The 72,089-nt window shown below is 43.6% G+C and overlaps 1 protein-coding gene and 3 long non-coding RNA genes across 44 annotated transcripts; 3 read left to right on the forward strand and 1 right to left on the reverse strand.

The window, feature by feature from the left end:
- Window positions 1-3,637: 3,637 nt before the first annotated feature.
- On the reverse strand, window positions 3,638-33,594 carry LOC118368033 (calpain-1 catalytic subunit). The gene is made up of 21 exons (XM_052496398.1): window positions 33,462-33,594; window positions 26,609-26,865; window positions 26,417-26,486; window positions 24,108-24,226; window positions 23,770-23,903; window positions 23,494-23,668; window positions 21,432-21,506; window positions 21,197-21,282; window positions 19,410-19,484; window positions 19,123-19,283; window positions 18,845-19,029; window positions 16,688-16,896; window positions 16,451-16,508; window positions 16,240-16,320; window positions 13,854-13,911; window positions 13,256-13,320; window positions 10,342-10,410; window positions 10,109-10,187; window positions 5,829-5,945; window positions 5,393-5,445; window positions 3,638-5,102 (listed from the first exon to the last, which is right to left on the reverse strand). The coding sequence occupies exons 2-21, from the start codon at window positions 26,843-26,845 to the stop codon at window positions 5,076-5,078; spliced, it is 2,133 nt and encodes a 710-aa protein (XP_052352358.1). The 5' UTR covers window positions 26,846-26,865; window positions 33,462-33,594; the 3' UTR covers window positions 3,638-5,075.
- Window positions 5,954-10,097, forward strand: LOC127915826 (uncharacterized). Of its 29 annotated transcripts, none has more exons than XR_008092381.1 (7): window positions 5,954-7,633; window positions 7,744-7,908; window positions 8,084-8,248; window positions 8,290-8,674; window positions 9,072-9,291; window positions 9,336-9,555; window positions 9,662-10,097. It is a non-coding gene; the product is annotated as an uncharacterized LOC127915826 (long non-coding RNA). The 29 variants fall into 29 exon arrangements; XR_008092391.1 differs by lacking the exon at window positions 5,954-7,633 and adding an exon at window positions 7,636-7,743 and having other exon boundaries at window positions 7,799-7,908; XR_008092408.1 differs by lacking the exon at window positions 5,954-7,633 and adding an exon at window positions 7,636-7,743 and having other exon boundaries at window positions 7,854-7,908.
- LOC127915823 (uncharacterized) lies at window positions 17,607-18,728 on the forward strand. Of its 3 annotated transcripts, XR_008092365.1 has the most exons (4): window positions 17,607-17,938; window positions 18,042-18,198; window positions 18,274-18,639; window positions 18,686-18,728. It is a non-coding gene; the product is annotated as an uncharacterized LOC127915823 (long non-coding RNA). The 3 variants fall into 3 exon arrangements; XR_008092364.1 differs by having other exon boundaries at window positions 17,607-18,198; XR_008092366.1 differs by having other exon boundaries at window positions 17,607-18,171.
- On the forward strand, window positions 19,467-22,863 carry LOC127915825 (uncharacterized). Of its 11 annotated transcripts, none has more exons than XR_008092376.1 (5): window positions 19,467-19,561; window positions 19,661-19,726; window positions 19,812-19,877; window positions 22,081-22,179; window positions 22,513-22,863. It is a non-coding gene; the product is annotated as an uncharacterized LOC127915825 (long non-coding RNA). The 11 variants fall into 11 exon arrangements; XR_008092374.1 differs by having other exon boundaries at window positions 19,478-19,594; XR_008092377.1 differs by lacking the exon at window positions 19,661-19,726.
- Window positions 33,595-72,089: the final 38,495 nt, after the last annotated feature.

Below are 72,089 nucleotides of genomic sequence, written 5' to 3' on the forward strand. Positions count from 1 at the left end.
TGTCCTTGTTTTCGAAAGAAAAGCTTTTTTTCCCCGTCCATTAAAATAACATCAACTTGATCAGAAATACAGTGTAGACATTATTCATGTTGTAAGTGACTGTCTACAATATCTACATAGGCGTACAGAGGCCCATTATCAGAAACCATCACACCTGTGTTCCAATGGCACATTTTGTTAGCTAATCTAAGTTTATCATTTTAAAAGGCCAATTGATCATTAGAAAACTCCTTTGCAATTATGTTCTGATTAAAGAAGCAATAAAACGGGCCTTCTTTAGACTAGTTGAGTATCTGGAGCATCAGCAATTGTAGGTTTGATTACAAGCTCAAAATTGCCAGAAACAAAGACCTTTCTCCTGAAACTTGTCAGTCTATTCTTGTTCTGAGAAATGAAGGCTGTTCCATGCTGTGTGCTGTTACATAAACTGCTGTAACTTTTCATCCGAATATACATTTTTTGCTTTTTGTCTGAGTTGTTGCAAAGTGGAAAAATTAGCTGATTTGTCTCAAAGACAATGACAAGTTGGAAGTGATGATGTCACAATGGGGATCTTTAGAATGTTGATGAAATGAAAGCGGATTTAGGCCCCCAAAAAATTATAAAGTAGAAAAGTTTAAAAGAGACCATTCCGGGACGTTTTGAATATCGAGCTGCGTTTCTAGCGCGCAGAAGAAGAAGAATGAGAAGAAGTATGTCGAATATCTAAGCTGGGGCTCTTGCGTCGCAAGCCCCACAATTAATCTCATTGGTACAAGACTGTTCAGTCGGTTGAATAGTCCATCAATGAAAAGATGGATTTCTTGGCTGAATGATGGTTTTATTAAACCTTCAAAAGGGACACACACGCACACACAATAAAGGAAGTTTATCAAATAAAGTCATTGACAGGAAAAGTAATTTACTACATCAATTTTAGTCACAACCGCTCCCCTTCATTTGTGTAACAGGGTGAATGGAATGGAGAAATGGTTTACAATAGGCAGAGTAGGGATCAACAGACGGCATGTGTATAACATTTCCCTGAATAATGCATTACTTTTGACCAGAGCTCTACATTCGTGTACTATGTACATGGAATAGGGCACCATTTGGGACACATTTTAAACTGTTGATGAAGCCAACTGAAATCAATGGCTGCATGCATACCAATTGTCCATCCCTCTCCTCATCGATATCCAAGCATTGGATGGGTGTAAGCATTGACTTGAATATTTTATACCGTGGTTAAATCCCTGAGATGAGAAGAAATGTGTAAATCCATACATTGGGAGAAGGAAAATGGATATAGAGCCAATGTTAATGGTCACCATTGGATATAGAGCCAATGTTATTGGTCACATTGGATATAGAGCTAATGTTAATGGTCAACATTGGATATAGAGCCAATGTTAATGGTCACCATTGGATATAGAGCTAATGTTAATGGTCACCATTGGATATAGAGCCAATGTTATTGGTCACATTGGATATAGAGCTAATGTTAATGGTCACCATTGGATATAGAGCTAATGTTAATGGTCACCATTGGATATAGAGCCAATGTTATTGGTCACATTGGATATAGAGCCAATGTTAATGGTCACCATTGGATATAGAGCCCATGTTAATGATCACATTGGATATAGAGCTAATGTTAATGGTCACATTGGATATAGAGCTAATGTTAATGGTCACATTGGATATAGAGCTAATGTTAATGGTCACCATTGGATATAGAGCCAATGTTATTGGTCACATTGGATATAGAGCTAATGTTAATGGTCACATTGGATATAGAGCTAATGTTAATGGTCACCATTGGATATAGAGCTAATGTTAATGGTCACCATTGGATATAGAGCCAATGTTATTGGTCACATTGGATATAGAGCTAATGTTAATGGTCAACATTGGATATAGAGCTAATGTTAATGGTCACATTGGATATAGAGCTAATGTTAATGGTCACCATTGGATATAGAGCTAATGTTAATGGTCACCATTGGATATAGAGCCAATGTTATTGGTCACATTGGATATAGAGCTAATGTTAATGGTCACATTGGATATAGAGCTAATGTTAATGGTCACCATTGGATATAGAGACTATGTTAATGGTCACCATTGGATATAGAGCTAATGTTAATGGTCACAATGGATACAGAGCTAATGTTAATGGTCACCATTGGATATAGAGCTAATGTTAATGGTCACCATTGGATATAGAGCTAATGTTAATGGTCACCATTGGATATAGAGCTAATGTTAATGGTCACCATTGGATATAGAGCTAATGTTAATGGTCACATTGGATATAGAGCTAATGTTAATGGTCACCATTGGATATAGAGACTATGTTAATGGTCACCATTGGATATAGAGCTAATGTTAATGGTCACAATGGATATAGAGCTAATGTTAATGGTCACCATTGGATATAGAGCAAATGTTAATGGTCACCATTGGATATAGAGCTAATGTTAATGGTCACCATTGGATATAGAGCTAATGTTAATGGTCACCATTGGATATAGAGCTAATGTTAATGGTCACAATGGATATAGAGCTAATGTTAATGGTCACAATGGATATAGAGCTAATGTTAATGGGCACCATTGGATATAGAGCTAATGTTAATGGTCACATTGGATATAGAGCTAATGTTAATGGTCACATTGGATATAGAGCCAATGTTAATGGTCACCATTGGATATAGAGCTAATGTTAATGGTCACAATGGATATAGAGCCAATGTTAATGGTCAGGGAAAATAACTGACAAGTTGTTGCAGTAGTAGGTAGGATAACAGATCAAGAGCTGTGTACCTGTAAATTCATTTTCCAGAGAAATTATACAAACAGCGCCACACTCAGGCAGAAAACTGGATTTCCTATTCTCAGAAAGGCCCATATGTTCAAACAGAACACCATTTATTTCTGTGTTTCTAATATATTCCAAACACTGGTGCTAACTAGATGATCCCAATAATGTAGGTAGTAAATTGTAACTGTCTAGAATCATTGTTGTTTCTCTGTTTACTATTCAAAATATTGTACTTATTTAAGTCAACTACGAAATGAACTGGTCTCAAATATATTAGCATGACTAGGCTACACAGAACCACGGTGGACCACATTGTAAAATTAGAGTTTATTTTTTCTCCTATTAAAACTGTCCCAGTGCAAAATGGCAAGCTCTGCCCAATGGGGCGTCGTTTATGGAGAACTCTGAAGTAAAACGGTCCTATCATCACATGGCTCTATTATCTCACCACCTGGCGCGTTATTATTCCTTATGTCATTTGTCAACTTACCGCTTTAGACTGCCTAATATCTGTGATGATATTGTTCATAGTTATGCTGCCATATCGTAGCGAGAGTTGCTGGGAAGAAAAATACTTGTATTTGCAATGACAATGAGAAAATAATCGACATTTTCACTGCCTGGATGTGTCTCGCTTGTGTTTGATATATGTAGCCCTGCACGAGCTGTGGCGTGCGCGTTCCAGAAGGGCGTGTAGGAGCGGCTCATGTTTGATATACTTGCCAAAATATACTGTTACAACAAAGTGTGTATAAACATGACGATCATGTCTTTTGTGTAGGCTACAACATGAAACAACATGAAATCGCACTTGAGGCATGGAACGCATAGGTCGAACATGAAGACTTTATTTAGCTTAGGCTGGAGCACGAAGCAGCAGCTCTGTAGGCAACAGAAACAAATATCCTGCACATGCGCACAAATCACCATATCAATAGCATCGGCAAATCAGTTTCCAGAAAATCCGCAACCGGATAATAATTAATGATCTACTTAACATGGACAGATTTTGGGCAGAGTGAACACTCGTTTTGCCTCTCGCTCTCTGGTTTCGAGCAACAAACCACAGCAGGAATAATTTGATTTAAAGTCCGTTGTCAAAGCTTGTGTCCATTTAGAATCTCCCTGGATGACATATTCATTTAATAGCATGTAACCTTGTTTAATGAATACAGGGCAATACAATGAAGGTGTTATAAAGAGTGGAACAAGGAGTCCCCCCCCCCCCCTTTTAGTTTTTATTCACATTAATAATCCAATACTTGTGTAGACAATAGAACATTGCTTCAAACCATCATAGGAGAAGTTGTGTTTGACTACATTTCTATTGAACAAAAAAACCCTAACATAAAACCCAACAACCAATATATCACCACGGTTACATGGATAATGAAAGTTTAGTAGACAATCTAAATATGCAGAGAATACACTACTAGGCAATTATAAAATCGAATGGATGTTCGTTGCTGGTATAGACAAAAAGTTTTGAGTTTTGAATAGTTAATAGTCTAGTTATTCTATGTTGTTTTTTGTTGCACTAACACACCTGTTTCCAGGTGATCCTCAGTCTGGACCACCGTCAGTCTAATCACTTGTGTTAGTGCAGGGCTGGACCAAAAGACGGAACACCTACAGTAGTGGGCTCCCGAGTGGCGCAGTAGTTTAAGGCACTACAGTCCCTGGTTCGAATCCAGGCTGTATCACAACCGGCTGTGATTGGGAGTCCCATAGTGCGGCGCTCAATTGACCCAGCGTCCTCCTGGGTTTGGCCGGTGTTGGCTGTCATTGTAAATAAGAATTTGTTCTTAACTGACTTGCCTAGTTAATTTAAAGGTTACATATGAAATGTTTTATTTTTCAAGTAGCAGAACTATTAGAGATGGACACCACTGCCCTACTCATATACAGTTAGGACCTTACTAACCCTTACAGTATATTCCCAGAAACAAAAACACAAACTACCACATTAACAGATATAAAATATAATGTACCAGATGTGTACCAGAATGTAACCCATTATGTTTTATAGCCTATGAACCCATCACTCAACCAGAGTACAGTCACTTGCTAAAGCACCCAATCGTTTGACTGTTCTCTTTTAACTGCAGGAGCATCACATCTCAAAGTGCAACAAATCACCCCGAAACTGCCGCAGTGCACAGGAATGGTTTGTCCAGCAAAGCATCACCTCAGCACGCTTCCCCCCCCCTCTCTTCCAAATCTCACGGATTCCAACTGCAGTCTTCTGTCCGTTCTATTTGTTCCTCGGTTTACGTATACATAGAGATGTACATCCACTGGAAGAAAAGAAACATCAAGAAGCCTCATGTAGTCATGTAGTGTATATTAAGTGTATATAATAGTATCAAGTTAGGTTTGACCTCTGAGTGGACCTCTTTCCAATAAGAAATGTCCCCAAATGAAATGCAATAAAAAATTTAAAAAATTGCGCTGTTCTCCGTTGTCTTGACAACTAGAAAGGTGTGTCATCTCATAACGTTGGCATACACTCAAAGGTTCAAAACGTACTGTAGGACTGGAGTTGAAAACCCCTGGTGATGAAGTAGCTTTATTAACTGTTCATTACCTCATTCTCTTGAAGAGATATGACCCCTCCATCATTGAGTTGTCTGAATATTTCTGTTGAGAAGGACACGAATTACATTATAATACAATGCAGATAAACACAGTACCGTGGCTTCAAACCCTCATCTAGCACAGGGTTTCCACATTCCTCATGATGTCTGCCATGGCACTCACAGGGTGATCCTAATTAGTTTTCTAGATCAGGGTTTTCCAAACTCGGTCGTGCCCCCCGTTGATTATTTGATTATTGAAATAAACTGTGTAGTGCTATGGTAAAAACCAAAACGTGCCCTGAAGGACGGTTGGGGGGGGGGGGCACTGATATAGCAAACTAACTAAGATCAAACCTGCGAGTGCCATGACAGACATAATGAGGAATGTGTCTTGTGTGCATGCACAAAGATGTATTGTGAACTATTGTTTAGTTGTGTACTTACTGGCCATGCAGTCCATGCGTAGGACGAGGCTGATGAAAGTCTCCAGGCTGATGATTCCAGAACATCCACCGTAGCGCAGAGCCATCAGGTTTAACATATCATCACCCACCCTGATCCCTGTAGAGGAGAGGAGAGGCAGACTGGGTTCACATCTCACACATCAGCTGTCACGTAACTGGACTAATGTTTAGTCTTACCCTAATAGTAGAGGTATCTGCAGTGAGTGAAATTATGATGGATGTTGTGACAGGAATGAGGCAACTTATTGAATTGAAGGTCACAAGTGTGGAAGGTTCAAAGAACAAAACTAGCCCCTGTAAAAATACAGATGTTGCCGATCATGCCAGACAATGGGCCAACTTGTGTTCAGCGTTCAACGCCATAGTGCCCTCAAAGCTCATCAATAAGCTAAGGACCCTTGGACTAAACACCTCCCCCTGCAACTGGATCCTGGACTTCCTGAGGGGCCGCCCCTAGGTGGTAAGGGTAGGTTACAACACATCCGCCACGCTGACCCTCAACACAGTGGCCCCTCAGGGGTGTGTGCTCAGTCCCCTCCTGTACTCCCTGATCAATCATGACTGCACGGCCGGGCATGACTCCAACACCATCATTAAGTTTGCCGATGACACAATAGTGGTAGGCCTGATCACCAATAAAGATGAGACAGCCTATAGGGAGGAGGTCAGAGACCTGGCAGTGTGGTGCCAGGACAACAACCTCTCCCTCAACGTCGTGAAGAAGTCACGACAAAACCTATTCCCCCTCAGGAGACTGAGACCCATGGACTGGGTCCATGGGTTCTCAGATCCTCAAAAGGTTCTACAGCTGCACAATTGAGACCATCCTGACTGGTTGCATCACTGCCTGGTATGGCAACTGCTCGGCCTCCGACCGCAAGGCACTACGGAGGGTAGTGTGTATGACCCAGTACATCACTGGGGCCAAGCTTCCTGTCATCCAGGACCTCTAATACCAGAGGGTGTCATAGGAGAGCCCTAAAAATTGTCAAAGACGCTAGCTACCCAAGTCATAGACTGTTCTCTCTACTACTGCACGGCAAACGGTAACGGAGTGCCAAGTCTAGGTCCAAGAGGCTTCTAAACAGCTTCTACCCACCTAAGCTATAAGATTCCTGAACATCTAATCAAATGGCAACCCAGACTATTTGCATTCCCCCCTCCCCCCCTCTTTTACACTGCTGCTACTCTCTGTTGTTATCATCTATGCATAGTCACTTTAATAACTCTACCTAAATGTACATATTACCTCAACACAGGAAAATTCCACTTCCTCAAATAACATCTAAGCTCCCTAACATTATTGTGGGAAGAAATTCTCAGTAAAAAGCTGTAAAACCATAATCAGCCGTAAGTGCCTAAAATCTGTTATGTACATTCTGTATGAGAGGACAGGCTTCAAACCTACCACACATGGTTCTGAGAGAGCGAGAGAAAGAGAATGTATGCAGTGTGGAGTCAAGACAGGTACTATGTAATCGTATTGGATGATAAATAATTTAGCTATGGGCAGCTATTAATCTACTATAGCGCGAGTCAGCTTGGTTGGTTGCTGTCTCTCCCTCTCTCCCTCCTCCCTGCACCAGTGTCACTCGCTCACACTCATATTATCCCACACAGCATGGCCTCTGCTAGAGCTCTCCCTACCTCCTCTCCCTGGCGCTTTATCAGCTGTGGTTAATAAAGTAGCTTTAAAAAATTGACTTTTCTACTGCTTCCCTCACTCGGATCGGACCGGGTCTGGATCTGACCAGGTCTGTGCGGAACTGGTCTAGTTGTCCTTAGGTCCGTTTGGAATGGGTCTCTATGTTTTAAAAAACTTGGATGGGGAAAGCCCCAGGTCCGTTTGGAACGGGTCTCTATGTTTTTAAAAACTTGGATGGGGAAAGCCCCAGGTCCGTTTGGAATGGGTCTCTATGTTTTTAAAAACTTGGATGGGGAAAGCCCCAGGTCCATTTGGAATGGGTCTCTATGTTTTTAAAAACTTGGATGGGGAAAGCCCCAGGTCCATTTGGAATGGGTCTCTATGTTTTTAAAAACTTGGATGGGGAAAGCCCCAGGTCCATTTATGTTTTTAAAAAATGGGGAAAGTCAGGTCCATTTAGAATGGGTCTCTATTTTTAAAAACTTGGATGGGGAAAGCCCCAGGTCCATTTGGAAGGTCTCATGTTTTTTTATGGGGAAATGTCCATTTGGTCTCTATGTTTTTAAAAACTTGGATGGGGAAAGCCCCAGGTCCATTTGGAATGGGTCTCTATGTTTTTAAAAACTTGGATGGGGAAAGCCCCAGGTCCATTTGGAATGGGTCTCTATGTTTTTAAAAACTTGGATGGGGAAAGCCCCAGGTCCATTTGGAATGGGTCTCTATGTTTTTAAAAACTTGGATGGGGAAAGCCCCAGGTCCATTTGGAATGGGTCTCTATGTTTTTTAAAAGCCCCAGGTCCATTTGGAATGGGTCTCTATGTTTTTAAAAACTTGGATGGGGAAAGCCCCAGGTCCATTTGGAATGGGTCTCTATGTTTTTAAAAACTTGGATGGGGAAAGCCCCAGGTCCATTTGGAATGGGTCTCTATGTTTTTAAAAACTTGGATGGGGAAAGCCCCAGGTCCATTTAGAATGGGTCTCTATGTTTTTAAAAACTTGGATGGGGAAAGCCCCAGGTCCATTTGGAACGGGTCTCTATGTTTTTAAAAACTTGGATGGGGAAAGCCCCAGGTCCATTTAGAACGGGTCTCTATGTTTTTAAAAACTTGGATGGGGAAAGCCCCAGGTCCATTTAGAATGGGTCTCTATGTTTTTAAAAACTTGGATGGGGAAAGCCCCAGGTCCATTTCCATTTGAAAGAATGGGTCTCTATGTTTTTAAAAACTTGGATGGGGAAAGCCCCAGGTCCATTTGGAATGGGTCTCTATGTTTTTTTTGGGGAAAGCCCCAAAATGGGTCTCTATGTTTTAAAACTTGGATGGGGAAAGCCCCAGGTCCATTTGGAATGGGTCTTATGTTTTTAAAAACTTGGGATGGGGAAAGCCCCAGGTCCTATGGGTCTCTATTTTTAAAAACTTGGATGGGGAAAGCCCCATGGGTCCATTAAAAACTTGGATGGGGGTCAGGTCCTATGTGTTTTTAAAAACTTGGATGGGGAAAGCCCCAGGTCCATTTAGAATGGGTCTCTATGTTTTTAAAAACTTGAAAGATGGGGAAAGCCCCAGGTCCATTTAGAAGGTCCATTTAGAACGGGTCTCTATGTTTTTAAAAACTTGGATGGGGAAAGCCCCAGGTCCATTTAGAACGGGTCTCTATGTTTTTAAAAACTTGGATGGGGAAAGCCCCAGGTCCATTTAGAATGGGTCTCTATGTTTTTAAAAACTTGGATGGGGAAAGCCCCAGGTCCATTTAGAATGGGTCTCTATGTTTTTAAAAACTTGGATGGGGAAAGCCCCAGGTCCATTTAGAAGGTCCTATGTTTTTAAAAATTTGGGGAAAGAGGTCCATTTAGAATGGGTCTCTATGTTTTTAAAAACTTGGATGGGGAAAGCCCCAGGTCCATTTAGAATGGGTCTCTATGTTTTTAAAAACTTGGATGGGGAAAGCCCCAGGTCCATTTAGAATGGGTCTCTATGTTTTTAAAAACTTGGATGGGGAAAGCCTCAGGTCCATTTAGAATGGGTCTCTATGTTTTTAAAAACTTGGATGGGGAAAGCCCCAGGTCATGGTGAAAGCCTCAGGTCCATTTAGAATGGGTCTCTATGTTTTTAAAACTTGGATGGGGGTCTCATTTATGTTTTTAAAAACTTGGATGGGGAAAGCCCCAGGTCCATTTAGAACGGGTCTCTATGTTTTTAAAAACTTGGATGGGGAAAGCCCCAGGTCCATTTAGAACGGGTCTCTATGTTTTTAAAAACTTGGATGGGGAAAGCCCCAGGTCCATTTAGAACGGGTCTCTATGTTTTTAAAAACTTGGATGGGGAAAGCCCCAGGTCCATTTAGAACGGGTCTCTATGTTTTTAAAAACTTGGATGGGGAAAGCCCCAGGTCCATTTCAGAACAGCTCCATGACACTGTGAAGGCCTCTGGTTGGAGTTACGCTATAGCCCATCACATCAGTTTGGATTATTACAGATTTAATGGACAGACTGCTAACCTGATTATCCGAACTCCGGCTTGCGCGTAAATCATGCGCTGATGTTAAGTTTTCCCGATTTTTACACTAGGCCCTAAAAATCTATTTTGGTTTGTTTGTTTGTCATGTCAAACGTTACCTGAAGCCATGATTGCGTTCCTCAGTTCACTCAATGACAACATTCCAGAACGGTCTACATCTGTGCGGAAGAAGATGTCCTGGATGATGTAAGAACATAAAAATAATACTTTCAGGTAAACCGTACTGGGAAAATTAGAAGAAGAATAATAATAATAATAATAATAATAATAATAATAATAATATATTTATAACCCGATAGAGTTTTTGCCACAGACCTGCTAATTAATTTACCTTGTACACTGTAACTTTTCTCCATAGACGTAGAAATTCTGCAACGTTCAGTTTTCCAGTGATTGATGTCTGGAGAAGGAATGGTTATTAAGGAAATCTACAAAGGCAGAATACAACATTTTTAGATACAATTCCACCAGAGAGTGCCCTTAGATCATGGGACAAGGCTGGACTTGACCGTTGCACTTGAATCATTCTCACGGTGAATGGCTAGGCTCACTACGCTATGAAACCACACACTATTACAGAGAATTTAATATTACCGTCCGCAAATTATATGGTGAACAAATGTGTAGGGAGGCAGAGGCACAGAAACTACCATCCGTACCTTTGTCAGATAACTGCACAATCGAGACCATCCTGACTGATTGCATCACTGCCTGGTATGGCAACTGCTCGGCATCTGACCGTAAGGCGCTACAGAGAGTAGTGCGTAAAGCCCAGTACATCACTGGGGCCAAGCTTCCTGCCATCCAGGACCTATATAATACGCTGTGTCAGAGGAAAGCCCATAAAATTGTCAGAGACTCCAGTCACCCAAGTCATAGACTGTTTTCTTTGCTACTGCACGGCAAGCGGTACCGGAGCGCCAAGTCTTGGACAAAAGGCTCCTTAACAGCTTCTACCCCCAAAACATAAGACTGTTGAACAATTTATCAAATGGCCACCGGACTATTACTATTATATTGTTTGGGGTTTTAGGCTGGGTTTCTGTACAGCACTTTGAGATATCAGCTGATGTACGAAGGGCTGTATAAATACATTTGATTTGACCCCCTCCCCCTCCCCCCATTTGTTTTGTACACTCCTGCTACTCGCTGTTTATTATCTATGCATAGTCACTTCACCCCTACCTACATGTACAAATTACCTCGACTAACCTGTACCCCCCCACACTGACTCGTTACCGGTACCCCCTGTATATAGCCTCGTTATTGTTATGTAATTGTGTTACTTTTTTATAGTTATGTTTACTTTAGTTTATTTGGGAAATATTTTCTTCTTGAACTGCACTGTTGGTTAATGGCTTGTGAGTAAGAATTTCACGGTAAGGTTCTACACTTGTTGTATTCGGCGCATGTGACAAATAAAGTTTGATTTGATTCGATTTCTTTGATTTGATCTATGGCGGGACGGCGATGCAGACCTCTGCACTCTAGTTATGAATGTGTCTCCCTCTGCCATATGGATGGATTATATGACACACCGAGAGCAACTGACATCCAAAAGAGTTGAGCACATTACTCTGAGATGTACTGCAGCAGGTAACTTCCATTGTAAAACTACATCCATTACAAGTATTCCTGTTCACAACACTATGTGCAGATTTGGGATCAGAGGATGACAGAAATATTTGGAAACTGAACGAACTGAACTCAAGCATGCAGGGGAAATACAAAAACATTTGATCAATCAAATGTATTTATAAAGCCCCTTTTTACATCAGCAGATGTCACAATGTGCTTATACAGAAACCAAGTCTAAAACCTCAAACAGCAAGCAATGCAGATGTAGAAGCAGTGCGGATAGGAACAACTCCCTAGAAAAGGCAGGAACCTAGGAAGAGACCTATAGAGGAACCAGGCTCTGAGGGGTGGCCAGGCCTCTTCTGGCTGTGCCGGGTGGAGGTTATAAGAGTACATGGCCATTAAGGCCAGATGAGTGACCGAATCATTGGATTCAAAGGAAATCATTCTTATTGAAGAGAGCATCTTTCAAAAGTGAACTTTCCCTCGGCTGTGCATGTTTCTAACATAAACAGCATCAGTAATTGTCCCCACACCACTGAGGACTGCTCACCTCCAATGCTTGGAAGAGCACTTTGGGACCTACTTCCCAATCCGTTTGACTCTGATCCTGGCTCAGTTGACAAGACTGTAAGTGAAATCAAACAGCTGATCATGTGACCAAATGCATTCACGGCAGTGGCGGTTGGTGCCATTTAAGATGAGGGAGGATGCTATTTTTCATATGAGCATGGCCTTATTACTATTACAGCATGTTGGATAACTGTCATTCATATTCCGTTCACCCAGCTCACTGTAACATTGATAGGTTTAGGCTCCTGCATGATACTCTACTGTTCTCTATACCCATCATGAGGTTGATACAACCAAGCTCATGAATGCAAGTTTAAAACGTAGGTGCAAACAGGTCAAGATGTAAATAATCAAGGTGATAGACAGTGACACATTCAATACCTCCTTGCACACGCTTGCCTGCATCTAGCTGATCTAGGGTGTACTCGTTAGTGAGTAATAATCAATAGTGAGCAAATTGAAGTTTCTATTGGACAAATTCAGGTATGTTTATCCCCATTTTATTTCGCTTGCTTCCATTTAAGAAAAGTTTTTCTAACAGAATCGTCGGAATGAATACACCCCAATCAAAATATAAGTTAACATTGGCAGTTAATTAAATAAAGCATTTTTGCATTGATTTGGGTCGTGAGGATTTTCAGATATCAAAATGAGATAGTGGGCCAAACAAATTTGGTAAGGGAATAGCCAAGGACAGATTTTAAAAAAAGTTGACATTTTGACCTGGGATAACGCTGTTTGTTTGTGGTCTGTTTTATGTTGTTGTAACTTGATTTGCGGTATTTTCCCTTTCCAATTCAGATTGCTGGGTTTGTAAACTGCTTTTCAGATTACATGAAAATGAAAAATGAAACTAATTCTCTCTCTCTCTCTCTCTCTCTCTCTCTCTCTCTCTCTCTCTCTCTCTCTCTCTCTCTCTCTCTCTCTCTCTCTCTCTCTCTCTCTCTCTCTCTCTCACCATAGAGACTCATACATTAATTCACAGATTTCACTGTTACATGGCAGTGTTAAAATGTACTCTTGTAAAGTAGTGTTCAAGATGTTTCACGACAGAAAGCATAATGGGAGATTGTCACTAAGCTCATGAAGGATACATCCATTAAGGCCAACATGCTGCGACAGGACTCCAAGCTGAAGCCTTGTGTTTTCTTTGCATTTCCTGTGTAAAATGGGAAAAGATGGCACATTAGAAAACCATACTTATTTAAACAATTCTCAGTGTACAAACTCCTGATTTTATTCAGAACTTGTGGTGGGCATCAATATCGATTATTCAATACGATATCGATATGAGCAAAAAAAATAACGTGATATCTGTTAACCTACATTATGTAAAATAAAAAATACATGACTGTTCCTGCGTGCACAAAACCTTCTCACATGCTCTCAATTTATAGCGTACTTTAGTGTCTGCTGATGGGCTATCAACGGCCTTCCTACTGGTTGGGTAGGTTAGACGCCCAGGACATTCACACCTGGCCCAATCGGCAAGCAGTTGTCTGAACTCCATAAAGCCGCGGAAGTTGCAGTGTTGTTTATTCAAACCGTTTAAGATGTTGATTTTGGTTCTAAAAAATGCTACTAATATCGATATAGATTTTCCATATCAGTGCCCAACACTATAAATTACAATAGATTTTCCATATCAGTGCCCAACACTATAAATTACAATAGATTTTCTCTTTTACATACCTTGGATGAGATTTTCATTCAGACAGCTCTGAAGCTGTTCAGCATTCACCTCCTCAAACTTTTTAGTAAAAAGAAAAGTATACTGTTATCTTTTTTTTTAATTATTAGTTTAAAAAAATGGGGCCATACTTGCGAAAATTATAAAAAGTCTAAGCTTTAGTTCAAGTTTAAGAATCAGTTTATTAAAATCGTCGAAGTAGTTCAAAGGCTATATGTTAGCTGTTCCCATTTCATAATCTGGCACATTTAGCCGTATACTAATCTCGTCAAGTGGGTGTGATTATTTCCTGAAACAAATTCCGCATCAACCTTTCAAAGATCTTAAAAAGAGACAATGCAGCAGTTTCTTTTCTCAATATCAAATCATTTCTGTGTAACAATTCAGTACCTTACTGTGATTGTTTTAAATTAAAATGAAAAATAAACGAAAATAGCTTTTTAGCAAATAGCAATTTCTCAAGCAAATGTTTTGTAATGACTGTCTGAGGAGGAGAAAACAAAAAACGAGCTATTATTGGCAGAGAGGTTTGGAAGTCTCATTCTTATTGGTCTATTAACTAATTCACCACCTGGTGATGTCACTATAGGCCTTTTTAAACAGCTCTTACAGTAAAATAGCCTTATCTTCATTTTCACAATTTCACAGTATTATTTCAACATCATAGTTTGGAAATATATATAAAACTAAAGATGATCTATTATATTGACAAGATATCTGAATGACCGCTCCAACATTGGAAAGACATGTCCTCAATGTTTGAAGGCAGGCAAGATCAGTTGGGATCATTCTAACCAATAACAGGGCAGATAGGTGTGTGAACAACAGGCTCAACTAAGTCGTTTTTCCACAATGTTGCGGGAATGCCGCATGCATCCACTTACTGAGTGTACAAAACATTAGGAACACCTTCCTAATATTGAGTTTCACCCCCTTTTTTCCCCCCAGTACAACCTCAATTCATCAGGGCATGGACTCTACAAGGTGTTAAGTGTTCCACAGAGATGCTGGTCCATGTTGACTCCAATGCTTCCCACAGTTGTGTCAAGTTGTCTGGATGTCCTTTGGGTGGTGGACCATTCTTGATACACACGGGAAATTGTTGAGCATGAAAAACCCAGCAGCGTTGCAGTTCTTGACACACACAAACCGGTGAACCTGGCATCTACTATCCATATCCTGTTCAAAGGCACTTCAATCTTTTGTCTTGCCCATTCAAACTCTGAATGGCACATTTACACAATTCATGTCTCAAGGCTTAAAAATCCTTCGTTAACCTGACTCCTCCCCTTCATCTACACTGATTGAAGTGGATTTAACAGGTGACATGAATAAGGGATCATAGCTTTGACCTGGTCCGTCTATGTCATGGAAAGAGCAGGTGTTTATAATGCTTTGCGTACTAAGGGTACATCATCAGTACATTTGAAACAGCCTAAAAAAATTACGACATCAATCTAATAAACCTCACGTAAATCGATACTCTCTCATGGACCTCCATTCATAAAAGCGCTTATCTCTCGCGGACACATTTTGCGTGTAGTAACTCTTTCCTCTCTGATAAAACACAAATCATGTTTTTGACTACACTGGACCGTACAAAAAATGTATACACAAATAAATGGCATTTGTTTAAATAGGTAAACCTGCCTAACCGGAGGGATATACTGTATTTAAACTTCCAAATTCAAGGTTTACTTTCGTTCATATTCACTTGGTCTGTCTCAAGTGTCATTGCATCCATGACCCGACTACTTTACTAACATTATGTTAGACAAAGCTCGTTTTTACATACATGACAAAATGCCACGTTGATGCCTATCCGTTCCACACACATCCATGTGCTTCCACAGCAGTAAAGATGTAGGAGGATGATACAACATGTACGTTTCGATCCGTATATGTTGTAAAAAAAAAATGTTTTAAAAGGCTCAAGATCTTGTCAAATGTACCTCTTACTGCTATCACTAATTGGTGGTGTGATTCACTAAGGTGGTAAGCCAAGATGCCTTGAGATGCCGTGAGTTCGTAACCCATTCGGGGCAAGGTTTTTATTAGAGGAAAAAAAAACACGCCACTGTTGATCCTTGAGTCATATAACGCATACGTGACGAAATAGATGGTTATAAAATGTTGTACATGTAAATGTGGCCTACACGTATATGTAATGTATGTGACCCTCTAGTAGTGTCGATTCTTTATTTACCAGTGTCAATTTTGAACCGAATATAAACACTGCCACCTGGTGAGGTTAGCAAAAGGGCTAAATATGCCAGATTATGTAATGGGAACAGCTAACATGTAGCCTTTGATCAAGTGCAACTACGTCAACAATTTTAATTGGCCCAATGCTTGAACTTGAACTAAATCAAAATAATCTGAACTTGCCTCATCAGAATACTTCTGAAACAGAGTTCTTTTGTCATCCACATCTCCTCCGTTGTATTCAAATGTGTCTGTAGATGTGTGCTAAAAAAAATAATTAAAATGGTGTTTTAGTGAGTTATAAATGAGATGGAAGCAAAGCAATACCAGTGTTACATTAAAATACACCTACATAATAAATATGAGGGATGAAACACTTTTGGCCCTTAAGTACCTTTGGCGTTTTCGGGGAAAACAGGATATCCTCCATATCTTGGTCATTGGAGTTTTCACTGAGGGAAAAATAATATGTACCGTTTTGTTTCTGTTAGGAATACATGAATTATAGTGAGACCTAATGTTAGCTATGATCACAGACTATATAAAAAAAAAACATATTTTAAAAATATTGAGAAAAAAACCCTGACATTACGTTATTATTTATGTCGTTATGGGGTGGGGCTGTGCTTACTGGATGTGGGTCTCTGCCTTGGAGAGGATGGACAGGATGAAGGAGGCGGTTTCATTTGGTTTGAAGGTTGATGGCACGATCAGGTATTCACCAGGTTTCAGCTTGAAGAACTCCATCACTTCCCGAGCATTCAGGTAGTTCTTCGATTGGGCGACAGGCACATTGCTGTTGAAGAAGGAGGCAGGAAACTTCCCACTCTGTCCTTTGAACTGAGATCACAATAAAACCACAAATTACAAAAAGGCTGTGCTAAAATATGTCTTTGTAAAATGTTACTTTTGAACCGTAATGCAACAATTAAACAAAGCTACTTGGTCGTATATATTTTATATAATAGTTGTGCAACAACCCAACCTGGTCTCAGAGCATTTCGTATTATTCTATAAGTAGATCTGAGACACTCCATTTAGTGTGATATGTTACATTTCGTATGGTATGTGTAAATTAGTGGAGGTCCATTACGTATGATATGTTACGAATTACAATTCATGTTATATGTTAAGAATTCGCAAAACGTACAATCTGTAGTGAATTCTAGGTAGGTGGCTAACATCAGCTAACTCTCTAACGTTAGCTAGGCTAGGGGTTAGGGATTAGGGTTAAAGTTAGGAGTTAGGTTAAAGGTTAGGGTTCGGGGAAGGTTTAGCTACATGCTAAGTAGTTGTAAAGTAGTTTGCAGTTCAAAAGTAACATATCATAATGAATGGGTTGTCTCAGATTTACATGCAGAATAATGCGAAATGCTCTGAGACCAGGTTGCACAACCATAGTACAACAGAAACCACAGACCAAGGAGAATGCACAGGCCTATCTAGAGCAACAGTGTATTTTGTTAGCTCCTGTATAACTGTGTGTGTGAAAATGATGTATAAAAGTGGCTTACTTGGTCAGACACCTGTAGAAAGTAAAACATATACAATTCAATAGCAGGAACAATAGCATATCTGGACTGTTGAATTTACTCTTATGGGATGACATTATACTTGTAGGTTCATATTGGGTAATTGTGTCTAGATCATATTTTTTTTATGTTTTAATGATAAAAAAAAAACATTTCAGTTTCTTTGTAGAAATACACATTTTCTGCAGCAAATGTAGTGCATCTGGGTCGTTGGTGAGAAGTGTGATATGTGGGTCGTATATGAGACGTGTTATACGGGTTTATCATCTGGGTCGTTGGTGAGAGGTGTGATATGTGGGTCGTATATGAGAAGTGTTATACGGGTTTATCATCTGGGTCGTGGGTGAGAGGTGTGATATGTGGGTCGTATATGAGAAGTGTTATACGGGTTTATCATCTGGGTCGTATATGAGAAGTGTTATACGGGTTTATCATCTGGGTCATTGGTGAGAGGTGTGATATGTGGGTCGTATATGAGAAGTGTTATACGGGTTTATCATCTGGGTCGTTGGTGAGAGGTGTGATATGTGGGTCGTATATGAGAAGTGTTATACGGGTTTATCATCTGGGTCGTTGGTGAGAGGTGTGATATGTGGGTCGTATATGAGAAGTGTTATACGGTTTATCATCTGGGTCGTATATGAGAAGTGTTATACGGGTTTATCATCTGGGTCATTGGTGAGAGGTGTGATATGGTTTATCATCTGGGTCGTTGGTGAGAGGTGTGATATGTGGGTCGTATATGAGAAGTGTTATACGGGTTATCATCTGGGTCGTTGGTGAGAGGTGTGATATGGTTTATCATCTGGGTCGTGTGTGAGAGGTGTGATATGTGGGTCGTATATGAGAAGTGTTATATGGTTTATCATCTGGGTCGTTGGTGAGAGGTGTAATATGTGGGTCGTATATGAGAGGTGTGATATGGTTTATCATCTGGGTCGTTGGTGAGAGGTGTGATATGGTTTATCATCTGGGTCGTTGGTGAGAGGTGTGATATGTGGGTCGTATATGAGAAGTGTTATACGGGTTTATCATCTGGGTCGTTGGTGACGTGTGTGAGAGATGTGATATGGTTTATCATCTGGGTCGTGTGTGAGAGGTGTAATATGTGGGTCGTATATGAGAAGTGTTATACGGGTTATCATCTGGGTCGTGTGTGAGAGGTGTAATATGGTTTATCATCTGGGTCGTGTGTGAGAGGTGTAATATGTGGGTCGTATATGAGAAGTGTGATATGGTTGATGAAACGTGTTCACCAAAGAAGGGCACTGGACCTCAAAGATGGAGAAGCCGATGTGGAGACTTTTGACCAGGCGTCTGTTTCTCTTGTCAGGCTTCTGCATCAGAGACACCAACATGTTGTTGTCGCCCTGTGTCTCAGAGCAGACACCGCTCAATCCCCCAATCTTCACCCGATACTGGGGATTTATCCAGAAGCTGTCTGGGAGATAAAAAAAAGATGGATATTTTGTAGATTCAGGAAATGTTGTAGTCATCATGAACTGCATATAATTCCGTGTCAAGTAAGATTTACTTGGGAAATTCATGCAACCACCAGCAGTGGTTCCTGCAACCCATCTGCCATCATGGAATGAGGGGGTCCAATGACAAGTGGAGTTGCTATCAAGAAAATCAGGGCACAGACAGCAGATGTCCACGTCTACGAAGTGCTCACAGAAATGTTTCATTGTCATCCTGAGAAGACAAGCAAAGTTGTGACCGATAAGGTGTGGAAATATCATCCCTTGAAATGCTGCATGTGTCAGTTGCACTTATTAGCAAGGTCTGCAAAACACATTTCTGCATTATAATATGGTTTACCAGAATTCCCCATCCTCTTCCACTGACAGACACATCTTCCGATCGTCAGGACTCACTGTTTGCCACATGGAAGACCTGACAGGAAAGTCAATGTTATACATCAACAGATATATAATGGGGCGGCAGGGTAGCCTAGTGGTTAGAGTGTAGAGGTGGCAGGGTAGCCTAGTGGTTAGAGTGTAGAGGTGGCAGGGTAGCCTAGTGGTTAGAGTGTAGAGGTGGGAGGGTAGCCTAGTGGTTAGAGTGTAGAGGTGGCAGGGTAGCCTAGTGGTTAGAGTGTAGAGGTGGCAGGGTAGCCTAGTGGTTAGAGTGTAGAGGTGGCAGGGTAGCCTAGTGGTTAGAGTGTAGGGCGGCAGGGTAGCCTAGTGGTTGGCAGGGTAGCCTAGTGGTTAGAGTGTAGAGGTGGCAGGGTAGCCTAGTGGTTAGAGTGTAGAGGTGGCAGGGTAGCCTAGTGGTTAGAGTGTAGAGGTGGCAGGGTAGCCTAGTGGTTAGAGTGTAGAGGTGGCAGGTAGCCTAGTGGTTAGAGGTAGAGGTGGCAGGTAGCCTAGTGGTTAGAGTGTAGAGGTGGCAGGTAGCCTAGTGGTTAGAGTGTAGAGGTGGCAGGTAGCCTAGTGGTTAGAGTGTCTTAAGTAGTTTTCAAATGTTATGCTGTTAGTCACAGACAGCTACATCGTAAGCAAGCTCAAGAGTAAAAGCAAAACCATAAACCTTGCTTGTATGCAAATATTTGGCAGACTTTTATGACCTTACATGAAGGAACATACCATTACATACAGTACCTTTACATACAGTACCTTTACATACAGTACCATTACATACAGTACCATTACATACAGTACCTTTACATACAGTACCTTTACATACAGTACCATTACATACAGTACCTTTACATACAGTACCTTTACATACAGTACCATTACATACAGTACCTTTACACGAAGGTCATCTGAGTGAAAATGTAATGCTTAGACTGGATTATCAGTCTGTTGACAGAACAACTTGTTTTTCAAGAACAGGGGGGGGGGGGTAAATTAGCTTTAGGGAAACTAGAAATGTGTCATTTCAAGTTACAAACACAAAACAAGAGACAACCATGTAAAATCTGCTTGTGAGTGACTTCTCAATACAATGTAAAAACTGCTTGTGAGTGACTCCTGAATACAATGTAAAATATGCTTGTGAGTGACTTCTCAATACAATGTAAAATCTGCTTGTGAGTGACTCCTCAATACAATGTAAAATCTGCTTGTGAGTGACTCCTGAATACAATGTAAAACTGCTTGTGAGTGACTTCTCAATACAATGTAAAATCTGCTTGTGAGTGACTTCTCAATACAATGTAAAATCTGCTTGTGAGTGACTTCTCAATACAATGTAAAATCTGCTTGTGAGTGACTTCTCAATACAATGTGAAATCTGCTTGTGAGTGACTCCTGAATACAATGTAAAATCTGCTTGTGAGTGACTTCTCAATACAATGTAAAATCTATTGTGAGTGACTTCTCAATACAATGTAAAAACTGCTTGTGAGTGACTCCTGAATACAATGTGAAAGGTGAGTGAGATTAGCTGACATTGCATAAAGATCTCCTGAATACAATATGAAAGGTAAGGGAGATTAGCTGACATTGCATAAAGATCTTCTGAATACAATGTAAAAACTGCTTGTGAGTGACTCCTGAATACAATGTGAAAGGTAAGGGAGATTAGCTGACATTTCATAAAGACCTTTTGAAGACAATGGGTGTGATGACAGGTCACAGTCAGACTATACTGTAAATACATACTTATCACTCCAGTCTCCTTTCCACTCTCCCTGGCCCCAGGGGTTGAAGAGGCGGATCAGATTCACTAGCATGCCTTGGCTCATGATCTGTGGAAGAAACCAGAATGAACATCAAGAAAAGGGTTCATTTTGGGTTGCGCAAAAAAAATCATACCACACAAACGCTCCAATATCCCTCCAGGGTGAACTAGATATTGCCAAAGCATTTCTCTCAGATTGTTAGTTCCATACAGTACCTGTTTGACCCCTGTGACGGTGTAGGCATGACCCCTCACTAGTCCGTTGGGGGCCACCGTGTTTGCTGATGTTTCCTACAGAACAATAGACACAGGTTATTACAGGAATTATAAAGTGAAGTAACTGGACCCTAACACAACAGAGGTTTCAGTCACAAAATATGACCCAATATGAACACAGCCTTCGTCTCTTTTGTGTTTACAAGTTAAACTACGCCACGTCTCATATTACTCTACAGATATGTTATTGACATCACTGGATGAGTTGCGGTATCTTAATAACACACGTGTAAAAAAAAAAAAAAGTAACCTTTATTTAAGGGGCGGCAGGGTAGCCTAGTGGTTAGAGTGTAGAGGTGGCAGGGTAGCCTAGTGGTTAGAGTGTAGAGGTGGCAGGGTAGCCTAGTGGTTAGAGTGTAGAGGTGGCAGGTAGCCTAGTGGTTAGAGTGTAGAGGTGGCAGGGTAGCCTAGTGGTTAGAGTGTAGAGGTGGCAGGGTAGCCTAGTGGTTAGAGTGTAGAGGTGGCAGGTAGCCTAGTGGTTAGAGTGTAGAGGTGGCAGGTAGAATAGTGGTTAGAGTGTAGAGGTGGCAGGTAGCCTAGTGGTTAGAGTGTATGGGCGGCAGGGTAGCCTAGTGGTTAGAGTGTAGAGGTGGCAGGGTAGCCTAGTGGTTAGAGTGTAGAGGTGGCAGGGTAGCCTAGTGGTTAGAGTGTAGGGGCGGCAGGGTAGCCTAGTGGTTAGAGTGTAGAGGTGGCAGGGTAGCCTAGTGGTTAGAGTGTAGAGGTGGCAGGTAGCCTAGTGGTTAGAGTGTAGAGGTGGCAGGGTAGCCTAGTGGTTAGAGTGTAGGGGCGGCAGGGTAGCCTAGTGGTTAGAGTGTAGAGGTGGCAGGTAGCCTAGTGGTTAGAGTGTAGAGGTGGCAGGGTAGCCTAGTGGTTAGAGAGGGTAGCCTAGTGGTGGCAGGTAGCCTAGTGGTTAGAGTGTAGAGGTGGCAGCGTAACCTAGTGGTTAGAGTGTAGAGGTGGCAGGTAGCCTAGTGGTTAGAGTGTAGAGGTGGCAGGGTAGCCTAGGGGTTAGAGTGTAGAGGTGGCAGGGTAGCCTAGTGGTTAGAGTGTAGAGGTGGCAGGGTAGCCTAGTGGTTAGAGTGTAGAGGTGGCAGGGTAGCCTAGTGGTTAGAGTGTAGAGGTGGCAGGGTAGCCTAGTGGTTAGAGTGTAGAGGTGGCAGGGTAGCCTAGTGGTTAGAGTGTAGAGGTGGCAGGGTAGCCTAGTGGTTAGAGTGTAGAGGTGGCAGGGTAGCCTAGTGGTTAGAGTGTAGAGGTGGCAGGGTAGCCTAGTGGTTAGAGTGTAGAGGTGGCAGGGTAGCCTAGTGGTTAGAGTGTAGAGGTGGCAGGGTAGCCTAGTGGTTAGAGTGTAGAGGTTGCAGGGTAGCCTAGTGGTTAGAGTGTAGAGGTGGCAGGGTAGCCTAGTGGTTAGAGTGTAGAGGTGGCAGGGTAGCCTAGTGGTTAGAGTGTTGGACTAGAAATTAAAGGTTTCAAGTTTGAATCCCCGAGCTGACAAGGTACAAATCTATCATTCTGCCCCTGAACAGGCAGTTAACCCACTAGGCCGTCATTGAAAATAAGAATTTGTTCTAAACTGACTTGCCTAGTAAAATAAAGGAAAAATAACAAGGCAAGCCAGTTTAACACATTTTTATTTACAATGACAGCCTACTGGGTAACAGTGGATTAACTGCCTTGTTCAGAACAATAGATTTTTACCTTGCCTTTTTACCTTATCAGGTCGTTCAGCCCCTGAACAGGCAGTTAACCCACTGTTCCTAGACCAGTTAACCCACTGTTCCTAGACCAGTTAACCCACTGTTCCTAGGCCAGTTAACCCACTATTCCTAGGCCGTTATTGAAAATAAGAATTTGTTCTTAACTGACTTGCCTGGTTAAATAAAGGTAAAATACATTTTTAAAAATAGGGATTTGATCCAGCAACCTTTCAGTTACTGGCCCAACACTCTAACCCCTAGGCTACCTGCCCTATGAAGTATTTTGTTCAAAGTTTAATCAAAGCTACCCCTTGAGGTGTGCCACAGCCAATCAGCGATTTTGACTTGGCAGCTCTGAACAGGAGGTCCCACAGATTTGGTGGAGCATCAGTGAGCTTGAATGTGATGTGAACCCCTCCAGTGAAGTCCATCATAGCCTCTGAAAGGGTCCCTGAATTCATGTCTGCGTAGGAGCCACACACCCTGCCAGAAGAAACAGGTCAATAAGACCAACAATTAAGGTGATGTTTGTTCATTTTATATAAGAAAGTTCCTTAGATAAATAACTGATGTGGCTCACATACTTGGCATAGGCTTTCTCCAGCAAGGCGGGCCAAAACTCATTGGGAGTTTTTGAATGAACAAAAATGAGCCTGCCGTCAACTGTTGGTAGCTTGTCATCGATCACAACGTCCACCCACCTCCCAAACCTCCAGAACTGAAAGATAGGAGGAGAGGACAAAGATTCCTACAGAGAATATTCTCTACATGGCTTGAGAAAGGGGCCGTCTTCATTCATTACAATTCAAGAGTTCTCAAAACATCTCAGAAGCTTTTCATTACAATGTATTCTGTGTCAATACATTACATCCTCAAGGGATGATGGTTATTTTAATAAGTTAGTTAGCCCAAGGTAATTTACCCTGAAGTGGAATATTCCGCAGTAATCCTCTTTAAAGCTTTGGTTTAGGGGTACTACTTGTTCCAGGATGTGCTTCTGGAACGTCAAAGCCCCAATGGAAGCAAGAAACCAGCAATCTCCTAAAAAATGACAAGTTTATGAAGATCATGACATTTGTAATGCAAAGAGCATGGTGTGGTAGGGGCATGGTGTGGTAGGGACATGGTGTGGTGGGGACATGGTGTGGTAGGGACATGGTGTGGTAGGGGCATGGTGTGGTGGGGACATGGTGTGGTGGGGGATGGTGTGGTGGGGACATGGTGTGGTGGGGACATGGTGTGGTGGGGGCATGGTGTGGTAGGGGCATGGTGTGGTGGGGACATGGTGTGGTAGGGGCATGGTGTGGGTGGGGACATGGTGTGGTGGGGACATGGTGTGGGTGGGGACATGGTGTGGTGGGGGCATGGTGTGGTGGATACATGGTGTGGTGGGGGCATGGTGTGGTGGGGACATGGTGTGGTGGGGACATGGTGTGGTGGGGGCATGGTGTGGTGGGGACATGGTGTGGTGGGGGCATGGTGTGGTGGGGGCATGGTGTGGTGGGGGCATGGTGTGGTGGGGCATGGTGTGGTGGGCATGGTGTGGTGGGGGCATGGTGTGGTGGGGGGGGCATGCTGTGGTGGATACATGGTGTGGTGGGGGCATGGTGTGGTGGGGGCATGGTGTGGTATATGTTGACACTTGCTTACTAAGAAATCCACTTTTAATTTTGTTATATTTAACCGTTATTTAACAAGGTAAGTCAGTTAAGATATACAGTGGGGCAAAAAAATATTTTGTCAGCTACCAATTGTGCAAGTTCTCCCACTTAAAAAGATGAGAGAGGCCTGTAATTTTCATCATAGGTACACTTCAACTATGACAGACGAAACGAGAAGAAAAATCCAGAAAATCCCATTGTAGGATTTCTTATGAATTAATTTGCAATTTATGATTTTCTGGATTTTTTTTCTAATTTTTTTCTAATTTTGTCTGTCATAGTTACAGTCAAGTTTACCTATGATGAAAATTACAGGCCTCATCTTTTTAAGTGGGAGAACTTGCACAATTGGTGGCTGAATAAATACTTTTTTTGCCCCACTGTATATACATAAAATATAGGACAAAACACATAACAACAAGAGAGACAACACAATACTACATAAATAGAGACCTAAGACAACAACATAGCATGGCAGCAACACATGTCAACACAGCATGGTAGAAACACAACATGACAACAACATTGTAGCAACACAACATGATAGCAGCCAGTGGTGGAAAAAGTACCCAATTGTCATACTTGAGTAAAGGTAATTGCAAAAATATTCATAAGAATTAAAGTGCTTATATTAAGCAAACCAGATTTTAAATTTATGCATTTATTTATTGATAGCCAGGGGCACAACACAGCACACACATGAAGCATTTGTGTTTACTGGGTCCTGCAGATCAGAGGCAGTAAGGATGACCAGGGATGTTCTCTTGATATTGGACCATTTTCCTGCCATGCTAAGCATTCAACACGTTGTAATGATTGTCGTCGGGAGAAGGAGAAGAGGACCAAGGTGCAGCGTGGTAGAAGGAGAAGAGGACCAAAGTGCAGCGTGGTAGAAGGAGAAGAGGACCAAAGTGCAGCGTGGTACGTATTCGTAATACTTTTAATAAAGATGAATACTCGAACAAAACCAACAAACCAACAAACAAACAGTTCTGAAAGGTGCAACAAAAATACTAAACAGAAAATAACTACCCACAACCCAGAGTGGGAAAACAGGCTGCCTAAGTATGGTTCTCAATCAGAGACAACGATTGCCAACTGCCTCTGATTGGGAACCATACCAGGCCAAACACATAGAAATAGAAAACATAGAACACAAAACATAGAATGCCCACCCCACCCCAACTCACGCCCTGACCAAACTAAAACAGAGACATAAAAAAGGAACTAAGGTCAGGACGTGACACATGTAACGAGAACTTTTGGGTGTCAGGGAAAATGTATGGAGTAAAAAGTACATTATTTTCTTTAGGAATGTAGTTGTTAAAAAATATAAATAGTAAAGTAATGTACCGATTAAGTAGTAGTTTAATGTGTTTTTATTTAAGTACTTCACTCCACTGGTAGTAGCACAAAACATGGTACAGACAGTATTGGGCACAGACAAAAGCACAAAGAGCAAGAAGGTCACACAAAGCAGCCACAACTGTCAGTAAGAGGGTCCATGATTGAGTCGTTGAATGAAGAGATGGAGATACAACTGTCTAGTTTGAGTGTTTGTTCCACTTACCAACCAATCCTTGCCCAAAGTCAAACCTTGAAAGTCCATCAACAACAAAATCTGGATACTGTACCATTTTCTGTAAGAGTGAATGCACACATTACACCTATTAATAATGTTTATAATTTATATTCATAATTACACATTAAAATCAGTTAACACTCTGTGCTGTAATGTGTGCAGATCGGGATGATGTCATACCGCTGGTCTCAACCACACCACTCTGCCCATGTCATCAGGGGGAAGTAGCCCATCACCAATGGAGTTATGGTCTGGGGGGAACATCTCATCGATGTACCTCACTCCCCTGGCCAAACAGTACTGCGTCAGCTGCTGAAAGTCTTGGTTGCTGTGTTTCTCTGGGTTGGCAAGACTCCCAACACCCTCTTTCTTGTGGCGCTCCTGCATTATACTCATACACACACCGGGAGGAGGCATTGTTGTACTGTATGCAGGATCTGTTAGCAGGGCGAAATGATGAAATAGTCTGAGTTACTAGGTGGAGCCTAACTATAAATCACATTATTAAGTGTTGATGACAAGTAACAATAACAGATATACAAAACTACTTAATACAGTAGTATATTGTACATTCATGTTTAAAGATATTATTTTATATTTTAAAGGATCTTATTCATAATACATAGCCTACATCCAATCTATCACATGAAAAGTCCCCCCCAAAATGCAAGAAAGAGTAGTCTGCAGAAGGTACTCCCAAACTGGGGTACGTCGGGGGTACGTCACGTATAAATGTGATTCACAACATCAACAAAAAAAAATCTTCACATTTTCAAACTGTACATTTGTATTTTCCAACGAGGCTATACATTTGGGTGAGGTGTTTTTCCAAGCCAGAGTCGCCTCGTTTCACTGCCAAAAATCATATTAAACCATCTAGTGTTCAAGCGAAATAAAAACACAACGTCAAATACAGGTAGCCTCGTCAAATAATTAACTTCCAATCATATTAAGTGTTACTCTCTCACAGAAAACCTTCACTCTTGCACAGACATTTAGAAACAAAACATGACAATTTGAAAAATAACCAAAAGGAGTTTTTTGAGTGAGAATAAAGATTACTTTTGAGTGGTAAGACATGTGTAAAAGCAACAGAAAACATGAATAAGAAGGGGCTAGAAGTGTCTTGTATGGTGCGCTACCGAGTGGCTAGGACAGGCAAGCCCCAAACTATTGTCGGGGCTGCAAGTAACCAGAAGGTTGCAAGTTCAAATCCCCGAGCTGACAAGGTACAAATCTGTCGTTCTGCCCCTGAACAGGCAGTTAACCCACTGTTCCTAGGCTGCCATTGAAAATACGAATTTGTTCTTAACTGACTTGCCTAGTTAAATAAAGGTAAAATAAATAAAACAATTGTGGAGGACTTTGTTCTTCCTGCTGCCGTGGATATGACTGGGACAATGATGGGGGAAAAGGCCCCCAAAAAAACTATACAGACAACGCCTTCATCAAACAACACTGTATCACAACGCATCAGTGACATGGCGGGAGATATTTTGAAACAATTACTGCTTTACAAGCCAGTGAATTCTATGCGTTACAGCTGGATGAGTCAACAGGTCTGGCACAGCTCCTGGTATATGTCTGTTACAGCTGGATGAGTCAACAGCCTGGCACAGCTCCTGGTATATGTCTGTTACAGCTGGATGAGTCAACAGGTCTGGCACAGCTCCTGGTATATGTCTGTTACAGCTGGATGAGTCAACAGGCCTGGCACAGCTCCTGGTATATGTCTGTTACAGCTGGATGAGTCAACAGGCCTGGCACAGCTCCTGGTATATGTCTGTTACAGCTGGATGAGTCAACAGGCCTGGCACAGCTCCTGGTATATGTCTGTTACAGCTGGATGAGTCAACAGGCCTGTCACAGCTCCTGGTATATGTCTGTTACAGCTGGATGAGTCAACAGGTCTGGCACAGCTCCTGGTATATGTCTGTTACAGCTGGATGAGTCAACAGGCCTGTCACAGCTCCTGGTATATGTCTGTTACAGCTGGATGAGTCAACAGGCCTGTCACAGCTCCTGGTATATGTCTGTTACAGCTGGATGAGTCAACAGCCTGGCACAGCTCCTGGTATATGTCTGTTACAGCTGGAGGAGTCAACAGACGTGGCGGGTCTGGCACAGCTCCTGGTATATGTCTGTTACAGCTGGATGAGTCAACAGGCCTGGCACAGCTCCTGGTATATGTCTGTTACAGCTGGATGAGTCAACAGGCCTGTCACAGCTCCTGGTATATGTCTGTTACAGCTGGATGAGTCAACAGGCCTGTCACAGCTCCTGGTATATGTCTGTTACAGCTGGATGAGTCAACAGCCTGGCACAGCTCCTGATATATGTCTGTTACAGCTGGAGGAGTCAACAGACGTGGCGGGTCTGGCACAGCTCCTGGTATATGTCTGTTACAGCTGGATGAGTCAACAGGCCTGGCACAGCTCCTGGTATATGTCTGTTACAGCTGGATGAGTCAACAGACATGGCGGGCCTGGCACAGCTCCTGGTATATGTCTGTTACAGCTGGATGAGTCAACAGACATGGCGGGTCTGGCACAGCTCCTGGTATATGTCTGTTACAGCTGGATGAGTCAACAGACGTGGCGGGTCTGGCACAGCTCCTGGTATATGTTTGTTACAGCTGGATGAGTCAACAGGCCTGGCACAGCTCCTGGTATATGTCTGTTACAGCTGGATGAGTCAACAGACATGGCGGGTCTGCACAGCTCCTGGTATATGTCCGCTACATTTATGGCGGGTCAATTAAGGAAGACATCCTCTTCTGCAAACCACTGGAAACCAGGACAACATGAGAGGGTATTTTTAAAGAACTGGACAGCTTTGTGACATCAAATGGACACAAGATGTGTTGGTATCTGTACTGATGTCGCAAAAGCCATGACAGGGAGACATAGTGGAGTGGTAACGCGCGTGCAAGCAGTTGCTCTCGGAACCACTTGGGTCACTGCAGCATCCACCGAGAGGCTCATGCTGCCACGGGAATGCCTGACAGCTTAAAATATGTTTTGGACACTACAGTGAAAATGGTTAACTTTGTTAAATCAAAGCCCCTGAACTCTTGTGTATTTTCTGCATTATGCAATGATATGGGCAGCGACCATGTAACACTTTTACAACATACAGAAGTGTGCTGTTTTTTTTTGTTTTTTTTTACCTTTATTTTAGTAGGCAAGTCAGTTAAGAACAAATTCTTATTTTCAATGACAACCTAGGAACAGTGGGTTAACTGCCTGTTCAGGGGCAGAATGACAGATTTGTACCGTGTCAGCTCAGGGATTTGAACTTGCAACCTTCCGGTTACTAGTCCAACACTCTAACCACTAGGCTACCCTGGTTTTTAAGGGGCAAAGTATTGACATGGATTTTTAAATTGAGAGAAGAGCTTAAAGTTTTCTATACTTCACTTGTCTGACTGCTTGCATGATGATGAGTTTCTCACATGACTGGCCTATCTTGGTGCTGTTTTTTCTTGCCTGAATGATCGGACTCTCCGCGACTATATTCAATGTGCGGGACAAAATTGAGGCTACGATAAAGAAGATGGAGCTCTTTTCTGTCTGCATTAACAAGAACAACACACAGGTCTTTCCATCATTGTATGATTTTTAGTGTGCAAATGAACTCAAGCTTACGGGCAATGTCAAATGTGATATAGAGAAGTACCTGAGATGGGTGCGCAATTACATAGGTACTTTCCACAAACAACTGGATTCGTTATGCCTTTCATGCCCTGCCTCCAATCCACTTACCGATATCTGAACAAGAGAGCCTCATCAAAATTGCAGCAAGTGGTTCTGTGAAAATTTAATAAGAAGCCACTGCCAGATTTCTGGACTGGGCTGCACTCAGAGTGTTTTGCCTTGGCAAATCGCGTTGTTAAGACACTGATGGCCTTGGCAACCACGCACCTATGTTTATTTTTTTTTTCACCTTTATTTAACCAGGTAGGGTAGTTGGGAACAAGTTGTCATTTAGAGTGCGCACGGGCCAAGATAAAGCGTAGCAATTCGACACAACACAGAGTTACACATGGAATAAACAAAACATACAGTCAATAATACAGTAGAACGAAAGAAAACAAAAAGTCTATATACAGTGAGTGCAAATGAGGTAAGTTAAAGGAAATAAATAGGCCATGGTGGCGAAGTAATTACAATATAGCAATTAAACACTGGAATGGTAGATAGGCAGAAGATGAATGTGCAGGTAGAGATACTGGGGTGCAAAGGAGCAAAATAAATAAATAAATACCAGTATGGGGGTGAGGTAGGTAGATATTTGGGCTGTTTACAGATTGGCTATGTACAGGTGGGCTATGGACAGGTGCAGTGATCTGTGAGCTGCTCTGACAGCTGGTGCTTAAAGTTAGTGAGGGAGATGTGAGTCTCCAGCATCAGAGATTTTTACAATTCGTTCCCGTCATGGGCAGCAGAGAACTGGAATGAAAGACGACCAAAGGAGGAATTGGCTTTGGGGGTGACCAGTGAGATATACATGCTGGAGCACGTGCTACAAGTGGGTGCTGCTATGGTGACCGGTGAGCTAGGTCAGAACTGTCCAGAGTAGTGATGCAAGTTGGGCGGGCGGGTGCGGGCAGCGAACGGTTGGTTTTACTGGCATTTAAGAGCAGTTGGAGGCCACGGAAGGAGTGTTGTATGACATTAAAGCTTGTTTGGAGTTTAAAGTGTCTAAAGAAGGGCCAGATGTATACTGAATAGTGTTGTCTGCGTAGAGGTGGATCAGGGAATCATCCGCAGCAAGAGCGACATCGTTGATATATACAGAGAAAAGATTCGGCCCGAGAATTGAACCCTGTGGTACCCCATGGAGACTGCCAGAGGTCCGGACAACAGGCCCTTCGATTTGACACACTGAACTCTGTCTGCCAAGTAGATGGTGAACCAGGCGAGGGCAGTCATTTAAGAAACCAAAGCTGCCGATAAGAATGCGGTGATTGACAGAGTCAAAAGCCTTGGCCAGGTCGATGAAGATGGCTGCACAATACTGTCTTTTATCGAGGGCAGTCAGGATATTGTTTTGTACCTTGAGCATAGCTGAGGTGCACCCATGACCAGCTTGGAAACCGGATTGCATAGCAGAGAAGGTACTTGGCTTTTGAAGACTTTAGAAAGGCAGGACAGGATGGATATAGGTCTATAACAGTTTGGGTCTAGAGTGTCACCCCCTTTGAAGAGGGGGATGACCGCGGCAGCTTTCCAATCTTTAGGGATCTCGGACAATACAAAAGAGAGGTTGAACAGACTGGTAATAGGGGTTGCAACAATGGTGGTGGATAATTTTAGAAAGAGAGGGTCCAGATTGTCTAGCCCAGCTGATTTGTACGGGTCCAGGTTTTACAGCTCTTTCAGAACATATGCTATCTGGATTTGTGTGAAGGAGAAGCTGGGGAGGCTTGGGCGAGTAGCTGCTGGGGGTGCGGAGATGTTGGCCGGGGTTGGGATAGCTAAGAGGAAAGTACAAGTACAAGTAGGCTACTATTGAAACTAGGAGGTTGACCGATTAATTAGGGCCGATTTCAAGTTTGTATAACAACCGGTAATCAGCATTTTTGGATGCCGATTACGGACGATTACATTACATTACATAAGGAAACTGCGTGGCAGGTTGACCACCTATTACGGGTGCAGCAAGGAGCCAAGGTAAGTTGCTAGCTAGCATTAAACTTATCTTGTAAAAAACAGTCAATCACATAATCACTAGTTAACCACTCATGGTTGAATATATTACTAGGTTATATGCAACGCAGCTTGTCATGCGTTGCATATAATCAATGCGGTGCCTGTAAATTTTTCATCGAATCACAGCCTACTTCGCCAAACGGGGGATGATTTAACAAAAGCCCATTTGTGAAAAATGCACAATCGTTGCACAAATGTACCTAACCATAAACACCAACGCCTTTCTTAAAATCAATACACAGAAATATATGTAGCTAAAATAAATGAATGTTAGCAGGCATATTAACTTGGGAAATTGTGACACTTCTCTTGTGTTCATTGCAAGCAGAGTAAGGGTACATGCAACAGTTTGGGCCGCCTGGCTCGTTGCGAACTAATTTGCCAGAATTTTACATCATTATTACATAACATTGAAGGTTGTGCAGTGTAACAGCTATATTTAGACTTAGGGTTGCTTAAACCACATCAGGAGCCACTTTTGAGGTTTAGAGAATATCTAAGACATTCCCATTTGTAAAAAAAAAAAAAAAATAGCATATGAGATGGAGTTAGTTAGTATAGGCAATGCCCACTGAACCATTAGTGGGTATATGGCGTATACCTGAGCATACCTACCCTCCACCACACCACTGCATGGAGGCTGAATTAACTATGCATGAATGCAACGACATTCTAAATGTAAATGTTTCTTCAGAAAGTAGAAAGTAGTTATAAAAAAAAGTAGTTATAACTCTTGACTTTTCCACATTTTGTTGTGTTACAGCCTGAATTAAAAATGGATAAAATATCTCTCTCTATATATATACTGTATATATATTTTTCTAATTTCCTGTCTACACACAATACCTTATAAGTTAAACATGTTTTTATTTTTATTTTAGCAAATGTATTGAATGCAAAATACAGAAATATGTCATTTATAAAAAATACAAACAATGTGCTCATGAGGAGGGTACAATGATATGATCTCATCCATTTCTCATATTTCTCAAATGTAAGTCTCAATCCAAGCTCATTTGTCTCATGAAGTCCCAATAATATATATATTTTTAAGTAATCAGCCTCAGGAGAAACAGTTCAGATATATGTGATGACTACATAATACAAAATTGAGGTCACCAATATTTCATCAGAGATGAAGAAACGACTACTCAGAGCAAAATATTTAGTTGTAATGTTTGAGTCACACAGAGATCACATGAATACATAAGCCATGGTGAAATGTAACAAGAACGTGTCTGTTCTGTTTCAGGCATGTGTAGCCTACACAAACCATTAATAACACGGGCTGTAAATCAGAGTCAGGTAAAGTGCCTCACCTCAGAATATCGCAGGAACGGTTGTTATATTCAAAGTTTTCAATCTCTCAGAAACTAATTCAGGTCATCGTCATCTTATATACCTGAAGGTTCCAGAGACTTCAAACCACGCCCACATTAGGTAGGTCTCCAATACATACATTGCTTTCCTAGCTTCTCATACTACCACAGCTTTCCATTGGATAGGGTAGTGGCAAATCTAGTTTAGTCATATAGCCATCCGTTTTAATTTTTGCTTTAGATCAGAAGAGAAACTTCTGAAAATACAGAAAGAGAGAATAGGTTCACAAGACTTGAAAAGGGCAAAATGCCAACTGATGTATGTTGCTAAATCAGATAGGCTATATAAATATTGTGTAGGCTAATCATATTTGAAAGTGTTAACTTGAGAATAAAAAATATAGTTTACAAAAGGCTAATAATCAAGTGAAGCCTGGGTACTATAGTTGAGCTACAGTCAGCTGTTTGATCCTGTGAAATGTCCTATCACTGTAGGCAGCAGATGTTAGTCCAAGCATATTTATCCTCACCTGCTTGGGCTTGTCTTTTCTTCCTTCAGCAAGACTTGTGGCATTTTAAGGATTTGCCCAAACAATATTTGACATTTAGAGTAACTGCCATGGGAGAAAAAAAACCACACAACAAACGCAGAAAGTAAATTAATCATGACATATCTAATGTTGCCAAGACCATAATACTCACAACTATACGCACAACTATACTCACAGCTATACTCACAACAATACTCACAACTATACTCATGTACTATACTCACAACTATACTCGCAACTATACTCATGTACTATACTCATATACTATACTCATGTTCTGCAGATTTTAAAATGCAATTTTATTTAAATGTTCTCCGTTTATCACAGGCCTCCTCCCTCAGCTAAAATGGTCACGTAAAATGAGGTGGAATGTCTAAAACAGTCTTGTATTTCTGAAACTATTATTATATTTTATTATTACAATTTTAAATGAATCATCCTATGCTACTGTCCATGTTTGATAAGAACATATACAATAAATTGACTAAATAAATAACTCATGGTAATTTCCAGGTTTTCTTGAAAACAAAGGAGAGCCGCACACACTAGGAGCTCAGATGCAAAAATGTAATGTCCAACGTTTCGACAGGCAAGCTGTCTTCATCCGGGTATAATCACAAACACTGCGGGATGACTCGTTTATATAGTGTCAGAAGACACAGGTGTCTGTAATCAGGGTATAATCACAAACACTGCGGGGTGACTCGTTTATATAGTGTCAAAAGACACAGGTGTCTGTAATCAGGGTATAATCACAAACACTGCGGGGTGACTCGTTTATATAGTGTCAGAAGACACAGGTGTCTGTAATCAGGGTATAATCACAAACACTGCGGGGTGACTCGTTTATATAGTGTCAGAAGACACAGGTGTCTGTAATCAGGGTATAATCACAAACACTGCGGGGTGACTCGTTTATATAGTGTCAAAAGACACAGGTGTCTGTAATCAGGGTATAATCACAAACACTGCGGGGTGACTCGTTTATATAGTGTCAAAAGACACACACAGGTGTCTGTAATCATGGCCAAGAGTGGCCTAATATCATTGGTTAATTCTCAAATATTAAAATGGCATACAAAGAACAGCATTCAAAAACCAAATGGACAGGTTCATTTTAGACTGCACAAGCTTGCAAACAATTACAATGGCAAAAGTCACAATAATCACAAGAATGGCTTCAGATCAAAGTCTACCTGCATGGACGTGACATAGTACAGTGTATGTAATAAAATACTGTACGTTTGTCAAAAGTCATTTCATAGAGCAATCAAGATGTCAGTCATCTTGTAAATCATGTTGGGGTCTCCGAAAGGCCAGCTTTTGTGGTGCAAAGTTGAGCCAGTTTTTCTTCTGTCCCTTATGCCACAGAATATTTTCCCCTGTTCTCACACTTGCATGCTTGTCTTTGTTCATTTGAGGATGTAAGCTCCTGTTGAGTCACTGACAAGGCCTTGGGGCAACTTCATTGGCTGCATGGAGACTTGAATGTCAAACCTGCTAGTTCTTGTTCTTCTTCAAACCACTTTTACACGGACTATCAAATAACAACACAAGGTATACCAAGGAGAAGACTTGTTGTCTGTTGCACTCCTACAATAAGCTGTTGTCTGTAGCACTCCTACAATAAGCTGTTGTCTGTAGCACTCCTACAATAAGCTGTTGTCTGTAGCACTCCTACAATAAGCTGTTGTCTGTAGCACTCCTACAATAAGCTGTTGTCTGTAGCACTCCTACAATAAGCTGTTGTCTGTAGCACTCCTACAATAAGCTGTTGTCTGTAGCACTCCTACAATAAGCTGTTGTCTGTAGCACTCCTACAATAAGCTGTTGTCTGTAGCACTCCTACAATAAACTGTTGTCTGTAGCACTCCTACAATAAGCTGTTGTCTGTAGCACTCCTACAATAAGCTGTTGTCTGTAGCACTCCTACAATAAGCTGTTGTCTGTAGCACTCCTACAATAAGCTGTTGTCTGTAGCACTCCTACAATAAGCTGTTGTCTGTAGCACTCCTACAATAAGCTGTTGTCTGTAGCACTCCTACAATAAGCTGTTGTCTGTAGCACTCCTACAATAAGCTGTTGTCTGTAGCACTCCTACAATAAGCTGTTGTCTGTAGCACTCCTACAATAAACTGTTGTCTGTAGCTCCTACAATAAGCTGTTGTCTGTAGTACTCCTACAATAAGCTGTTGTCTGTAGCGCTCCTACAATAAGCTGTTTTCTGTAGCACTCCTACAATAAGCTGTTGTCTGTAGCACTCCTACAATAAACTGTTGTCTGTAGCACTCCTACAATAAACTGTTGTCTGTAGCACTCCTACAATAAGCTGTTGTCTGTTGCACTCCTACAATAAGCTGTTGTCTGTAGCACTCCTACAATAAGCTGTTGTCTGTAGCACTCCTACAATAAACTGTTGTCTGTAGCGCTCCTACAATAAACTGTTGTCTGTAGCGCTCCTACAATAAGCTGTTGTCTGTAGCACTCCTACAATAAGCTGTTGTCTGTAGCACTCCTACAATAAGCTGTTGTCTGTAGCACTCCTACAATAAACTGTTGTCTGTAGCGCTCCTACAATAAGCTGTTGTCTGTAGCACTCCTACAATAAACTGTTGTCTGTAGCACTCCTACAATAAACTGTTGTCTGTAGCGCTCCTACAATAAGCTGTTGTCTGTAGCACTCCTACAATAAGCTGTTGTCTGTAGCACTCCTACAATAAGCTGTTGTCTGTAGCACTCCTACAATAAGCTGTTGTCTGTAGCACTCCTACAATAAGCTGTTGTCTGTAGCACTCCTACAATAAGCTGTTGTCTGTAGCACTCCTACAATAAGCTGTTGTCTGTAGCACTCCTACAATAAGCTGTTGTCTGTAGCACTCCTACAATAAGCGTCCCTTGACTTTGACTACAGAGGTCTCAGAGTATATGACTTTAACTTCAGCATTGAAAGAACATTGCCTGTGGCGGGAATCATACATGCATTTTATGCAATTATCTAACAACATTCCTTAGCCTAGGATTAATTACAGTGTGTGGTGGTCCTAAACTGGCAGGGCTCTACCTGTGAAGAGCACATGCCCCTTAGCACTTATTCCCCAAAGTGCCCTATTGGGTGGAGGTATAATTTCCCATAAAATATTTTTGGGGGGGTACATATGTTTTGCCATTGTTGTTCAGAACCCCCCCCCCCAAAAAAAACCCCATACAATGGTTGTGCCCGCCTACCCTCCCACCACTCAAAGCTAAGGATTCGGATCAAGATCTGCGCATGTGTTATTTTACACACACATTACGTAGCTACTGCTCACACTCCACCCCTCCTTTACATTTCTCTCTTTTCCTCACCCTCTTCTGAACCATGACGGAGGTAGCCTCCCTTCGCGGTCTGCTATAATGGATATCGCCGTTGCACAACCAGAATGCAGTACATACACACTGCATCGGAGCAAAAAACTACCTGTGTTTTGTGTGATGATTTGAGCTCATATTTATAGTTGTTGCCACATCGTAGACACTAACCACTAAAAAAAAATGTTTTACTCCCCACTTGAGTTTTGAATTGGGGTAAAAAAAAACGACCTTCGCTTTAATCACTCAATGATCAAGTACCACACGAGTAGGCTACCCAGCTGTTCCACCTACCGGCAGCCGAACAATCTAGACGTAATTCATCAACTACTGATTTAGACTGTCTACTACATGTGAGGATAATCTTCATAGCTATGTTGTCATATCTTAGTGAGCATTGCTGAAAAAAAAAGAAATAGCCAATGTTTGCAATGAGAAAATAATCACTATTTTGACTGCCTGTATGTCTTGTATGTGTCGGATACGATACGCTTGCCTAAATATACTGTTACATCAGACAACAGAGTTTGTGGAAACATGTTGATCATGTCTTTTGTGTAGGCAACAACATGAAACAATTACATGGAATAGCGCTTGAGGCATGGAATGTATAGTTGGAACATGCCGGCCATATCTTTAGTGTACAACATGACGTTTCCCCCTCCGTGTCACTGAGGGTGAACATGAAGTTTCCCCCTCCATGCCACTGAGGGTGAACATGACGTTTCCCCCTCCATGTCACTGAGGGTGAACATGACGTTTCCCCCCCCATGTCACTGAGGGTGAGCATGACGTTTCCCCCCATGTCACTGAGGGTGAACATGACGTTTCCCCCTCCATGTCACTAAGGGTGAACATGAAGTTTCCCCCTCCATGTCACTGAGGGTGAACATGAAGCACCCCCATGTCACTAAGAGTGAACATGAAGTCCCCCCCTCCATGACACTAAGGGTGAACATGAAGTCCCCCCCCTCCATGACACTAAGGGTGAACATGAAGTTTCCCCCTCCATGTCACTGAGGGTGAACATGAAGTTTCCCCCCCCATGTCACTGAGGGTGAACATGAAGTTTCCCCCTCCATGTCACTGAGGGTGAACATGAAGTTTCCCCCCTCCATGTCACTGAGGGTGAACATGAAGTTTCCCCCCCCCATGTCACTGAGGGTGAACATGAAGTTTCCCCCTCCATGTCACTGAGGGTGAACATGAAGTTTCCCCCTCCATGTCACTGAGGGTGAACATGAAGTTTCCCCCCCCCATGTCACTGAGGGTGAACATGAAGTTTCCCCCCTCCATGTCACTGAGGGTGAACATGAAGTTTCCCCCTCCATGTCACTGAGGGTGAACATGAAGTTTCCCCCCCCATGTCACTGAGGGTGAACATGAAGTTTCCCCCTCCATGTCACTGAGGGTGAACATGAAGCCCCCCCCATGTCACTAAGGGTGAACATGAACCCCCCTCCATGACACTAAGGGTGAACATGAAGTCCCCCCCTCCATGACACTAAGGGTGAACATGAAGTCCCCCCATGTCACTAAGGGTGAACATGAAGTTTCCCCTCCATGTCACTGAGGGTGAACATGAAGTTTCCCCCCCATGTCACTAAGGGTGAACATGAACCCCCCCCCATGTCACTAAGGGTGAACATGAAGTTCCCCCTCCATGTCACTGAGGGTGAACATGAAGTTTTCCCCTCCATGTCACTGAGGGTGAACATGACGTTTCCCCCTCCATGTCACTGAGGGTGAACATGAAGTTTCCCCCCCATGTCACTGAGGGTGAACATGAAGCCCCCCATGTCACTTGAACATGAACCCCCCTCCATGACACTGAGGGTGAACATGAAGTCCCCCTCCATGACACTAAGGGTGAACATGAAGTTTCCCCCTCCATGTCACTGAGGGTGAACATGAAGTTTCCCCCTCCATGACACTGAGGGTGAACATGAAGTTTCCCCCTCCATGTCACTGAGGGTGAACATGAAGTTTCCCCCTCCATGTCACTAAGGGTGAACATGAAGTTTCCCCCTCCATGTCACTGAGGGTGAACATGAAGTTTCCCCTCCATGTCACTGAGGGTGAACATGACAGTTTCCCCCTCCATGTCACTAAGGGTGAACATGAAGTTTCCCCCTCCATGTCACCAAGGGTGAACATGAAGTCCCCCCATGTCACTGAGGGTGAACATGAAGTTTCCCCCTCCATGACACTGAGGGAGAACATGAAGTCCCCCATGTCACTGAGGGTGAACATGACGTTTCCCCCTCCATGACACTATGGGTGAACATGAAGTCCCCCCCCATGTCACTGAGGGTGAACATGAAGTTTCCCCCCCCCCATGTCACTGAGGGTGAACATGACATTTCCCCCTCCATTTCACTGAGGGTGAACATGAAGTTTCCCCCTCCATGTCACTGAGGGTGAACATGACGCTTCCCCCTCCATGTCACTAAGGGTGAACATGAAGTTTCCCCTCCATGACACTAAGGGTGAACATGAAGTTTCCCCCTCCATGACACTATGGGTGAACATGAAGTTTCCCCCTCCATGACACTATGGGTGAACATGACGTTTCCCCCTCCATGTCACTGAGGGTGAACATGACGTTTCCCCCTCCATGACACTGAGGGTGAACGTGAAGTTTCCCCCTCCATGACACTGAGGGTGAACATGAAGTTCGCCCTCCATGTCACTGAGGGTGAACATGACGTTTCCCCCTCCATGTCACTGAGGGTGAACATGACGTTTCCCCCTCCATGTCACTGAGGGTGAACATGACGTTTCCCCCTCCATGACACTGAGGGTGAACATGAAGTTCGCCCTCCATGACACTGAGGGTGAACATGACGTTTCCCCCTCCATGTCACTGAGGGTGAACATGACGTTTCCCCCTCCATGTCACTGAGGGTGAACATGAAGTTTCCCCCTCCATGACACTGAGGGTGAACATGACGTTTCCCCCTCCATGTCACTGAGGGTGAACATGAAGTTTCCCCCTCCATGTCACTGAGGGTGAACATGAAGTTTCCCCCTCCATGACACTGAGGGTGAACATGACGTTTCCCCCTCCATGTCACTGAGGGTGAACATGAAGTTTCCCCCTCCATGTCACTGAGGGCGACGTGGCAGCTGTGTGGGAGCAATGAGCAGAAACTACACAGTGAAACACTCTTCTCATGCCACTCTGATGCCGAAGTGACTTTTTCTTAGCGGATTAGGAGAATTTACGCACCAGGTTAGGAGCATTATTAACATAGCAGGTTAGAAGACTGGGGTTAAGGTTAGGAAAAAGGTTAGGGAAAATACTCTCCTAACCTGTTACAAAAATCACTTCATATCAAAGTGAAGAGTGGGTCCCAAGCTACGTAGGCAGCAGTAGGCAGCATCTATGTAAAAAATTATCCTGCACACGCAGAGTAATCTCCATATCAACAGCCACGGGCATATGTTGTTGTCATCATTCACATGTTTTTCATGTGAATGATGGCCTGTGGCTGTGTCCCAATTATCTCTCCCAAAGTCAACAGCTACACTCATCTTCTGCACATCTATCACTCCAGTTTTTAATTGCTATATTGCAATTATTTCGCCACTGTGGCCTATTTATTGCCTCACCTCCTTTATCCTACCTGATTTGCACACACTGTATATATAGACCTTTTCTATTGTGTTATTGACTGCATGTTTGTTTATTCCTTGTGTAACTCTGTGTTGCACTACTTTGTATAACCGTGGCCAGGGCGCAGTTGTAAATGAGAACTTGCTCTCAATGTCACACCCTGGCCATAGAGAGGCTTTTATTCTCTATTTTGGTTAGGCCAGGGTGTGACTAGGTTGGGCATTCTATTTTCTTTATATCTATGTTTTCTATTTGTTTGTTTTTGATGTGGTTCCCACTCAGAGGCAGCTGACTATCATTGTCTCTGATTGGGAATCATACTTAGGCAGCCTTTTTTCCACCTGTGTTTTGTGGGTAGTGATTTTCTGTTTAGTATCTTACTTATTTCATCTGTTATTTTAACAGGGTAAATTGACTGAGAACACATTCTCATTTACAGCAACGACCTGGGGAATAGTTACAGGGGAGAGGAGGGATGAATGAGCCAAATGTAAACTGGGGATTATTAGGTGACCGTGATGGTTTGATGGCCAGATTGGGAATTTAGCCAGGACACCAGGGTTAGTACCCCTACGATAAGTGCCATGGGATCTTTAATGACCGCAGAGATTCAGGACACCCGTTTAACGTACCATCCAAAAGACGGCACCCTACACAGGGCAGTGTCCCCAATCACTGTCCTCAGGTATTGGGATATTTTTTAGACCAGAGGAAAGAGTGCCTCCTACTGGCCCCCCAACACAACTTCCAGCAGCATCTGATCTCCCATCCAGGGACTGACCAGGACCAACCCTGCTTAGCTTCAGAAGTAAGCCAGCAGTGGTATGCAGGGTGGTATGCTATCTGTTATCCCAATACAAAAGGACAAAGCAACTTGGCCAGGAGGAGAAGGGATCCTGGGCATGGGGGAGAAGGGAGTTTAGGACATGGTGGACATGGGAGGAGATCATGGCAGGCGACAAAAGGCTGCCATGGAAACAGGCGGAGGCAGATAGAGAGGAGCGGAGAGATCAGGAGTTACGGCAGAGAGGGAAGCACGAGAGGCAACCCCAAAAATATTTGGGGGGGGGGCACAGGGGTCGGCGAGCGGGGCGAGCGGAGTTGGTCACGGTTCCAGTGCCATGTTTTCCGGTTTTAGGCACCGTGCCTTCAGGGCACAGTCACAGCCCGGTGGGTGCAGTACATGCTCTCCATACCTGCCGCGTAAAGAGGGGTATCCAGCTAGGAAGGGTGGTGCCGGCTCAGCGCTCCTGGTCTTCAGTGCGCCTCCTCGGACCAGGATATCCTGCGCCGGCTCTGCGCCGGCACTACCATAATTGGTAGTGGTGGAGTAGGGGCTTGAGGGTGTGTTGTGAATTCTGTGAATGTATTGTAATGTTTTAAAATTGTATAAACTGCCTTAAATGTTGCTGGACCCCAGGAGGACCCCAGGAGGACCCCAGGAGGACCCCAGGAGGACCCCAGCCAAAGCAGCAGCTGATGGGGATCCATAATAAATAAAATACAGGTCCTTGAAAAAGTATTCACCCTCCTTGGCATTTGTCCTATTTTGTTGCTTTTCAACCTGTAATTTAAATAGATTTTTATTTGGATCTCATGTCATGGACATACACAAAATAGTCCAAATTGGTGAAGTAAAATGAAAAAAAAACATAATAAATGGAATAAATAAAAAAATAATGTAAAAGTGGTGCGTGCATATGTGTGCTGCCATCCTGTTAGAAGGTAACAGATTATTTTATTACAATGGTTAAATTGGATTTTCATTGTGTTCAATGGTGTTATTTGCCCCCTAGTGGCGCTTTCTGGTACTTAGAAAGTCAACGCAAACGGGAAGTTCAGAATTTGTTTTGCACGCATAGAAGCAGCTACAAACAACGCTACGGTGCAGGTCTTTCAACGTAGTTATTTCTTGTCACGCTTCAGCCTTGGAAAAATATTTGTTTGTAAGTTCGATTCAAGCATTTAGCTAATGATAATCTTGTTATTGATAGAGTTTCTTACATATCAATGTTGGTTGCATTTACTCACAAATTGCAATGCCTTTTGTGTATGTCGTTAGCTGTATTACTTTGCTCATGCGTCATGCAAACGAATTGTAAAATATACAATACTGTAGTTTTGTTACTGTTTTTAGTGTAATATGCTTTGTTATTCTACATAGATGGTTATACATTATTAGAGTAATGAAAGGAGCAATTACCATATGGTTAACAATTAGCTATATGGTTTGGCATCATGCCAGATGTATGGTACCTTAGCGCGTGCTTTGTATTTATGCAACTTCAAATGTTTAATGTACAGCTACAGTATGTCGGTGTGAATTGAACACTAAAGTATATTCTTTTCTGTATTTTGCAGTTTCACAACATAAACGTTTCAATATATTCATTCAAGAAAAGTCACGCCTTGGGAGTTTTATTGAAGACTTAGTTGTTAGCTATCTGTCTAGTTTTGCATGGGAACGCAACTCAAGGGCAGAATAATATGTATTCACCCCCTTTGCTATGAAGCCCCTGAATAAGATCTGGTGCAGCCAATTACCTTTAGAAGTCACATAATTAATTAAATAAAGTTCACCTGTGTGCAATCTAAGTGTCACATGATCTCAGTATATATACACCTGTTCTGAAAGGCCCCAGAGTCTGCAACACCACTAAGTAAGGGGCACCATGAAGACCAAGGAGCTCTCCAAACAGGTCAGAGACAAAGTTGTGGAGAAGTACAGATCAGGGTTGGAATATAAAAAAATATCTGAAACTTTGAACAACCCACAGAGCACCATTAAATCCACTATTAAAAAATGGAAAGAATATGACACCACAACAAACCTGCCCACCAAAACTCATGGAACAGGCAAGGAGGACATTAATCAGAGAGGCAACAAAGAGACCAAAGATGACCCTGAAGGAGCTGCAAAGCTCCACAGCGGAGATTGGAGAATCTGTCCATAGGACCACTCCGTACACTGGAGTGACCACACCGTACACTCCACATAGCTGAGCTTTACAGGAAGAGTGGCCAGAAAAAAAGACATTGCTTAAAGAAATCAATAAGCAAACATATTTGGTGTTTGCCAAAATGCATGTGGGAGACTCCCCAAACATATGGAAGAAGGTTCTCTGGTCAGATTAGACTAAAATGTTGCTTTTTGGCCATCAAGGAAAACACTATGTCTGGCACAAACCCAACACCTCTCATCAGCCAGAGAACAGCATCCCCACAGTGAAGCATGGTGGTGGCAGCATCATGCTGTGTTGATGTTTTTCATCGGCAGGGATTGGGAAACTGGTCAGAATTGAAGGAATGATGGATGGCGCTAAATACAGGGAAATTCTTGAGGGAAACCTGTTTCAGTCTTCCAGAGATTTGAGACGGAGGTTCACCTTCCAGCAAGACAGTGCCCTAAGCATACTGCTAATCCAACATTTGAGTGGTTTAAGGGGAATCATTTAAATGTCTTGGAATGGCCTAGTCAAAGCCCAGACCTCAATCCATTTGAGAACCTGTGGTATGACTTAAATATTGCTCTACACCAGCAGAGCCCATCCAACTTCAAGGAGTTGGAGCAGTTTTGCCTTGAAGAATTGGCAAAAATCCCAGTGGCTAGATGTGCCAAGCTTATAGAGAAATATCCCAAGAGACTTGCAGTTGTAATTGCTGCAAAAGGTGGCTCTACAAAGTATTTACTTTGGGGTGGAGTGGGGTGAATAGTTATGCACGCTCAAGTTTTCCATTTTTTTGTCTCAGTTCTTGTTTGTTTCACCTCAGAAAATATTTTGCATCTTCAAAGTGGAAGGAATGTTGTGTAAATCAAATTATACAAATTCCCCCTAAATCTATTTTAATTTCAGGTTGTAAGACAACAAAATACGAAAAATGCCAAGGGGGTGAATGCTTTTGCAAAGAACTGTATATATTTTCTGTGTTGTCGTTAAGCCACGACTCATTGAAACATAAGATATTACAGTTTTTAATGTCCAATTTGTAGGATAGTCTCGGACGGAGCTCATCCAGTTTATTCTCCAGTTATTGCACTTTGGCCAATAGAACAGATGGTAGAGGCGGGTTACCCACTTGATGACAAATTCTCACCAGGCACCCTGATCTCCGCCCCCTGTTTTTCCTGATTTTCTTCAAGCGAATGACTGAGATTTGGGCCTTGTCTTGGAGCAACATTATATCCTTTGCGGCAGACTTACTAAAGTGTCACAACTTCCGCCGAAGTCGGTTCCTCTCCTTGTTCGGGCGACGCTCGGCGGTCGACGTCACCCGTCTTCTAGCCATCGCTGATCCACCTTTCATTTTCCATCTGTTTTGTCTTGTTTTCCCACACACCTGGTTCACATTTCCCTCATTACTTGTCGTACCTTCTTCGATATAGAGGGCGCTCTTTTAATTTTGGGATAAAAAAACGTTCCCGTTTTAAACAAGATGTTCTGTCACGAAAAGATTGTCGACTATGCATATAATTGACAGCTTTGGAAAGAAAACACTCTGACGTTTCCAAATCTGCAAAGATATTATCTGTGAGTGCCACAGAACTGATGCTACAGGCGAAACCAAGATGAAATTTCAAACAGGAAATGCCCCAGATTTTGAATGCGCTTTGTTCCAATGTCTCCTTATATGGCTGTGAATGCGCAAGGAATGAGCCTACACTTTCTGTCTTTTCCCCAAGGTGTCTGCAGCATTGTGACGTATTTGTAGGCATATCATTGGAAGATTGACCATAAGAGACTACATTTACCAGGTGCTCCGGTTGGTGTCCTCCGTTGCAATTATTGCGCAATCTCCAGCTGCGTGCATTTTTCCATTTGGTTCAGAGGAGAAACCAAACTGCCACGAATGACTTATCATCAAATAGATATGTGAAAAACACCTTGAGGATTGATTCTAAACAACGTTTGCCATGTTTCTGTCGATATTATGGAGATAATTTTGAAAATAGTTTGGCGTTGTAATGACTGAATTTTCTGGGTTTTTTCATATCCAAACGTGATGATCAAAACGGAGCGATTTCTCCTACACATAATATTTTTTGAAAAACGGAACATTTGCTATCTAACTGAGAGTCTCCTCATTGAAAGCTTCCGAAGTTCTTCAAAAGATAAATACTTTTATTTGAATGCTTTTCTTGTTTTTGTGAAAATGTTGCCTGCTGAATGCTAGGCTTAATGCTATGCTAGCTATCAATACTCTTACACAAATTCTTGTGTAGCTATGGTTGAAAAGCATATTTTGAAAATCTGAGATGACAGTGTTGTTAACTTCTTGCGTCGAGCCAACCCGGATCCGGGATCATGACTACAGCCTCAAGTCCATTACCATAACGCAACGTTAACTATTCATGAAAATCGCAAATGAAATGAAATCAATATGCTAGCTCTCATGCTTAGCCTTTTGTTAACAACACTGTCATCTCAGATTTTCAAAAATATGCTTCTCTACCATAGCAAAACTAGCATTTAGCATTTAGCGTTAGCATTTAGCATTAGCATTTAGCGTTAGCATCACCAGGCAACATTTTCACAAAAAACAGCAAAAACATTCAATAAATCATTTACCTTTGAAGAACTTCAGATGTTTTCAATGAGGAGACTTTCAGTTAGATAGCAAATGTTCAGTTTTCCTGAAAGATTATTTGTGCAGGAGAAATCGGTCCGTTTTCTGCGTCATGTTTGGCTACCAAAAAAAAACGAAAATTCAGTTATAAAAACGCCGAACTTTTTCCATAATAACTCCATAATATCGACTGAAACATGGCAAACATTGTTTAGAATCAATCCTCAAGGTGTTTTTCTACATATCTCTTCAATGTGGTATCGTTCCTGGAAGTGTGCTTCTCTGTCTGTATCCCATGGCAAAATGAGTGTTACTGACAATTGCGCACCAATTTAGACAAAGGACACCGGCCTGTCAGATCAGTTCTGGGGTACTCACAGATAATATCTCTGCAGTTTTGAAAACGTCAGTGTTTTCTTTCCAACGCTGGCAATTATATGCATAGTCGAGCATCTTTTCGTGACAAAATATTGCGCTTAAAACGGGCACGTTTTTTTATCCAATAATGACATAGCGCCCCCATAGGTTGAAGGTTAACAAAAGTCTAAACCAATATATTTATTTCATTTCATTTGACATTTTCATGAATAGTTAACGTTGCGTTATGCTAATGAGCTTGAGGCTATAATTACGCTCCCGGATACGGGATTGCTCGACGCAACAGGTTAAAGGCAAAGCTAAAAAGGCTGGTTGACAAATGAGATTTAATCACTTTAAATTAATCAGTTTCATAGTACAATGGATAATAAAACATATAAGAACGATTCATTTTTATAAAATAAACACAAAAATTTGAATAATCAACATTTTTTTATCGCTACAATTTAAGAAATAAGAAATCAATTGTATCTTTGCTCTCAAATTCCCAATGCTCCTTGATTTCTTATAGTTTCACCTCCAAGTAGCCTAATACCTAAAAAGCAGCCCTACTTAAAAATTGGTACTACCACAGTTATTTTCTCTGCAGCCCTGGCAAACTGCACGGCACTTCATAATCCTCTGAACTGGAATAAACTGTGCCTCTGATACAGATTGCAATGCCTTGCCCCAAACCTCAACAGCGGGCTTGAAATTATATTGATGACATGAGAAACTAGCACATAACAAGACAAAAACTGTGTAACGATGCATGGTGTTAGCTCTGCATCCGGTTAAATCCACTATTGTCTGTCTGTCAGTGCCGAACCACTTAGCAGAGTATGCATCAAGGCAAAGGGTTGCTGCTTTGAAGAATGTCAAAAATAAATATATTTTGATGATGATTCAAACTTTTTGGGTTACTACATGATTCATATGTATTATTTAATAGTCTTGATGTCTTCACTATTATTCTACAATGTAGAAAATAGTTAAAAAAATAAAGAAAACCCCTGGATTGAGTAGGTGTTCAAACTTTTGACTGTACTCTATATATTTATAAAAAAATATATATGTGGGTTGGAAATTATGCAGACAATAATATTGAAGGAAGCCACATCCCATCTGCAAAATGAAAGCTGATTTACTCCCCCCAAAAAAGAACGACAACAAGAAGCAGTCCTATTATTTGTCAACAAAGCAATCTAGCTAGCTAACATATTTAGCTATCTCTGCTAGTTAGCACTGTAGCAGCTGTAACGTTAGCAATTAGCAAATTACTACAGCCAAAGTAATCAATAACTAGAGTTACTAGCTATCTAGCAAACAAATGTTGTAGTTACCACAATCATGTTACTTGGATTTTAGTTGTAGGATTAAGAAATTGAAATTTGCTGTTTTGACCAAACAAGATAGTTAGCTGGCTAATGTTGCTGGCAAGTTTTTGGTGTTTTATTAGGATCCCCATTAGCTATTGCAAAAGCAGCAGCTACTCTTCCTGGGGTCCGCACAAAACATGAAACATAATACAGAATGACATAATACAGAACATCAATAGACAAGATCATCCTTGAGATGTTTCCACAACTTGATTGGAGTCCAGCTGCGGTAAATTCAATTGATTGGACATGATTTCGTAATGCACATACAGTTGAAGTCGGAAGTTTACATACACTTAGGTTGGAGTCATTAAAACTATTTTTTTCATCCACACCACAAATTTCTAATTAACAAAATAATAGTTTTGGCAAGTCGGTTAGGACATCTACTTTGTGCATGACACAAGTAATTTTTCCAACAATTGTTTACAGACAGATTATCTCGTATCACAATTCCAGTGGGTCAGAAGTTGACATACACTAAGGTGACTGTGTATTTAAACAACTTAGAAAATTCCAGAAAAAGAAGACAAGGCTTTTAGAAGCTTCTGATAGGATCATTTACATAATTTGACATAATTTGTGTCAATTGGAGGTGTGGATGTATTTCAAGGCCTAGCTTCAAACTCAGTGCCTCTTTGCTTGACATCATGGGAAAATCAAAAGAAATCAGCCATGACCTCCGAATTGTTTTTGTAGACCTCCACAAGTCTGGTTCATGCCTCCAAACACCTGAAGGTACCGCGTTCATCTGTACAAGCAATTAGTACGCAAGTATAAACACCATGGGACCACGCAGCCATCATACCGCTCAGGAAGAAGACCCGTTCTGTCTCCTACAGATGAATGCACTTTGGTGCGAAAAGTGCAAATCAATCCCCGAACAACAGCAAAGGACCTTGTGAAGATGCTGAAGGAAACAGGCACAAAAGTATCTATGTCCACAGTAAAACGAGTCCTATATTGACATAACCTGAAAGGACGCTCAGCAAGGAAGAAGTCTCTGCTCCAAAACCACCATAAAAAAGACAGACTATGGTTTGCAACTGCACATGGGGACAAAGATCGTACTTTTTGGAGAAATGTCCTCTGGTCTGATGAAACAAAAATAGAACTGGTTGACCATAATGACCATTGTTATGTCTGGAGGGAAAAGGGGGAGCCGCAGAATACCATCCCAACCGTGAAGCACGGGGGTGGCAGTATCATGTTGTTGGGGTGCTTTGCTGCAGGAGGGACTGGTGCACTTCACAAAATAGATGACATCATGAGGCAGGAATATTATGTGGATATATTGAAGAAAAATTTCAAGACATCACCCAAGAAGTTAAAGCTTGGTCGCAAAAGCATCTTTCAAATGGACAACGACACCAAGCATACTTCCAAAGTTGTGGCAAAATGGCTTAAGGACAACAAAGTCAAGGTATTTAAGTGGCCATCACAAAGCCCTGACCTCAATCCCATAGAAAATGTCTGGGCAAAACTCAAAAAACGTGTTCAAGCAAGGAGGCTTACAAACCTGACTCAGTTACACAAGCTCTGTCAGGAGGAATTGGCCAAAATTCATCCAACTTATTGTGGGAAGCTTGTGGAAGGCTACCCGAAAAGTTTGGCCCAAGTTAAACAATTTAAAGGCAATGCTACCAAATACCAATTGAGTGTATTTAAACTTCTGACCCACTGGGAATGTGATGAAAGAAATAAAAGCTGAAATAAATGAGTCTCTCTACTATTATTCTGACATTTCACATTCTTAAAATGAAGTGGTGACCCTAACTGACCTAAGACAGGGAATTGTTACTCTCTGATGAAAAACTGAGTTTAAATGTATTTGGCTAAGGTGTATGTTAATGTCCGACTTCAAATGTACGCATCAGCAACCTCAGCTAGTGAAGTCACTGATATAACAAGTTTTAGTCTGTTTTGAAATGGGTTGCCAGTAGATAAACTAGTTCTGAACCTCTCTAAAACTAAGTGCATTGTATTTGGTTCAAATCATTCCCTAAGTTCTAGACCTCAGCTGAATCTGGATAGGAATTGTGTGGATGTTGAACAAGTTGAGGAGACTAAATTACTTGGCGTTACCTTAGATTGTAAACTGTCATGGTCAAAACATATAGATTCAATGGTTGTAAAGATGGGGAAAGAGGTGTCCGTAAATAAGAGATGCTCTTTTTTTGACACCACACTCCAAAAAGCAAGTTCTGCAGGCTCTAGTTTTGTCTAATCTTGGTTATTGTCCAGTCGTGTGGTCCAGTTCTGCAAGGAAAGACCTAGTTAAGCTGCAGCTGGCCCAGAACAGAGCGGCACGTTTTGCTCTTAATTGTAATCAGAGGGCTGATATAAATACTATGCATGCCAGTCTCTCTTGGCTAAGAGTTGATGATAGATTGACTGCATCACTTGTTTTTTATAAGAAACCACATGTTGAAAATCCCAAATTGTTTGCGTAGTCAATTTACACACAGCTCTGACACACACACTTACCCCACCAGGCATGCCACCAGGGGCACCTGGGGTACAGTCCTCAAATCCAGAACAAATTCAAGAAAGCGTATAGTATTTTAGATTATATTATATATTATTGCATGGAACATTATTCCATCTCATATTGCTCCAATAAACAGCAAATCTGGTTTCAAAAAACAAATCAAGTAAAAGCTCACGGCACAACACCTCTCCCCTATTGGACCTAGATTGTTTGTGTGTATGTATTGATATGTACTGTAGGCTACATGTGCCTTAAATATGTAATGTTTCATTTTTTGTGTGGACCCCAGGAATAGAAGCTGCTGCTTTTTTCAACAGCTAATAGGGATCCTAATAAAATACCAAATACCAAGTCAGAACAGTAGGCTAAATTATAAGGGGAAAAGGGACCAAATTATTAGGGTTAGGCACATGGGCTAAAAACAGCTTACTACACAAGGTACACTTAGGATTACTTTCTTAGCTACAGTATACGTGGGGCAGCAGGGTAGGCTAGTGGTTAGAGCGTTCTACTAGTAACCGGAAGGTTGCAAGTTCAATTCCCCGAGCTGACAAGGTACAAATCTGTCATTCTGCCCCTGAACAGACAGTTAACCCACTGTTCCTAGGCCATCATGGAAAATAAGAATTTGTTCTTAACTGACTTGTCTAGCTAAATAAAATATTTAAAAAATGTAGGAATACTTTCTTAGCTACAGTATCTCCCTGGCATTTACATCATATTACATCATTCATACAATACATTTTTGGACTTTCCTTGTGCTGTGCTCACTTGAACAGGAAGGGGGCGCGACGGTCCTACTTGGGCAAAGTTGGTCATCAACCTTTGTCATCAAAGTCTGGTATTCTCTGGATTCCTGGTGCTTTCAAGACAACTGTCAACTCTGAAAAAAAACCCAAGGTAAAATCATGATGACTTCAATGATCTTCAGGTCAGAGCTCTAGAAAAAGGCCAGAGTTCCCCAATTGCAATTCCAAGTTGTATGACCGTTCAAAACGAGCTAGTTTTTGACCTCACTGAATTCTGAGATATCCCCGTTTCCAGTTGTTTTGAGAAGTCATGCTGGATTGACAGCATGGCCAATGTTGAATGTTTATCCTCTTAAGATTGGAAAAGAGACCCTTACACCCAGACTGTGACCACACACCCACTCCACCGAATAGCAGGTGAGTGATTGCTTTGCAATGCTTGCAGTTAGCCACTGATTCCTTTCTAATCAATCATTGTTTAATTTGCAAGTTCTAACTGGTTGTGTAATGTTTATGTCCAATGACCGATGAGCACCCATACATTATTATCTATAATTTCTCTTTATTATTATCTTCATTTGACAAGGATTGAAAAGGATTTGCCAGTAGATTGTCGACATGATTCATGATGATGACTGCTAGCTAGGATATTGGAAGTATGATGTTGACATGATCAGTCTAATCAAAGCTACGGTAGATATAACGTGATTTGACGTCATTTTATCTGTGGCCAATGACATTGAGCCTTCTTGGATGGGCACTTACAATGTAACTCTATGGCATCACCCAAGGGACTTCAATTTTCAAGCTCTACCCGTAGATTTTGCGGTGACGTAATGTCCCCATGAGTGACAGAACACTGAGCCATTCACGGCGCAAATAGAGAACATTACCAACACCTACGCTCTGTATTTTTCCTCTGGCTGCCCCACCACCACAGAAAGCACTTGGTGTCGACCCGTCATTCAGGTCCCCACCTGTTTAGCATGTTATTTTGGCATTAATACCTGTCACATATCAGTTTGCAAACAATTTAAACAATGTAAAAAAAAAAACATTGAGTAAATAAAGCCGCATACAAACTGGGTCTTTTATTAGCTTTTTCTTGAGTAAGGCAGCTCCAAAATGCAGGCCTTTCAGTCTAGCTCAGTGCTCACCACTGTTAATACACCACACTGACTGTAACATATAACCACTGCTAATACACCACACTGACTGTAACATATAACCACTGTTAATACACCACACTGACTGTAACATATAACCACTGCTAATACACCACACTGACTGTAACATATAACCACTGCTAATACACCACACTGACTGTAACATATAACCACTGCTAATACACCACACTGACTGTAACATATAACCACTGTTAATACACCACACTGACTGTAACATATAACCACTGTTAATACACCACACTGACTGTAACATATAACCACTGCTAATACACCACACTGACTGTAACATATAACCACTGCTAATACACCACACTGACTGTAACATATAACCACTGCTAATACACCACACTGACTGTAACATATAACCACTGTTAATACACCACACTGACTGTAACATATAACCACTGCTAATACACCACACTGACTGTAACATATAACCACTGTTAATACACCACACTGACTGTAACATATAACCACTGCTAATACACCACACTGACTGTAACATATAACCACTGCTAATACACCACACTGACTGTAACATATAACCACTGCTAATACACCACACTGACTGTAACATATAACCACTGCTAATACACCACACTGACTGTAACATATAACCACTGTTAATACACCACACTGACTGTAACATATAACCACTGCTAATACACCACACTGACTGTAACATATAACCACTGCTAATACACCACACTGACTGTAACATATAACCACTGCTAATACACCACACTGACTGTAACATATAACCACTGCTAATACACCACACTGACTGTAACATATAACCACTGCTAATACACCACACTGACTGTAACATATAACCACTGCTAATACACCACACTGACTGTAACATATAACCCACTGCTAATACACCACACTGACTGTAACATATAACCACTGCTAATACACCACACTGACTGTAACATATAACCACTGCTAATACACCACACTGACTGTAACATATAACCACTGCTAATACACCACACTGACTGTAACATATAACCACTGCTAATACACCACACTGACTGTAACATATAACCACTGCTAATACACCACACTGACTGTAACATATAACCACTGCTAATACACCACACTGACTGTAACATATAACCACTGCTAATACACCACACTGACTGTAACATATAACCACTGCTAATACACCACACTGACTGTAACATATAACCACTGCTAATACACCACACTGACTGTAACATATAACCACTGCTAATACACCACACTGACTGTCACATATAACCACTGCTAATACACCACACTGACTGTAACATATAACCACTGCTAATACACCACACTGACTGTACCATATAACCCACTGCTAATACACCACACTGACTGTAACATATAACCACTGCTAATACACCACACTGACTGTAACATATAACCACTGCTAATACACCACACTGACTGTCACATATAACCACTGCTAATACACCACACTGACTGTAACATATAACCACTGCTAATACACCACACTGACTGTAACATATAACCACTGCTAATACACCACACTGACTGTAACATATAACCACTGCTAATACACCACACTGACTGTAACATATAACCACTGTTAATACACCACACTGACTGTAACATATAACCACTGCTAATACACCACACTGACTGTAACATATAACCACTGCTAATACACCACACTGACTGTAACATATAACCACTGTTAATACACCACACTGACTATAACATATAACCACTGCTAATACACCACACTGACTGTAACATATAACCACTGCTAATACACCACACTGACTGTAACATATAACCACTGCTAATACACCACACTGACTGTAACATATAACCACTGCTAATACACCACACTGACTGTAACATATAACCACTGTTAATACACCACACTGACTGTAACATATAACCACTGCTAATACACCACACTGACTGTAACATATAACCACTGCTAATACACCACACTGACTGTAACATATAACCACTGCTAATACACCACACTGACTGTACCATATAACCACTGCTAATACACCACACTGACTGTAACATATAACCACTGCTAATACACCACACTGACTGTAACATATAACCACTGCTAATACACCACACTGACTGTAACATATAACCACTGCTAATACACCACACTGACTGTAACATATAACCACTGCTAATACACCACACTGACTGTAACATATAACCACTGCTAATACACCACACTGACTGTAACATATAACCACTGTTAATACACCACACTGACTGTAACATATAACCACTGCTAATACACCACACTGACTGTAACATATAACCACTGCTAATACACCACACTGACTGTAACATATAACCACTGCTAATACACCACACTGACTGTAACATATAACCACTGCTAATACACCACACTGACTGTAACATATAACCACTGTTAATACACCACACTGACTGTAACATATAACCACTGCTAATACACCACACTGACTGTAACATATAACCACTGCTAATACTTCACACTGACTGTAACATATAACCACTGCTAATACTTCACACTGACTGTAACATATAACCACTGTTAATACACCACACTGACTGTAACATATAACCACTGCTAATACACCACACTGACTGTAACATATAACCACTGTTAATACACCACACTGACTGTAACATATAACCACTGCTAATACACCACACTGACTGTAACATATAACCACTGCTAATACTTCACACTGACTGTAACATATAACCACTGCTAATACACCACACTGACTGTAACATATAACCACTGTTAATACACCACACTGACTGTAACATATAACCACTGTTAATACACCACACTGACTGTAACATATAACCACTGCTAATACACCACACTGACTGTAACATATAACCACTGTTAATACACCACACTGACTGTAACATATAACCACTGCTAATACACCACACTGACTGTAACATATAACCACTGCTAATACTTCACACTGACTGTAACATATAACCACTGCTAATACACCACACTGACTGTAACATATAACCACTGTTAATACACCACACTGACTGTAACATATAACCACTGCTAATACACCACACTGACTGTAACATATAACCACTGTTAATACACCACACTGACTGTAACATATAACCACTGCTAATACACCACACTGACTGTAACATATAACCACTGCTAATACACCACACTGACTGTAACATATAACCACTGTTAATACACCACACTGACTGTAACATATAACCACTGCTAATACACAACACTGACTGTAACATATAACCACTGTTAATACACCACACTGACTGTAACATATAACCACTGCTAATACACCACACTGACTGTAACATATAACCACTGTTAATACACCACACTGACTGTAACATATAACCACTGCTAATACACCACACTGACTGTAACATATAACCACTGTTAATACACCACACTGACTGTAACATATAACCACTGCTAATACACCACACTGACTGTAACATATAACCACTGCTAATACACCACACTGACTGTAACATATAACCACTGCTAATACACCACACTGACTGTAACATATAACCACTGCTAATACACCACACTGACTGTAACATATAACCACTGCTAATACATCACCCTGACTGTAACATATAACCACTGCTAATACACCACACTGACTGTAACATATAACCACTGCTAATACACCACACTGACTGTAACATATAACCACTGTTAATACACCACACTGACTGTAACATATAACCACTGTTAATACACCACACTGACTGTAACATATAACCACTGCTAATACACCACACTGACTGTAACATATAACCACTGTTAATACACCACACTGACTGTAACATATAACCACTGCTAATACACCACACTGACTGTAACATATAACCACTGCTAATACACCACACTGACTGTAACATATAACCACTGCTAATACACCACACTGACTGTAACATATAACCACTGCTAATACACCACACTGACTGTAACATATAACCACTGCTAATACACCACACTGACTGTAACATATAACCACTGCTAATACACCACACTGACTGTAACATATAACCACTGTTAATACACCACACTGACTGTAACATATAACCACTGTTAATACACCACACTGACTGTAACATATAACCACTGCTAATACACCACACTGACTGTAACATATAACCACTGCTAATACACCACACTGACTGTAACATATAACCACTGCTAATACACCACACTGACTGTAACATATAACCACTGCTAATACACCACACTGACTGTAACATATAACCACTGCTAATACACCACACTGACTGTAACATATAACCACTGCTAATACACCACACTGACTGTAACATATAACCACTGCTAATACACCACACTGACTGTAACATATAACCACTGTTAATACACCACACTGACTGTAACATATAACCACTGCTAATACACCACACTGACTGTACCATATAACCACTGCTAATACACCACACTGACTGTAACATATAACCACTGCTAATACACCTGACTGACTGTACCATATAACCACTGTTAATACACCACACTGACTCCTCAGATGCATTGTTATGTGAAAGACAGAGAAGTCGTTGAACTGACAGAGCAAATTAACGGGACATAAAAAAACAAAGGTGGCGTTGCCGTAGAGACAGGTTTGTTTATACAGTGGGGCATGGTGTGGTGGTGGACATGGTGTGTTGGGGGCATGGTGTGGTGGGGACATGGTGTGGTGGACATGGTGTGGTGGGGGCATGGTGTGGTGGGGGCATGGTGTGGTGGGGGCATGGTGTGGTGGTGGACATGGTGTGGTGGGGACATGGTGTGGTGGGGACATGGTGTGGTGGGGGCATGGTGTGGTGGGGGCATGGTGTGGTGGTGGACATGGTGTGGTGGGGACATGGTGTGGTGGGGGCATGGGGTGGTGGGGGCATGGTGTGGTGGTGGACATGGTGTGGTGGGGGCATGGTGTGGTGGGGGACATGGTGTGGTGGGGGCATGGTGTGGTGGTGGACATGGTGTGGTGGGGGCATGGTGTGGTGGTGGACATGGTGTGGTGGGGGACATGGTGTGGTGGGGGACATGGTGTGGTGGTGGACATGGTGTGGTGGGGGACATGGTGTGGTGGGGGACATGGTGTGGTGGTGGACATGGTGTGGTGGTGGACATGGTGTGGTAGGGGCATGGTGTGGTGGGGACATGGTGTGGTGGTGGACATGGTGTGGTGGGGGACATGGTGTGGTGGTGGACATGGTGTGGTGGGGGACATGGTGGGGTTGGGGGTTACATGGTGTGGTGGTGGACATGGTGTGGTGGTGGACATGGTGTGGTGGGGGACATGGTGTGGTGGTGGACATGGTGTGGTGGGGGACATGGTGTGGTGGTGGACATGGTGTGGTGGGGGACATGGTGTGGTGGGGGACATGGTGTGGTGGGGGACATGGTGTGGTGGGGGACATGGTGTGGTGGTGGACATGGTGTGGTGGGGGACATGGTGTGGTGGTGGACATGGTGTGGTGGTGGACATGGTGTGGTGGGGACATGGTGTGGTGGTGGACATGGTGTGGTGGGGGACATGGTGTGGGGCGGGACATGGTGTGGTGGGGGACATGGTGTGATGGGGACATGGTGTGGTGGGGGCATGGTGTGGGGGGGACATGGTGTGGTGGGGGACATGGTGTGGTGGGGGACATGGTGTGGTGGGGGCATGGTGTGGTGGGGGACATGGTGTGGTGGTGGACATGGTGTGGTGGTGGACATGGTGTGGTGGGGACATGGTGTGGTGGTGGACATGGTGTGGTGGTGGACATGGTGTGGTGGGGGACATGGTGTGGTGCGGGACATGGTGTGGTGGGGGACATGGTGTGATGGGGACATGGTGTGGTGGGGGCATGGTGTGGTGGGGGACATGGTGTGGTGGGGGACATGGTGTGATGGGGACATGGTGTGGTGGGGGACATGGTGTGATGGGGACATGGTGTGGTGGGGGACATGGTGTTGTGGTGGACATGGTGTGGTGGGGGACATGGTGTGGTGGGGGACATGGTGTGGTGGTGGACATGGTGTGGTGGTGGACATGGTGTGGTGGGGGACATGGTGTGGTGGTGGACATGGTGTGGTGGGGGACATGGTGTGGTGGTGGACATGGTGTGGTAGGGGCATGGTGTGGTGGGGACATGGTGTGGTGGTGGACATGGTGTGGTGGGGGACATGGTGTGGTGGTGGACATGGTGTGGTGGGGGACATGGTGGGGTTGGGGTTACATGGTGTGGTGGTGGACATGGTGTGGTGGTGGACATGGTGTGGTGGGGGACATGGTGTGGTGGTGGACATGGTGTGGTGGGGGACATGGTGTGGTGGTGGACATGGTGTGGTGGGGGACATGGTGTGGTGGGGGACATGGTGTGGTGGTGGACATGGTGTGGTGGGGGACATGGTGTGGTGGGGACATGGTGTGGTGGGGGACATGGTGTTGTGGGGACATGGTGTGGTGGTGGACATGGTGTGGTGGTGGACATGGTGTGGTGGGGACATGGTGTGGTGGTGGACATGGTGTGGTGGGGGACATGGTGTGGGGCGGGACATGGTGTGGTGGGGGACATGGTGTGATGGGGACATGGTGTGGTGGGGGCATGGTGTGGTGGGGGACATGGTGTGGTGGGGGACATGGTGTGATGGGGACATGGTGTGGTGGGGGACATGGTGTGATGGGGACATGGTGTGGTGGGGGACATGGTGTGGTGGTGGACATGGTGTGGTGGGGGACATGGTGTGGTGGGGGACATGGTGTGGTGGTGGACATGGTGTGGTGGTGGACATGGTGTGGTGGGGGACATGGTGTGGTGGTGGACATGGTGTGGTGGGGGACATGGTGTGGTGGTGGACATGGTGTGGTGGTGGACATGGTGTGGTGGGGGACATGGTGTGGTGGGGGACATGGTGTGGTGGGGGACATGGTGTGGTGGGGGACATGGTGTGGTGGTGGACATGGTGTGGTGGTGGACATGGTGTGGTAGGGGCATGGTGTGGTGGGGACATGGTGTGGTGGTGGACATGGTGTGGTGGGGGACATGGTGTGGTGGTGGACATGGTGTGGTGGGGGACATGGTGGGGTTGGGGGTTACATGGTGTGGTGGTGGACATGGTGTGGTGGTGGACATGGTGTGGTGGGGACATGGTGTGGTGGTGGGTGTGGTGGGGGACATGGTGTGGTGGTGGACATGGTGTGGTGGGGGACATGGTGTGGTGGTGGACATGGTGTGGTGGGGGACATGGTGTGGTGGGGGACATGGTGTGGTGGGGGACATGGTGTGGTGGTGGACATGGTGTTGTGGGGACATGGTGTGGTGGTGGACATGGTGTGGTGGTGGACATGGTGTGGTGGGGACATGGTGTGGTGGTGGACATGGTGTGGTGGGGACATGGTGTGGGGCGGGACATGGTGTGGTGGGGGACATGGTGTGATGGGGACATGGTGTGGTGGGGGCATGGTGTGGTGGGGGACATGGTGTGGTGGGGGACATGGTGTGATGGGGACATGGTGTGGTGGGGACATGGTGTGATGGGGACATGGTGTGGTGGGGGACATGGTGTTGTGGTGGACATGGTGTGGTGGGGGACATGGTGTGGTGGGGGACATGGTGTGGTGGTGGACATGGTGTGGTGGTGGACATGGTGTGGTGGGGGACATGGTGTGGTGGTGGACATGGTGTGGTGGGGGACATGGTGTGGTGGTGGACATGGTGTGGTGGTGGACATGGTGTGGTGGGGGACATGGTGTGGTGGGGGACATGGTGTGGTGGTGGACATGGTGTGGTGGGGGACATGGTGTGGTGGGGACATGGTGTGGTGGTGGACATGGTGTGGTGGTGGACATGGTGTGGTAGGGGCATGGTGTGGTGGGGACATGGTGTGGTGGTGGACATGGTGTGGTGGGGGACATGGTGTGGGGGTGGACATGGCGTGGTGGGGGACATGGTGGGGTTGGGGGTTACATGGTGTGGTGGTGGACATGGTGTGGTGGTGGACATGGTGTGGTGGGGGACATGGTGTGGTGGTGGACATGGTGTGGTGGGGGACATGGTGTGGTGGTGGACATGGTGTGGTGGGGGACATGGTGTGGTGGGGGACATGGTGTGGTGGTGGACATGGTGTGGTGGGGGACATGGTGTGGTGGGGGACATGGTGTGGTGGTGGACATGGTGTTGTGGGGGACATGGTGTGGTGGTGGACATGGTGTGGTGGTGGACATGGTGTGGTGGGGACATGGTGTGGTGGTGGACATGGTGTGGTGGGGGACATGGTGTGGGGCGGGACATGGTGTGGTGGGGGACATGGTGTGATGGGGACATGGTGTGGTGGGGGCATGGTGTGGTGGGGGACATGGTGTGGTGGGGGACATGGTGTGGTGGGGGACATGGTGTGGTGGGGGCATGGTGTGGTGGGGGACATGGTGTGGTGGTGGACATGGTGTGGTGGTGGACATGGTGTGGTGGGGACATGGTGTGGTGGTGGACATGGTGTGGTGGTGGACATGGTGTGGTGGGGGACATGGTGTGGTGGGGACATGGTGTGGTGGGGGACATGGTGTGATGGGGACATGGTGTGGTGTGGGCATGGTGTGGTGGGGGACATGGTGTGGTGGGGGACATGGTGTGATGGGGACATGGTGTGGTGGGGGACATGGTGTGATGGGGACATGGTGTGGTGGGGGACATGGTGTTGTGGTGGACATGGTGTGGTGGGGGACATGGTGTGGTGGGGGACATGGTGTGGTGGTGGACATGGTGTGGTGGGGGACATGGTGTGGTGGGGGACATGGTGTGGTGGTGGACATGGTGTGGTGGGGGACATGGTGTGGTGGTGGACATGGTGTGGTGGTGGACATGGTGTGGTGGGGGACATGGTGTGGTGGTGGACATGGTGTGGTGGGGGACATGGTGTGGTGGGGGACATGGTGTGGTGGGGGACATGGTGTGGTGGTGGACATGGTGTGGTAGGGGCATGGTGTGGTGGGGACATGGTGTGGTGGTGGACATGGTGTGGTGGGGGACATGGTGTGGTGGTGGACATGGTGTGGTGGGGGACATGGTGGGGTTGGGGGTTACATGGTGTGGTGGTGGACATGGTGTGGTGGGGACATGGTGTGGTGGTGGACATGGTGTGGTGGTGGACATGGTGTGGTGGTGGACATGGTGTGGTGGGGGACATGGTGTGGTGGTGGACATGGTGTGGTGGGGGACATGGTGTGGTGGTGGACATGGTGTGGTGGGGGACATGGTGTGGTGGTGGACATGGTGTGGTGGGGGACATGGGGTGGTGGGGGACATGGTGTGGTGGTGGACATGGTGTGGTGGGGGACATGGTGTGGTGGTGGACATGGTGTGGTGGTGGACATGGTGTGGTGGGGACATGGTGTGGTGGTGGACATGGTGTGGTGGGGGACATGGTGTGGGGCGGGACATGGTGTGGTGGGGGACATGGTGTGATGGGGACATGGTGTGGTGGGGGCATGGTGTGGTGGGGGACATGGTGTGGTGGGGGACATGGTGTGGTGGGGGACATGGTGTGGGGGGGGCATGGTGTGGTGGGGGACATGGTGTGGTGGTGGACATGGTGTGGTGGTGGACATGGTGTGGTGGGGACATGGTGTGGTGGTGGACATGGTGTGGTGGTGGACATGGTGTGGTGGGGGACATGGTGTGGTGCGGGACATGGTGTGGTGGGGGACATGGTGTGATGGGGACATGGTGTGGTGGGGGCATGGTGTGGTGGGGGACATGGTGTGGTGGGGGACATGGTGTGATGGGGACATGGTGTGGTGGGGGACATGGTGTGATGGGGACATGGTGTGGTGGGGGCATGGTGTTGTGGTGGACATGGTGTGGTGGGGACATGGTGTGGTGGGGACATGGTGTGGTGGTGGACATGGTGTGGTGGTGGACATGGTGTGGTGGGGGACATGGTGTGGTGGTGGACATGGTGTGGTGGGGGACATGGTGTGGTGGTGGACATGGTGTGGTGGTGGACATGGTGTGGTGGGGACATGGTGTGGTGGTGGACATGGTGTGGTGGTGGACATGGTGTGGTGGGGACATGGTGTGGTGCGGGACATGGTGTGGTGGGGGACATGGTGTGATGGGGACATGGTGTGGTGGGGACATGGTGTGGTGGGGGACATGGTGTGATGGGGACATGGTGTGGTGGGGACATGGTGTGGTGGGGGACATGGTGTGGTGGGGGACATGGTGTGGTGGGGGCATGGTGTGGTGGGGGACATGGTGTGGTGGGGACATGGTGTGGTGGGGGACATGGTGTGGTGGAGGACATGGTGTGATGGGGACATGGTGTGGTGGGGGACATGGTGTGGTGGGGGCATGGTGTGGTGTGGGCATGGTGAGGTAGGGACATGGTGTGGTGGGGGCATGGTGTGGTGGGGGCTTGGTGTGGTGGGGGCATGGTGTGGTGGGGACATGGTGTGGTGGGGACATGGTGTGGTGGGGGACATGGTGTGGTGGGGGCATGGTGAGGTGGGGACATGGTGTGGTGGAGACATGGTGTGGTGGGGGCATGGTGTGGTGGGGACATGGTGTGGTGGGGACATGGTGTGGTGGGGACATGGTGTGGTGGGGGCTTGGTGTGGTGGGGGCATGGTGTGGTGGGGACATGGTGTGGTGGATACATGGTGTGGTGGGGGCATGGTGTGGTGGGGGCATGCTGTGGTGGATACATGGTGTGGTGGGGGCATGGTGTGGTGGGGGCATGGTGTGGTGGGGACATGGTGTGGTGGATACATGATGTGGTGGGGACATGGTGTGGTGGGGGCATGGTGTGGTGGGGGCATGGTGTGGTGGGGGCATGATGTGGTGGGGACATGGTGTGGTGGGGGCATGGTGTGGTGGATACATGGTGTGGTATATGTTGACACTTGCTCATTAAGAAATCCACTTTTAATGTATTATATTTAACCGTTATTTAACAAGGTAAGCCAGTTAAGATATACAGTGGGGCCAAACAATATTTAGTCAGCCACCAATTGTGCAAGTTGTCCCACTTAAAAAGATGAGAGAGGCCTGTAATTTCCATCATAGGTACACTTCAACTTTGACGGACAAAATGAGAAAAGAAATCCAGAAAATCACATTGTAGGGTTTTTAATGAATTTATTTGCAATTTATGGTGGAAAATAAGTATTTGGTCAATAACAAAAGTTTATCAATACTTTGTTACATACCCTTTGTTGGCAATGACAGAGGTCAAACATTTCTGTAAGTCTTCACAAGGTTTTCACACACTGTTGCTGGTATTTTGGCCCATTCCTCCATGCAGATCTCCTCTAGAGCAATGATGTTTTGGGGCTGTTGCTGGGCAACATGACCTTTCAACTCCCTCCAAAGATTTTCTATGGGGTTGAGATCTGGAGACTGGCTAGGCCACTCCAGGACCTTGAAATGGTTCTTACGAAGCCACTCCTTCGTTGCCCGGGCGGTGTGTTTGGGATCATTGTCATGCTGAAAGACCCAGCAATGTTTCATCTTCAATGCCCTGATAAGTATTTTTAAATAACCTCCCAACGCTGGTGCTCTCCTCATTTTTGAGGACCCGATTTCTGCACCGACTGCCACTCAACCACTCTTACAGAGCCTTAACAAAGTATTCACACTCCTTGATTTAGTCCCCATTTTGTTGTTACAGCTTGAATTATAAATATATTAAATTGTACTTTTTTCCACACATCTACACACAATACCCCATAATGACAGGGATGGGGGGGGGGCTGTGCCCTATAGACTTGTGACGATCTGAGAAGATTTGATTGGTGTAAACAATCTGGTAATGGCGCCACCTTGCCCTCTGATAGGCTAGGATGAAGTTTCACCATATTGCTTACTGTATACCAGTTTATGCATGAGGAATGATTTGGGATTGGTTTTGTGTCTCTGCATACTCCTGTTGTGCCAGTAGAGGGCGGTGCCACACCATATTAATACAAACCGTTATCTTGGCCAGGAGCTCTCTATCAGGGCTGGGCAAAGGAGGGAGAAATTCTGGAACCACAAAATGTGCACACCTCCCCAAATCCACGAGCAAAAACGTTGTTTGCCTAAAACTGGGTTTATCTGTGCAGTTTCATTTCATAGAAAGACATCTATAAGAGAAAAGATAAATATATAATTTAATGTCTGAACCAGACAGTCTACATTCAACTCAAACTTTGACATATTAGCAACTAAACCTCCATTTGGATCTTTAAATGTGGGTTGATTTCTAGGCTTTTGATAATAGGAGTATTTTAACAGAACATTTGTAATGGATGTGGACTATGTCCAGGCAGTGAGATCATATTCATACGTGCAACAAAAAAAAAGATTGAACAGAATAATTGGACTGCAGAGCCGGAGGGGGCCAGTGGCTCGAGGGGCCTCTTGCACCATTTCCTGTGTTTTGGCGCTTCCTATCTTTAAACAAACCCAGGAAGTGGTCTATGCACACACATTTATCTACATACCGTAGGAAGTCAAGAACAATTCACTGACCCCACCCAAGGTTACTCCCACTGTGCACACCACGTCAATTCAATGTGGAAATGTGAGTAATATTTGGTTGAGACGTTGATCAATGAGATTAACCTTAATGCCGACTAGGAGCGAGGCCTAATTGCCCAACATCAGTGCCCGACCTCACTAATGTTCTTGTGGCTGAATGGAAGCAAGTCCCTGCAGCAATGTTCCATCATCTAGTGAAAAGCCTTCCCAGAAGAGTGGAAGCTGTTATAGCAGAAAAGGGGGGACCAACTCCATATTAATGCCCATGATTTTGGATAGAGAATGTTCGAGGAGCAGGTGTCCACATACTTTTGGTCATTTAGTGTATCAACCAGGACCTTTGATGTTGCCCACACTTGAAAAGAAACCTGATATGTATATTACCATTCTACCCATGGTGCAACATGTATCTTCCAGACTAAGGGTCTGTACTACTGTTGGCTACTGTCATGATGTGTAACACAATTAGAGCTGGATCGTGGAACAGCATTGTGTGAACCTCTGTCCATGTAAAATATGTATTGCATTTAAATAAACACCTTTATTGCAACCCAAAATAGATGTACAAGACAAAAACATGCATTTCTGTCACAGGCTTCAGTAAAGACCTTAGATATACAATGAACCAAAAAAAGACTTTGATGCTTTCAACTATTTATGACCTCTTTCAACCCTTCATTCCCGTTGCTCAGTGAACCTTCCGCTGCACCCTTTCAGTCTGTTGCACATTTCAGGCAGGTTGACATATTTCTGCCTGTAGTAATTCTGCCTGTAGTATTTCTGCCTGTAGTATTTCTGCCTGTAGTATTTCTGCCTGTAGTATTTCTTCCTGTAGTATTTCTTCCTGTAGTACTTCTGCCTGTAGTATTTCTGCCTGTAGTATTTCTGCCTGTAGTATTTCTGCCTGTAGTATTTCTTCCTGTAGTATTTCTTCCTGTAGTATTTCTGCCTGTAGTATTTCTGCCTGTAGTATTTCTGCCTGTAGTATTTCTGTCTGTAGTATTTCTGTTTGTAGTATTTCTGCCTGTAGTATTTCTGCCTGTAGTATTTCTGCCTGTAGTATTTCTGCCTGTAGTATTTCTGCCTGTAGTATTTCTGCCTGTAGTATTTCTGCCTGTAGTATTTCTGCCTGTAGTATTTCTTCCTGTAGTACTTCTGCCTGTAGTATTTCTGCCTGTAGTATTTCTGCCTGTAGTAATTCTGTCTGTAGTATTTCTGTTTGTAGTATTTCTGTTTGTAGTATTTCTGCCTGTAGTATTTCTGCCTGTAGTATTTCTTCCTGTAGTATTTCTGCCTGTAGTATTTCTTCCTGTAGTACTTCTGCCTGTAGTATTTCTGCCTGTAGTATTTCTGCCTGTAGTAATTCTGTCTGTAGTATTTCTGTTTGTAGTATTTCTGCCTGTAGTATTTCTGCCTGTAGTATTTCTGCCTGTAGTATTTCTGCCTGTAGTATTTCTTCCTGTAGTACTTCTGCCTGTAGTATTTCTGCCTGTAGTATTTCTTCCTGTAGTATTTCTGCCTGTAGTATTTCTGCCTGTAGTATTTCTTCCTGTAGTATTTCTGCCTGTAGTATTTCTGCCTGTAGTATTTCTGCCTGTAGTATTTCTTCCTGTAGTATTTCTTCCTGTAGTATTTCTGCCTGTAGTATTTCTGCCTGTAGTATTTCTGCCTGTAGTATTTCTGCCTGTAGTATTTCTGCCTGTAGTATTTCTTCCTGTAGTATTTCTGCCTGTAGTATTTCTGCCTGTAGTATTTCTGCCTGTAGTATTTCTTCCTGTAGTATTTCTGCCTGTAGTATTTCTTCCTGTAGTATTTATGCCTGTAGTATTTATGCCTGTAGTATTTCTTTCTGTAGTATTTCTTCCTGTAGTATTTCTGCCTGTAGTATTTCTGCCTGTAGTATTTCTTCCTGTAGTATTTCTGCCTGTAGTATTTCTGCCTGTAGTATTTGATTCACCAAGACTCACACCTGCTGTAAAAGGGGGGGAAAACAAATATTAGCTAGAGAATGTATTCAAATGGCATGTAGAAGGTCATGTTTCTAACTGTGTCTATAATGATGCTGCAAAGGTCTGAGTCCTCAAAGACCCTCTTCTTTTTGTTTCATTTCAAATTAATCGTTGACAGGAGGACATTTGTCAGGCTTCTGTATAGAACACAAGGTCGTTTGTCAGGGTTCTGTGTAGAACACAAGGCCGTTTGTCAGGGTTCTGTGTAGAACACAAGGCCATTTGTCAGGCTTCTGTGTAAAACACAAGGCCGTTTGTCAGGGTTCTGTATAAAACACAAGGCCGTTTGTCAGGCTTCTGTATAGAACACAAGGTCGTTTGTCAGGGTTCTGTATAGAACACAAGGCCGTTTGTCAGGCTTCTGTATAGAACACAAGGTCGTTTGTCAGGGTTCTGTGTAGAACACAAGGCCGTTTGTCAGGGTTCTGTATAGAACACAAGGCCGTTTGTCAGGGTTCTGTATAGAACACAAGGCCGTTTGTCAGGGTTCTGTATAGAACACAAGGCCGTTTGTCAGGGTTCTGTGTAGAACACAAGGCCGTTTGTCAGGCTTCTGTGTAGAACACAAGGCCATTTGTCAGGCTTCTGTGTAGAACACAAGGCCGTTTGTCAGGGTTCTGTGTAGAACACAAGGCCGTTTGTCAGGGTTCTGTGTAGAACACAAGGCCGTTTGTCAGGGTTCTGTGTAGAACACAAGGCCGTTTGTCAGGGTTCTGTGTAGAACACAAGGCCGTTTATTTGTACTTTACAAGTACAAATTTGTACTTTACAAACAACACACCACAACCTAATTTATAAGTGAAACAAATATGGCAATAGTTTACTGGAGCGCTGCACTCTACGCTACACCCGGTCCGGGATATCCCCCCCCCACCCAAGCTTTGACATATCTGTCATTATACAAAAGGACAATTATTGTATTACACATGTACAGGATTTGTCCATCCAGTACGACATGTCACACCCTGATCTGTTTCACCTGTCCTTGTGCTTGTCTCCACCCTCTCCAGGTGTCGCCCATCTTCCCCATTATCCCCTGTGTATTTATACCTGTGTTTTCTGTCTGTATGATGCCAGTTTGCCAGTCTTGTTTGTTCAAGCCTATCAGTGTTTTGTCTCTGCTCGGACGACAAAAAGAGAGACTAGGGGAAACCTTCCCTAGTCTCTCTTTTTCTCGTCCGCCTTACCACTGCCTGACCCTGAGCCTGCCTGCCATCCCGTACCTTTGCTGTTTTTACAGTTAGAATACCTTTGATCAAGAGAAAGAGGTTGGAATACGTTGTGAAGGGTCGTCCTCACTGTCGTTACATGGTGGCTTGTGCTGCGTTTTTTGCGTTTTCCTTCTTGGTAGCAGTGGCACAGGTTTTCTGGTCCATCAGGGCATATTTTGGTGGGGGTTTGGGTAGAGCTTTGTCTGGAAATAAAATATGTGTAAAATAACATCCAGCCTTATTCTACACACGTTTGTCAAGCGTTTAAATGTTACTGAAGTGGAAGACTTTGAAAACGTTAAACTAAACACATTACCAAACTTTAAACCAAAATTCTACAACATGCCTCCCAAGCCTCTACCCCGGAAATACAGACAGATTTCAGCTCAGTTTCACGTTTCACTACACTAACAATGGACTGTTCTGTCTGGGTTGGGTCTACCTCCCCACTAGCCACATACTTGTAGATTTGAAAGGATCAGTTGAATTAATATTGTACAAGGTCCTCCCAGTCTATTAAAAGGCAAGGTGGCTGTTCAGTGGCTAGGGTTCAGGGACAAGGGCTTGATTAGTCATCATTGCGGGCTACCCTACTTACATACTGTAACTTAGAGGCAGTAGTGGCTAAGGGTGGGAGACTACATCCTGCGATTCTAAACACACAATATACAGAATACAACCATTCCAAGTCAATTCAATGCACACAAACTGTCGATGTGTGTTTAAACATACCGATTATAAATGATTTGAATGTAGTTCTCTTTCTGTTTTACTTGGATATTTCCTGAACTTTACTGATTTATCTGAACTGTTGTCTATTTTCCATGAGAACGATTTTAATATTTGTGTTGTCAAAGAAACTGACTCGAAGGCCAGTGAATTTATCAATCTTTTGATCTCTATGGACTTCATCCAACATGTTACTGGGCCCACCCATAACCGTGGCCATACTCTGGACCTGCTTATTACCAAGGGGCTTTCTACTGGGCCCACCCATAACCGTGGCCATACTCTGGACCTGCTTATTACCAAGGGGCTTTCTACTGGGCCCACCCATAACCGTGGCCATACTCTGGACCTGGTTATTACCAAGGGGCTTTCTACTGGGCCCACCCATAACCGTGGCCATACTCTGGACCTGGTTATTACCAAGGGTCAATCACCACCTTCCGGAGACACCTGAAACCCCACCTCTTCAAGGAATACCTAGGATAGGGTAAGTAAGGGTAAGTAATCCTTCTCACCCCCCTTCTCCTCCCTTCCCCCAAAAAAAAAAGATTTAGATGCAAGTGGCTGTTCCACTGGATGCCATAAGGTGTATGCACCAATTTGTAAGTCGCTCTGGATAAGAGCGTCTGCTAAATGACTTAAATGTAAATGTAAATGTAAGGGGCTTTCTACTGGGCCCACCCATAACCGTGGCCATACTCTGGACCTGGTTATTACCAAGGGGCTTTCTACTGGGCCCACCCATAACCGTGGCCATACTCTGGACCTGCTTATTACCAAGGGGCTTTCTACTGGGCCCACCCATAACCGTGGCCATACTCTGGACCTGCTTATTACCAAGGGGCTTTCTACTGGGCCCACCCATAACCGTGGCCATACTCTGGACCTGCTTATTACCAAGGGGCTTTCTACTGGGCCCACCCATAACCGTGGCCATACTCTGGACCTGCTTATTACCAAGGGGCTTTCTACTGGGCCCACCCATAACCGTGGCCATACTCTGGACCTGCTTATTACCAAGGGGCTTTCTACTGGGCCCACCCATAACCGTGGCCATACTCTGGACCTGCTTATTACCAAGGGGCTTTCTACTGGGCCCACCCATAACCGTGGCCATACTCTGGACCTGCTTATTACCAAGGGGCTTTCTACTGGGCCCACCCATAACCGTGGCCATACTCTGGACCTGCTTATTACCAAGGGGCTTTCTATTGGGCCTACCCATAACCGTGGCCATACTCTGGACCTGCTTATTACCAAGGGGCTTTCTACTGGGCCCACCCATAACCGTGGCCATACTCTGGACCTGCTTATTACCAAGGGGCTTTCTACTGGGCCCACCCATAACCGTGGCCATACTCTGGACCTGCTTATTACCAAGGGGCTTTCTATTGGGCCCACCCATAACCGTGGCCATACTCTGGACCTGCTTATTACCAAGGGGCTTTCTACTGGGCCCACCTATAACCCCAGCCATACTCTGGACCTGGTTATTACCAAGGGGCTTTCTACTGGGCCCACCCATAACCGTGGCCATACTCTGGACCTGCTTATTACCAAGGGGCTTTCTACTGGGCCCACCTATAACCCCAGCCATACTCTGGACCTGGTTATTACCAAGGGGCTTTCTACTGGGCCCACCCATAGCCGTGGCCATACTCTGGACCTGGTTATTATCAAGGGGCTTTCTACTGGGCCCACCCATAACCACAGCCATACTCTGGACCTGGTTATTACCAAGGGGCTTTCAACTGGGCCCACCCACAACCACAGCCATACTCTGGACCTGGTTATTACCAAGGGGCTTTCTACCGGGCCCACCCACAACCACAGCCATACTCTGGATCTGGTTATTACCAAGGGGCTTTCTACCTGGCCCACCCACAACCACAGCCATACTCTGGATCTGGTTATTACCAAGGGGCTTTCTACTGGGCCCACCCATAACCACAGCCATACTCTGAACCTGGTTATTACCAAGGGGCTTTCTACTGGGCCCACCCATAACCACAGCCATACTCTGGACCTGGTTATTACCAAGGGGCTTTATACTGGGCCCACCTATAACCACAGCCATACTCTGGACCTGGTTAATATCAAGGGGCTTTCTATTTACATATCCTCTATTGTTGATGTTGCTTTATCTGATCACCACTGTGTGTTTTACTACCTTGTTGCCCACAGCAACAGGGTAATACTGAACGCAATACTTCTGAAGTTGCTACAGATTTGATTGAGTGTGTGAACAATATTCCACCACCTATTTTCCCTTCCTCTTGTGATGATTTAGTTCATAACTGTAATAGCAAATGAAGGGCAACCATTGATGCCACAGCTCCAGTAAAGTTGAAAAAAGGCCACAACCAAACAGAGAGCCCCTTGGAATGAATAAACTAAATCAATTAAAAAGAGAAATTGCAGAAATGCAGAGCGGAAGTGGATAGAGTCAAAGTGGCAGGTCCATTATGATATTCTGAGAGTGCAACTTGGCATATATAACAAGGCTATTTGTATACCTTCATCACTATTAAATCTGTATAATTCCAGAGTGCTCTTCTCAGCCATTGATGACCTGATAAATCCCGGCCCCGCAAACCTGTGTGAATTTCCCACCACATCTAACTGTGGTGAGTTTGCAGCATATTTCAGAGACAAGTATCAGTCAAGCAAGAACCCGATGAGAAGTTAGATGATATGTGCCCTAGCCTACCACGCAAAGGCAATATGGAGTTATTTTCCATGGTTGATACAGACAGCTACACAGACAGCTACAGCAGCTACATCATTTGTTAAGTGTCAACTGTATATGGGGAAATTATTTTGGCAATAAGCCTGGAAAGGAGATCAGAGCCGTCGGCACCTTGGTTTTCTGAGA

This window comes from Oncorhynchus keta, chromosome 35 (assembly GCF_023373465.1).
Source record: "Oncorhynchus keta strain PuntledgeMale-10-30-2019 chromosome 35, Oket_V2, whole genome shotgun sequence".
NCBI classification, from domain to species: domain Eukaryota; kingdom Metazoa; phylum Chordata; class Actinopteri; order Salmoniformes; family Salmonidae; genus Oncorhynchus; species Oncorhynchus keta.

Bases quoted from the DNA above. Each gene is read 5' to 3' on its own strand.
- LOC118368033 (XM_052496398.1), bottom strand. From the start codon at position 26,845: ATGCCTCCTCCCGGTGTGTGTATGAGTATAATGCAGGAGCGCCACAAG. The intron at 23,904-24,107 runs GTAAATTACCTT...CCTATCTTTCAG, and splicing joins GCGGAATATTCCACTTCAGG to TTCTGGAGGTTTGGGAGGTG. The intron at 10,411-13,255 runs GTATCCTTCATG...TTCCTTCTCCAG, and splicing joins GCATGTTGGCCTTAATGGAT to ACATCAATCACTGGAAAACT.